The sequence below is a fragment of the Microcaecilia unicolor genome, chromosome 2 (genome assembly GCF_901765095.1).
Source record: "Microcaecilia unicolor chromosome 2, aMicUni1.1, whole genome shotgun sequence".
Classification (NCBI taxonomy): Eukaryota; Metazoa; Chordata; class Amphibia; order Gymnophiona; family Siphonopidae; genus Microcaecilia; species Microcaecilia unicolor.
Window position 1 is genome coordinate 372,789,381 of NC_044032.1, and position 72,089 is coordinate 372,861,469.

Here is a 72,089-nt window from a genome sequence, read left to right on the forward strand (position 1 = left end):
TGAGTGCACCCCACCATGAGTCCTTTTAAGCAGCAGTAAGTGTGTGCTAGCGCTTACTGCAGCTTAGTAAAAGGACCCCTAAGCAGGTAACAATAAAAGGTTTATAATAAAAGTACAAACAAACATGTAACAGTCAACATTATGCACTGAGATTCTGGCAAATAATAGATGAGACTTGTAAAATATAATCCCATGAGATGAACTATAATAGTAATGAAGTCTACATGAAGAACAAGCATGGCTTCCACAGCTCTGTCACAGGCCCTCCAATCTCTGATGGGCAGGCAACTATTTCCAACACACTACCAGCCTGAACTCACCCCTGTGTGCTCTGTTTTACTTATGTAGATTATAAGGTGAATGATAGGGAAGGATGGGTTGAATCGAGTGGTGATAAAATAAAAACTATAACGTTTGTGTTCGCACCTTTTTGAGCTTTTTTTCATATGGAATTTTGTTTCATAATCTTCACAATAAGATTTAAAACATAAAACAACCCTCCCTCCTTCCTATGCCCTGCCCCTTTTTGCTGCAACCCTCTCCCCCGGACCTTCAGAGACTCCCACTCACCCCAAGTTCCAGCTTCATCTAGAAGAGCCAGGAGCAATATTCCTAGACTCTCATGCCCCATGGTGTCCATACTTTTGAGACGTCCTGACCCCTAGAAGTACTGCCAAACTGAAAAGAGCTATGAAGGTGGCAACAGGTCCTTTATGTAAGGAAAGTAAATTTAAAAAATAAACAGAGAAAAGGTAAATTGATATGGTTCTCCAAAGAACTGTGTAAAAAAAAATAACAGAAAAAAGTACCCTTTGCTGCTGCTAAAGTTGTAAAGTGACATGGCAAGATGTGTATCAGGTATGTCAGGGAGAGGAGGAAGGCCAGAGCTGGAATTGTAAGAGTGAAAGATACTGAGGGCCTCTGGATGGAGAATGTCAAAGAAAAAAAAACAGAAATGCTGCACAAATACTTTGTTCAGGATGAAAATCCTGGAGAAAGACTACAGATGGCTGACAAGATATGATGCCATTCACAGAAGAAACTGTTTATGAATAACAAAGCCATGGGGCTGAATGAGATACATCCCAGGATACTTAGGGATTTCAAAAAGGTTCTGGTAGGTCCTCTTGAAGATATGTTTAATCAGTGCATTTTTACTAGCAAAAAAAGATGCCGGAACTCAAATGCTAGGCCACCCTTCAGGGGTGAGGTGAGCACATAAGGACCTACCCCACAATAACCAGGCCTCTGCAACCAGTCACAGAATCTATGTCAAGGCAGAATTGGTGTGTAGAGCCTGAGCTCTTTCATTAAAACTTGGGGTCTGTGGGTCAGTTTTAGCAGACAATGGAAAAGGTGCCGAGACTCGGTACCCCCAAGTACCCCCTCACTGTGCTTAGCACAGTAGTTCTGTGGAGATGGGACATGTTTTATTGGACTGTAGGAGCACTGATAGTATTCTGGTTCATATAGTGCCACTGGTTCACGGAGAGAGCACTTATCTATATAATGTTACCCAACTCAACTAGCTGTGAGATCTCCAGGAAAGGCTTGAAAAACACAGGTCTAATCAACAATGATTTGAGGTGTCATTGTGTTCTGCATGATACTAAAGTGTAAACAAAAGATTAACAAATTTTAAAACATGTTTCTTATAAATTAAAAATAATCTATCTTCATTTTATATGACTCAATACCTTTAAATAAACTACTGTGTTTAACAAGCAGAAATACAACATTCATAGGGCCCTGTTTACTATGGTGTGCTAGCGTATTTAGCACGTGCTAAAAATCAGCGTGCACTAACTGTGTAGACGCCCACAGGAATATTATGGGTGTCTTCACAGTTATCGCTCCTCTTACGCAGCTTAGTAAACAGGGTCCAAAATAAGAAAAAACTAATAGGAAGAAAAAATGTACCAGTGAAAATATTTCCAGTGTCTAGTAGGGAGTTGTTATACTTTTTGTTGCTGCTTGTATGATTCCAGTAAACCAGGAGCCTTCCTTCTCCATTGAACCCCAGCCAGTGTGACAATAGTTTGTATACTGCTGAGCTAGGATAAAGAAAGTAATGGGCCCAACCAGGCAGAAATTACATTACTAAAAATGCAATAAACTTTGATAGTTTAATTAGAGAGGACTCTATTCAGCAATAAACCCTTCCTAACACACAAGATTCCTGAAGTTATCAAAGCTCTGTAGCCAGTCAACCTAATTAGCAGCTGACCAATGTGTCGGAAATATATAATTTAAAAAATCTGCCTTTTGCCATTGGTGTGTGAAGTAGTTTCGGAATGATTTATTGGCAGATTGTTCTTTATTGTTAGTCCTTTACTGTTCTCTACCTTATTGGGTTTTTTCCCCCTGGCTCTTGATAACGTTATCATTTCGGCCACTTGGATTCAGGGTTATGTTTTCCCAGCTGAATTGGGGCATTGAGTTTTCTCTCTCTGAGACAATATACCATCACTGTAATATATATGTATAGTAGCATTGTCCTCTATTCTTTCCCTACAAATGTCCATTAAATCCATTTTGTTTTCATATTCAGACTAATTGCAAACTCAGTTGATGAAATAGTTAATTGAGTATTATATTAGTTCTGAATTTATGTGGACGGTTGGTACTAGAATCACAACAGAGCAGTTTCATTTGTTAGTTTCTTCATCTTTTTTTGATATTTTTCCTCAAATTATTGCATTAGTTTTCTTTTCAGTTGTCAGATTTCATATTTTTTTTTCATCCTGGCCATGTGTGTGGATATGCTGGTGATTTATTGCACTATTTTAAAAGTTTAGTCACATTTTACACAATTTTTGTTTCTAAGTCAAAAATTATTGGAGAGGGTAAGGGACAGAGAGGGGCATTTTCTATATGACGTCTAAGTCCGATTTTGGACATTTTACAAAAACGTCCAAAATCTGAATAGCAAGGAAGGTTATTTTCAAAAAAGAAAAACGTCTGCCATTTGTTTTCGAAAATAGAAGGTTTTCTGATTTGGATGTTGTAGTTTTTGTTCCGTTTTTGAAAAAAAATGCCAATGCAAAAAACAAACTAAATCAAGCCATTGGGATGTAGGCGGAGCCAGCATTTTTAGTAGACTAGTCCCCCTGACATCCCAGGAAAGCAATAGGGCACCCTAGGGGGCACTGCAGTGGACTTCATAAAATGCTCCCTTACCTTGTCTGCTGAGCCTCCCAAAACCCACTGAAAACCTACTACCCCGAACTGTACACCACTACCATAGCACTTATGGGTGAAGGGGGCACCTATATGTGGGTACAGTGGGTTTCTGGTGAGTTTTGGAGGGATCACAGTTTCCTCCACAAGTGTAAGGTAGGGAGAGGTAGAAGCCTGGGTCCACCTGTCTGTAGTGCACTGCACCCACCTCTAGACTACTCCAGGGACCTGCATGCTGTTCTAATGGACCTGATTATAACATCTGAGGCTGCCACAGAGGAGGGCAAGTAATGTTTTTCATCACATTTTGGGGGGGGGGGTGAGAGTGGGTTAGTGACCACTGGAGGAATAAGGGGAGGTCATCTCTGATTCCCTCCAGTGGCCATCTGATTATTTAGGGCACCTTTTTGTGCCTTATTCATTATAAAAACAGGTCTAGTTCAAAACGTCTTAGTTTTAGTCCTGGATGGTTTTGTTTTCTTCCGTTATGGCTGAAAAACATCTAAGTCTCAGGAACGCCCAAGTCCCACCCTGAACATGCCCCTGATACGCTTCCTTGAGATTTGAACACACGTCTGATAGACTGCAAAGAAAAACATCTAAATATAGGTTTTGAAAATACTGGACGTTTTTGTGAGAAAAACATCCAAATGCTGCTTTATGCCACTTTTTAGACATTTTTCTGTTTTGAAAATGAGCCCAAGAGTCACTGTTCCTCTAAGCTGAGTGGACGTCTTGTAACTGCATTGCTGCCAGTTGGGGGTGGTGCTTCCATATTGTGTTTTCAATTGCTAGTGACAGGCAGGTTTTCTGGAGTCCTGCAGAGCTTGCTTGTCCCTCACTATTGAAAATGTGATAACGAAACAGCACCCCCTACTGGTAGGACTGTAGGTGGAGGACTCCTGCTCAGTTTAGAAGGAACAGTGGAGAAAGGATGTTTCTCATCTAAAGCTGTAGTATTCCTCATACATGTGAAGCCCCATTTTGCATGAAGAGCAATTCTATAAATTTGTGCATGCAAGGTACACAATAATAGTGGTTAGGGTGGTGGACTTTGGTCCTGGGGAACTGAGTTCGATTCCCACTTCAGGCACAGGCAGCTCCTTGTGACTCTGGGCAAGTCACTTAACCCTCCATTGCCCCATGTAAGCCGCATTGAGCCTGCCATGAGTGGGAAAGCGCGGGGTACAAATGTAACAAAAAAAAATAGCGCTTACACTTGTGATTGATGCAACTAATTGGCAAGTACACATGTAAAAACTAGGCACTATTCTGTAACATAAGTGCTAACATTGATTAGGAGGGAATTTATAAATGATGCTAAAAAATCAGCAGTAAGCACAATTCTATGAAAGGTATGTACTTTTTATTGAATAATGCTTAGTTCCAATTCCCATTCCCAACTTTGCCTTCCAGACTTATGCCTTTCTGAAACCTGGTGTAAATGCTGGAGCTCAAGTTAGGCACGCTGAGGCAGTATTCTGTAACAACACATGTAACTTTTCAGAATGTCCCTGACACGCCCATGGCCACGCCCCCTTTAGAGTTGCACTTGAGTTAGGAACCATTCCTTATAGAATAACATATAACCAGAAGCATGTGCAAATTTTAATGGGTGCCAATTAACATCAATAACTGGTTGTTAGCACACAATTATTGATGGTAATTGGCTCATTAGCCAATTAATTTGTGTGCACATCTCAGGAGTGCATCCAAATTTTGCCAAATTTTGGCAAATCTATGTGCTTAATCCAGGGGTTATTGTGTAAGTTCAAACCTGGGCAGCGTATGTAGGATGGGTAGAAGTGAATTGATTTTTTACTCTTTCAAAAAGTAGAAAGAACAGGGGACACTCAATGAAGTTACATATAGGAAGAAATATTTTTTCACTCATTGAATAGTTAAGCTCTGGAACTCTTTGCCAGAGGATGTAACAACAGCGATTAACATATCTAGGTTTTTTGGACAAGTTCTTGGAGGAAAAGTCCATAGTCTGCTATTGAGACAGACATGGGGAAGCCACTGCTTGCCCTGGGATTAGTAGTATGGAATGTTGCTACTAATTGGTTTTCTGCCAGGTACTTGTGACCTGGTTTGGCCACTGTTGGAAACAACATATTGGGCTAGATGAACCATTGGTCTAACCCAGTATGGCTACTCATATGTTCTTATGTCTCTGGAATAAATGTGTAACATATAGAATACTATAAGTTATGTGCACTTCAGTGCACAATTAGGTGCCAAGTTTCAACTCCCATTGACTTGGCATAACTATTGGTGCCTAATTTCACTAGTATTCTATAACAACATCTTGGCACCAAGAAGCCATTATAGAATTTGCAGTTGACGCATGGCATTGGGTGCCTAACCCTTGACACCAATATATAGAATTACCACCAAGGGTCTCCACGAGGGAAACAGGAGGTCTAGGTTAGGACACTCAAGGTTCACCAAGTACTTTAGAAAAGGTCCTGCTGAATATGGAATCTTTTATAATCTATGTAGGAGGATGCTGGTAGATAAACATGTTTGCTGACATATACAGCGGGAGCATCAATTTCGCATTAAACACAGTCGAAAAAATGAGCATCATTATGCCGCCTTTTGCACATGTAAGGGCTGATTAATAGACGTGTGAGACGTGCTTGTGCACCATACATCTGCTCCTTCTGGCAGTTTTGCATGTGCAAGTACTAATAGGAGCCAATTAGAACTACTGAAATAATATATTTTAAAAAAACTTTTTTTGAGGTAGTGGTAGACACCATAGAAGTACATCCAGTTGCCCTTTCCACCATTGCTGGATATTCCAGGTGGAAAAGAGCAGGTAGCTGACACTTAAGTGTGCTGCCTATCAGATGTAAAGGCCAACAGGGAAGTGCTTTAAAATAGACATTCAGGTATAGTAGATATTTGTGTATGTTTTCATTATAACATGTGAAATGCAAAGATATGTTTTTTTGGCTGCCCAATCCATGACTGTTGAATCTACACATTTCTCAGCAAATTCCAAATGTAAATATCGCTGTGTTCTAAAATAACCATTTGCTAACATATGTAATCTATACGTGTAATTTGCTGACATTTGCATGTAAAATTTGATACAGAAGACTGCTCAAATGACTTCCTTGGCTTCATTCAATCATGCAGTAACATGATAGTACATTTTTATGTATAAGATCACAAGTAGGTTTGAGAGCTAGTGGTTAATAGTACCGCATCATTTTCATTTCTTAAGGTGCATTACAGAGAGGCAGAAGCTGAACACAGCCAAAACATCTCATATAAACAAACCCAAAGAAGGAAAATTTCCCATGAGGAAGCAATCCAGCCTGAGCAGTCTCACTCTGTAGATTTATCTGTGTATGCTACTGCAGTAACATGCACTAACATGGATTAATGTATGTTATTTACCACTGCAGTGGCACCTAGTTTCTAATAATGTGAGTTAATGGTGGCAGAGCACTCTAATGCAATAGGGCATGTTAGTGTATAACAGTGACAGGTAAACATATAAAATCTCAGTACTATGCTATTAGAATATAAGAATAGCATACTGGGTCAAACCAATGGTCCACCTAGCCCCCTCTTTCCTGCCCGAAGCACTGCTCTGCATCCTGAATGCTGCCTGTGACGGTCTCGGCGAGATTCAAAATGGCCACCGAGAATTGAAGCGGCCTCGCAAGACTTCAATTCTCAGCCGCCATTTTGAATCTCGCCGAGACCGTCACAGGCAGCATACCAGATGCAGAGCAGCGCACCGGGCAGGAAAGAGGGGGCTAGGTGGACCATTGTCTACTGCCCCGAAGTCAGTAGACCACCAGAGAAGATCGTGAGTAAGGGGAGGGGAGGTCTGCCGCCCGCACGCATGTCAGCCTGCCCATTAGTCCAGAAATCCGGACAAATGGGCAGGCTGGCCAAAACCCGTCCGGACGCCCGGACATGTCCTCAAAAAGAGGACATGTCCGGGTAAATCCGGACATATGGTAACCCTACTCATATGAGAGGAGCTCCATCCCCTTTATCATTTTGGTCGCTGTTTTTTTAACCTGGGGCTCATTTTTGAAAGAGAAAAACGTCTAAAAAGTGGCATAAAGCAGCATTTTGAATGTTTTTCTCTTAAAGACGTCCAAATCAGTATTTTCAAAATCTGTTTTTTAGACATTTTTCTATGCCGTTCGTCTGCAGTGCATCCAGATCTCAAGGGGGCCTGTTGGGGACATGTTAAGGGCGGGATTTGGGTGTTCCTATGACTTGGACATTTTTCAGCCATAATGGAACAAAACCTGTCCAGGACTAAAACTAAGACGTTTTGAGCCAGACCTGTTTTTAGAACAAATAAAGCACAAATTAGTGTCCTAAATGATCAGATGACCAGTGAAGGGAATTAGGGATAACTTCCCCTTACTGTTCCAGTGGTCACTGGCCCCCTCCTAGCCCCACAAAATTTTATTAAAAACATTACTTACCAGTCTCTATGCCAGCCTCAAATGTTGTACTCAGGTCCATTAGAGCAGCATCCAGGTCCCTGGAGTAGTCTAGTGGTGGGTGCAGTTCACTGTAGACAGGTGGACCCCAGGCCCATACCTCCCCCTACCTGTTACACTTGTGTTGGAAAACGTAAGCCGCAAAACTCACCCAAATCCTACTGAATCCACATAGAGGTTCCCCTTTCAACCATAAGGGCTATTATAGTGGTGTACAGTTGGGTTAGTGGGTTTGGGGGGGGGGGGGGCTCAGCAGACAAGATTAGGGAGCAACTGTGAGAAGTGTACCTGGGAGCATTTATTTGAAGTCCACTGCAGTGCCCTCTAGGGTGCTCCATTGCTCTTCTGGGATGTCTGGGGGACCAGTCTAGTAAAAATGCTGGCCCCTCCTAAATCCCAATGGCTTGATTTTCTCTGTTTTTCACTTGGACTTTTTTTTTTCTGAAAATGGTCAAAAAAATAAAACATACAAAGCACAAAACCTTGTTTGAAGCAGTGTTTAAAAAAAAAAAAAAAAAAAAAGATAGACGTTTCCCTTTTGTTTGAAAATGGCCTTCTTTCCTAGTTGGATTTTCAAAGTTTTTTTGCAAAACGTTCAAAGTCGGGCTTAGACGTCATATTGAAAATACCTCTCCACATGTTAATATTCCATTATAGAATTGGCTCTTCCTAGGTGCTCTCTGGGTATCTTTGCACAGGCAATTCTAGAATTACCTCTCTAAAGAGTACTTCCATAACAGGGTGTCCACTGTAGCCACTCGATATATCACCTATTTTAAGCCTAATCTATACCTAAAAGTAGGCAACTACTAGAATTCTAGTCAAATGACAGAAAACATATATTAAGGCACGATCAGTTACACCGGCCCCACAGCTAATGTAATTGCTGATGCCTAGATGTTAGCATATACATGCATTCATAAGAACATAAGTGTTGCCATACGGGGACAGACCGAAGGTCCATCAAGCCCAGTATCCTGTTTCCAACAGTGGCCAATCCAGGTCACAAGTACTTGGCAAGATCCCAGAACAGTAAAACAGATTTTAAGCTGCTTATTCTAGAAATAAGCAGTGGATTTTCCCAAGTCCATCTTAATAATGGCTTATGGACTTTTCTTTTAGGAAACTATACAAATCTTTTTTTAAGCCCTGCTAAGCTAACTGCTTTTACCACATTCTCTGGCAACGAATTCCAGAGTTTAATTACAGGTTGAGTGAAGAAATATTTCCTTTGGTTTGTTTTAAATTTACTACTTTGTAGCTTCTATAATGTACATTACTCCACCCAAACTTAACCATGTATATTCACACTGACAAAGAATGGTGCATACATTTCCATTAGGGAGTATTCTAAAAGATGTTGTTTATGGGCATAAGTGGCCACTTACATGTAGATATGACTAGAATATCCCCATTTACATGCCTTCTTGCTGCCTAAAACTAGTCAGCTCCTTATACAATTACCACCATTGCGGCTGAATATCATTGCTGTAAGGATAGCGGCTATTGATTAGCAGCAAATATGGATATTCTGACTATCTGTATAGCCATGCTGAACATACATTCATTTTTAAGTGCCTTGGTTGGTCTTAAAAAAAAAATCTGTAGTCGAGTAATTTACCTGCTAGTGTTTTTTTTTTTTAATACTCCAGTACTCATGCTACATCCCTAAAGATGTTGAGATATTCTACTTTGAATGATTTGGTATTTAGTTTTCCACACTGGAGATGTTTCTCAAAGTTCTGTTGAACCAGGATAATGCATCTACTTGATTTACTACTGTAGTGTCCGGCAAACAAACTAGAGAACACAGTATGTGTTCTAAATGTTGGACTCGTAGTACAAGATTCGAGTCCTTAGCAGGATTTGAGCTCTCCTTTGGGTGCAAACCCTGACCTTAAGATATGAAAATGATGCAGTACTATTAACCACTAGCTATCAAACCTACTGGCCAGTTTTGGTCCATTAAAAAAAACAAACAAAAACAAAGTGAAAAACGTAGAAAATCAAGTCACTGGGATGTAGGAGGGGCTAGCATCTTTAGTAGATTGGTCTCCCAGACATCACAGGAGATAAATGGGGCACCCTAGGGTGCACTGCAGTGGACTTCAAAAACATGCTCCCAGGTACACATCTCACTGTTGCTTCCTGATCTTGTCTGCTGAGCCCCCCAAAACCCACCCACTGCCCACAACTGTACACCACTACAATAGTCCTTATGGGTGAAGGGGGCACCTATATGTGGGTACAGTGGGTTTCTGGTGAGTTTTGGAGGGCTCACTGTTTCCCCTTCAAATGTGACAGGTGGAAGAAGATAGGGACCAGAGTTCCCCACTCCATGGTGTGCTGCACTGCACTGACCACTACACTACTCCAGGGACATACATGCTGCTCTAATAGACCTGGCTCTAACATCTGAGGCTGTCATAGAGGCTGCTAAATCATATTTGTGTTCAGATTTGTGGAGGGTGGGAAGGGGTCAGTGACCACTGGGGGCATATTGGGGGTCACCCCTGATTTCCTTCAATGGTCATCTGGTCATTTAGGGCACCCTTTTCTGCCTTATTCATTATAAAAACAGATCTAGCTAAAAACGTCTTAGTTTTAGTCCTGGACACTTTTTTGTTTTGTTCCATTCTGACTAAAAAACGTCCAAGTGTTAGGAACGCCCAGATCCCTCCCTTAACATTCCCCTGACATGCCCCCTTGTGATTTGAGCGCACTTCTGATGGACTTCATAGAAAAAAATGTCTAAAAATTGGTTTTGAAAATACCAATTTGGACGTTTTTGTGAGAAAAACATCCAAATGCAGATTTATGCCACTTTTTGGACGTTTTTCTCTTTTGAAAATGAGCTCCATTGTAACTTACTGTACTGTAGGCAAGATGTTAGCTGCCTAGTGTTTTCTGGAGCCTTGTAAATTTCAGTGTTCTGTTACTATCTGTGCTATGGTTAGTCTTTGTGCCTGGGGAATGTAGCCCTTTAAGTAGGGTATGCTGTATTTCATTTCATTGTTCTTGAGTGCCAGTATATGTCACAGGTTGTGGGGTTTTTTTTTTTCGTTACTGTCTTGTGTGTAAGCTGTTTTCTCTAGATTAAAAATTTGTCTCCGTAGTGTCACAGCCAGGGCTAAACCTTATATATGTATTTGATTACCAGGCTATTACCACTGTGTGATTGTCAGCGGGGCAGTATTAATGTCAGTCCTTACTACATAGGTAGCACTAGAAAAACCTTCAATTGAAAGAGCACTTTCAGACCTTTTAAAAATGAAATTAAGTGCTAAAAGGTTCTGTTCAGTCAGTTTATTTCCCTTTAATTCTCATTACCGTCTGTTTATGTGGGTGTTAGTGCAGGGGATAGCAGAGCACCAACTGCTTAGGATCATGTCTGACTGCTGTGTGTTTGAGCATAATTGTATGTGGTGCTTTAAAAAATGTGTTCAGAATTGGGCACTCATTCTTTTGTCACTGGTTTAGGCATAACGTTTAATTTATTTTTTAAAAATTCTTCTATCTGAAGAAGTACAAGCAGAGAAGAAGGCCTAACATGCCTCCAGTGTAGCATTATACGTGAATCAATTTTATCAACAGAAACGCCTGTCTGTTTCAGAAGAAAATGATGGTGGGTGTATTTCTTCCCTCTTGCTGAATTTAAAAGTAAAAATTCAAGTGAAAACTTGCTACTCAGTTACAGTATAAGATGGTTAAATTGACCCAAGTACCAGGAGCCTTCAAAAAAAGGAATACAAACTTTCATCAAATGTTTAGATGAAACAATCCTAAAATGGACCAGACACGGTCCGTGTTTCCTTGTTTTCCTGGACTGTGAGAACTTTTTACTTGGATCAGACCCCTGACGCAGGCGCTGTGCGCCGAAACACGGACTGTGTCGGGTCCATTCTAGGATTGTTTCATCTAAACATTTGATTAAAGTTTTTATTTCTTTTTTTGGAAGGCTCCTGGTACTTTTTGTTTTGCTGTTTGGCCTTTTGTTTGTACTTTTGCTCCCTCTCTTTGCTATACTAAATTGACCCAAGTAACATTTTTCGTGAACTTTCAAACCCATGTTTTTTGAACAGTAGTCAACATCTTTTGGAAGCGCTTCTCAAAATGAATTCGTCTGTAATCCTGGCTTCCTAATTTCTAAGTGGGAAGATCCAGACGGAATGTACCTTTTGTTAGAGCAGAAACCATTTTATGTTTCTATATAGTTTCAAAAGCTACATTGCTGGACGAAAATCAGGTTTATTGGTCGGCCCTTATTTTTCACGGTTGACCAAAACTATTGAATTCTTGCTCTTAAACTTGTGTCGCTGTATACTGTATTTTCTCCTCAGTACATCAAGCTGAACATTGATCTGCAGTCAATACTGTAGGCAGATTGCACTGGCTGCATAATCAGTACCACTGTATGAATGAATTTCATCATGGGAGGCCTGATTATTGTCTCTGGTAGTGAATGACTTGATTGAAAAGGCTACAGGGGCTGCCTGAAGTTTGGACGCTTTGGATACTTGCCATCAGCAACTTACAGCCATGCAGACAGAAAGGAGTAAATTGAGCAGAGATGAAGTACTGGGATTTATTGATTTTTCTGAGTAGATAGAGCATTGACTATTGGTCTTCTTGGTCTTCTTCTTTTTTTTCCATGCATTTTAATGGAATGTTTGAACAGCTCATTTGCTAATCTGGGATCAAGACATTTGATTTTTCTTTGTAATACAATAAAGGGATTTTATTTTATTTCTCATTGTTTCTTTTGTACAGTTTATTTTCACATGTATGTGGAACATTCACATTTTCTTCCAAATAATAAAAATATGGAAATAAAAATTGTGTGCAATATGCTGGAATACAAAACAAAATAATAAGAAACAATTCAACTCTACTAATTATTGGCTGTCAATAAACCTTAAAAAGGAGAGAGGCTGAATTTACAAGTTTAAAACCAAAGAGAAAACACAAACTAGGGGGCCCTTTAACTAAGCCGCGTAAGCATCTACGTGCGCCAAAATGGAGTTACCGCCCGGCTTCCGCGTATCTCTTGCGGTAATGTCATTTTTGGCGTTTCCGAAAAATAATTTTTATTTTCGGATACGTGTATTGGGCGCGTGCCAAGTGGCATTTGATGTGCGTAGCTCATTATCACCCGGTTACTATGTGAGAGTTTACCGCCTGGTCAATGGCTGGCGGTAAGGTCTCAGACCCAAAATGGACACGTGGCAATTTTCATTTTGCTGCACGTCCATTTTCGGCAAAAATTGAAAAAAAAGCCTTTTTTTTTTTTTGCAGGAGCGCTGAAAAATGATTCTGCATGCATCCAAAACACGCGTCTACACTATCGCAGGCCGTTTTTGAGCGCACCTTAGTAAAAGGAACCTGTAGGCAACTGATTTACTCAAGTGCAGTAGACTAAGAAATGGACCCCATCTTCTGAAATGTAAATGTCATTAACTTCATCTATTACTGCATTATGGCAACACGTGTTTAGCACATGCTAATAAATTATCCCCAAATCTGCATTGATACAGTGAGATGAACATAAAGGGAGTGCTATTTCCACCCTCCAACTAGAATCCCTGTGGTCTTATCATCTAGGGTTTGTTGTAAGATAAATGGTAGCCTGTGTTACAAAGGGCTGTGGTCTGACTAAACCTGATGATTAACAATCATGATGTGTGTGTCGCTTAACTATGTCAAAACCATCATTTTTTAAAACAATTTTTAAGGGATCCTTAGAATACATGGCATACTAAGGGCCCTATTTACTAAGGTGCGCTAGCGTTTGCTAAACACTAGAGCCACCCATATGTTCCTGTGGGCGACAGCGTTTAGCGTGCACTAAAAATGCTAACACACCCTTAGCGTAGCTTAGTAAACAGGGCCCTTAGTGCACATTTACTTTTTTTTTTTTTTAGTGCCAAAGAAAACTTTCCACACAGGTCCCAATTTTTAACAAAACATTTTATGACAAGTGTAATCTTGAATGCTTTTGAATAAAAGTTGCAAAAATATGCTTTCATAGTACTTATCTTTAAAGTGCTGCTCAAGCCGCTATTCAACTAAGCCAGGTTTCGCTTCCTTCGTCAGGGTAACAGTCAGGGATACATAGTTATAATATTGGCTGCTTACAAGAAGTAGTTTAACTATGTGGGAAGAGAGCTGGGGCAGACACAGAAGATATCCATGCGCTGTCAGTATATAGTGCTGGTGCCTGGATAAATTACCAGTCTTAACTAACTATCCAGCTTATAATTGAAAAAGAAAAACGCCTATATTGCGACCCAAATCGGGAGATAGATGTTTATCTCACAAAAACGAATAAAGCGGTATAATCGAAAGCCGAATTTGGACGTTTTCAACTGCACTCCGTCGCGGATGCGGACAAAGTTGATGGGGGCGTGTCAAAGGTGTGGTGAAGGCGGAACTGGGGCGTGGTTATCGGCCGATCAGAGATAGGCGCCTTTCGCCGATAATGGAAAAAAAAATATGCGTTTTAGCGAGAATTTAGGGCACTTTTCCTGGACCCTGTTTTTCCACGAATAGGGCCCCAAAAAGTGCCCTAAATGACCAGATGACCACTGGAGGGAGTCGGGGATGACCTCCCCTGACTCCCCCAGTGGTCACAAACCCCCTCCCACCACAAAAATATGCCGTTTCACAACTTTTTATGTTCACCCTCAAATGTCATACCCACCTCCCTGGCAGCAGTATGCAGGTCACTGGAGCAGTTATTAGGGGGTGCAGTGGACGTCAGGCAGGTAGACCCAGGCCCATTCCCCCCCACCTGTTACACTTGTGCTGGTAAATGGGAGCCCTCCACACCGCCCCCCAAACCCACTGTACCCACATGTAGGTGCCCCCCTTCACCCCTTAGGGCTATAGTAATGGTGTAGACTTGTGGGTGGTGGGTTTTGAGGGGGATTTGGGGGGCTCAACACACAAGGGAAGGGTGCTATGCACCTGGGAGCTCTTTTACCTTTTTTTTTGTTTTTGTAAAAGTGCCCCCTAGGGTGCCCGGTTGGTGTCCTGGCATGTGAGGGGGACCAGTGCACTACGACTCCTGGCCCCTCCCACGAACAAATGCCTTGGATTTATTCGTTTTTGAGCTGGGCGCTTTCATTTTCCATTATCGCTGAAAAACAAAAACGCCCAGTTCACAAATTGTCGAATAAAACATGGACGTCTATTTTTCCCCAAAATACGGTTCGGTTCGCCCCTTCACGGACCCGTTCTTGGAGATAAACGCCCATGGAGATAGATGTTTTCATTCGATTATGCCCCTCCACGCCTGCTTAGTCATCCAGGTACCACACTAAATATTGGTGATACTAGGATAACTTCCAGGCACTGCCAGAGACTTAGATATTCACTGCTGTACCTGCATAGGGGGCTGGTACTGAACATCCAGGTCTAAAAATTCCCATGCTGGCTAGTGTTCCCAAAATGCTGACCGCTGTAAAGCTCAATGTTGTCTGGCAAGATTTTTGTTTTTTTATTGGGACAATTGGAAAGCAAGGATCTGCGATGCTGGGATCAGCAGCAACAACAGGAGCCAGCACTTGTGCACAAAACCTTTCCAAACAGAGCCTCTGCCTCTTGAAAGGGAAACATGGCCACACCGGGCTAGCTTTTATCTAAATATGAACATCAAAGCTTTTGTTCTACTACTACTACTCTGAGAAAGTTTTTAAATATAAATTCAAATTTTTAATTATCCATCCGATTTTCTGCGCTATTTTACTGGCCAGGAATGGTTCCTGGCTGGTTAATTAGCACTTAACAGACTATCTGCGAATATTCAGAGAGAAACAGCTGGTTATCTCCGGCAGAATATTCTCAGTCAGCGCTTAGTGGCTAATCGGTTACATCACACAGTATAATGGCCATCCGCAAATATTTAGAGCATCATGGGCTAAGCTTGCGGCCAAATCAGGCCTCCCAAATAGCAGGCCTATCTTTGGCCACTATAAACTTAACTGGCCGGTACTGAATATTGGCCAAAAATAAACTGGATATTCAATGCCGGTCACCGGAAATGGCCTGGCATTGCATATCTGGCCTCACCGCCGACCGAAGGAGATAGCTGGGCTGCCTCCCATGGTCTGAATATCGGCTCCTATGTCTGACAATTGAAATTGCTGGGTGGAAGCATTTAGAGATTTTTTTTTCTTATTATTACTTCCCTCTACTTTGCAAAACCTCACACAGGATTTTAGGGAAGCCCATGGCTGCTAAAGTGGACAGATCAGCAGTGACAGCCTAAGAGATTAGAAGTGTCAGAACATTTTGTTTAGTTGACAAGTCAATCAACTTTTGGGACCTTATTAAAATTTATTATGTGTGGAGCACTATTATTCTGTAATTATGCACAGAACTCAAAGCCACGCCCCCATTCCACCCATGACCTTCCCATTCCCATGCCCTTTTTTTTGGACCACACATAAATTTTAGGCACAGATCCCGCGCCAAACTTTGCATGTGTTGGTTCCAATAAAATCTAATTAGTGCCAATAATTGCTTGTTAAAAAAAAACAATTATCGACACTAATTGGCTCATTATTCTATTAAATTGTGCATGCAAGTTGGGAACGTGCCTAAATTTGCATGTGCAATTTTTATAGAATCAGTGGATAATATTTGCTCCTTCAGGGGCCCTTTTACTATGGTACATAGCCACCTACCCGCGTCCAATGCATGTCAAATTAGAACTACTGCCTGGCTACCGCATTCCCCAGGCGGTAATTCTATTTTTGACACGCATCCAAAACACTCTGCAGAAAATATTTTCTATTTTTTTACTGCATGATGGTAATCGGCAGTGTATGCACGCTGACGATTACCATCTGGTTAATGCGTGAGACCTTACTGATAAGTGAGTGGGTGGCGGTAAGGCCTCAGGCCCAAAATGGGCATGTGCTCATTTTAATTTTACTGCATGTCCATTTTTGGCTGCAAAAAAAGACCTTTTCTGCAGGCATGCTGAAAAATGGAAATTGCGCATCCAATACATGTGCCTACACCAGCAGAGGCACTTTAGTAAAAGGACCCCTCAATATAGGCTAATTTCTGAAGTATTTGTGCTAGTATTTTATAATTCACATAGCTGTATAAGTATCTTTATAAAATAGGCACCTGCTTCCCTATTAACCTAGGTTCCCTGTTATACAATTACATCAAAAATGTGGACAGTGTCATTATATGTAAGTTTCAAGATTTTAAAAGGAGGCTTTAAGAGGTCTGTTGAGGGCATGCCGTGAGATTCATACTGTATGTAATAAAACATTTTTCATAATTAAAACATATACATTAGGCGTGCTACATTAGGGACAGAAATCTGTGTCTTGAAATTAACTAGGTAATGTTACACATGTGTGTTAAATGTAGATTGACCTAATTTTCCAAGTTAACTTCTGTATTCACCTTCTACTTGAAAATGGAGATACTTTAAGGGGGGAAGTTATCAACGTGGGCTGCTGAAGTTGGGTTATTTTACCACATCATGCTATTTTAGCACAGGGTCCTATTTTATGCAATGAGACCCTGTACTAAAATAACCTGACTCGTAGTAAAATAACCTGATTAACAGTAGCCCATATTAATAACAACCCCCCCCCCCCTTCAAGTGGTACAGTCCTAAATCTGTATATACATGCACTATTGAAATTTCAGGCTTAAATTTGTCACCTTAATGCCATTTTCTACCCTGTTATTTTTCAAGGCCTCTGTTAACAGTAAAAATTACCGATTTGGAAATACAGAGCGATCTCGAAAGTGAATCACATGCAAATGAGCTGCTCGCTGCTTTTGTGAACAGGCTCATTTGTATGCGATAGCAGAGAAGCCAATCGGTCATTTGAGCATGCACAGAGCAGCCATACGCTAAGTGTGGCTGCTCTGCGCATGCTTCAAACGTCTTTCATACATGCAGACAAGCTACGTGTATGAAAGCAAGCAGGCAGGATGGAAGAGCATGGTGCTCAAGAGTTTAGACGTGGTAAGGGGGTAGAGACAGGAGTTGTCAGGTGACTGCTTGCCTGAACGCTGGTGCCTGCTGCTGGCCCATGCCCTATTGGGAGAAACCGCTGCTCTTGGACTTGAGTAGAAAACCCGCTCTGGTTGCAGTGTGGGACTGTGGTCTGGAGAAGAAAATTATAGTCTAAGAAATGCATTTAAATAGTTGGAGCACAGACCTTCTGTGTTTACATTGTGGACATCTCTCTCACTGCTTGGAAGTGTACAATCTTGTTGCTGGATAGCTTTGACGGGTCCCTCCACCCCTTCCCTCCACTGTTTCGGTCTTTCTTGCAGTACCAACAGCTCCTGACCACCCTTTAAATTTTCCATGGTAAAGGTAGGGGCTTCTTCTGTGCATCGCTTGGAAAACAGTTGTGCATCGCTTCGCATGCACATTTATATAGTAGTTTGCTCACTGTAATACCTATGCATTCAATTTTCGTTAGCTGCTACCGTGATAGGAAAAGAGCTTGTAGAGAACTGTTTTGTGAATGTCTGGCTGTACTCCATGCTTGCTAAACTGGCTAGAACCAATGTAAAAAACAAGTTGCCGGCTCGTTAGGTTTTGTGCATCTGGGTGTAAATTTAGAAAAGGGTGTATTTTCCGACATAACAGAGACAGATGGAAACTAGATGATGTGGGATGCTTCCAGCCTCTGGCATCTATGAATATTTGACCGAGAAAAGAGGAGCAGTTGTGGCTTAGGACAGATGAAATACGCCTTATGCCAGTTCTACTCTGTATCTTCATGCTGTTGCTGCCTACTTAATGGAATGCAGATTTCTGGAAAATTCAGCTGTGAAAAATGTGTTTAGCATTTCAATGAACAAATAGAGATGGCTATATTTAATTTTTAATTGCATTTACTCACTTGGCCGTGCCGGAACATAGCCATATAAGCTGTTTTTTCCCCTCTTATTATACTGATTTGTATGCAGAAACCTACTACTAAATTAAGTATAGCTAGCCTGAGCATTTCTTCTTTACAATTTTTTTTCTCACAAAATCCAGATGACCTACTCACCTTTTTCTCTGACGGGCTGAATCTTTTATCTTTTGTTCTTTTAGAAGAAAAGATTAAAAGGCCCATTATGTCTCCTTGGAGAACCACTGTGCCATTGTAAGATTGTGTGGGGCTGCTTGACCAAAGAGGATTGAGGTTGACGGGGCAAACCTGAAATGTCAAATTAATGCAAAGTGGTGGCTGGTCATTATCTGAGCAGATATTTGCCTGCCCTATTCCTGGCATCCACAAGGCAGTTGTCACTGTTGATTAAGTTGATCCCAACAATGAGAGATTACATCATGAATTCTTAAAATGCTTCCACTTAATGCCCCCAATATTATAAATTAATGAGGAAAACCTATAGCTATCCAGGAGCAGATTACCTTTTAGCATTTTCTCCATTCAGCTATTTTTTTTAAGTTGTGGCCAGTAGCCTATTTGACTTGTTTCCCTGTTCGTGTCTCTCAGATCGTGATGACAGTTCAGCTGTCACTCAGTTTAAAGTGGAAAATGCACAGTCTAAAAAGTGCTAATTAGGAAACGCCTTCCTAGAATTCACTTTTTTGAATACGCTAATGTGCTGCATCCCCTTCCTTGCTTGAGGCGACACAGACAGGATGTCACGGTGTCTCTGAGAGGTAATGCTAGTAAACAAAGCCTTATTCTGTTCATCTGTCAGTGTCTGTGAAACATAACTCCTCAAATTATTCAGTGACGTGATATAATTTACATTTTCCAGATAGAATAGGATATGGAAATAGTGGCTATAACAATGTTTTGCTGAAATTTTGTGGTGGGATGCGAGTGGTCTGTTGGTTGTATTCCATAGCTGTTTTTAGGCTGAAGAAAAGTTATATTCTACTTCCATTACTGCCTTGGTAAATAACCTGTCTGCCTTGTGCTTCTCTGTGCCTCTGCCTCTTTACTTCTTGAGTCTGTTTATTTTGCCGGCAGCAGTATTCACTATATTTTATATGTATTTTATAGGCTCGATAATTGTATACACAAAGAGCATAAAACTGCATAATGTCATGGGTGGGATGCCATATGGTGCCCTAATTCATCCTACACTTTTTAGTGATATTTACCTTGTCAGTGCTAAAAAGTGGATTCCCATTCCTCCTACAGCTTACTGATTTTGTGCTTGTGGTATCTGTTCTCCCTGAAAGATGTAATTCTGAAAACAAATTTTCTGGACATATGCCTCTGGATTTTATATAGCGCGTCTAGCGTTATGCGCCAAGATCTAAGTGTATTCTGTAACAATGCTTGTAAATTAATTGGCTTAAGAAGCCAATCAGTATTGTCAACAGCACTTAACAGCAATAATGAGTACTGATTGGCAATAATTCGAATTTACATGCATAACTTGCTAAGTGTATTCTGTAATGCACTGCACCTAAAGTCTAATATAGCTAAAAAAGTTTTTATTATGTGTTTTTGCCTCCAACATAATCTTTTTTTTCAAAATCTCTCCTTGCCTTCCTTATAAGCACTTTGTATTTGATTTGCCATTCCTTATGCTGTTTCTTATTATTTTCGGTCGAAACCTTCATCCATTTTCTGAAGGATTTTCTTTTGGCTCTAATAGCTTCCTTCACCTCACTTTTTAACCATGCCAACTGTCATTTGGCCTTCCTTCTTCCTTTTTTAATACATGGAATATAACTGGTCTGGGCTTCCAGGATGATATTTTGTAAACAGCATCCACACTTGATGTAAATTTTTGACCTTCACAGCTGCTCTTCTGAGTTTTTTTTTTTTGTCACTGTTCCAAATCCTGCTCAGCCAGTTGTACGTAACCAAACCCATAGTGATCCTTCTGTCAGTAATGCAACTGTGAAGTCAGTCTCTAAAGCTTCCCTGAAACACAAAACTTCCCCGTCGGATTCATATGCCAGTCAAACCTTCTAATAAGAAATTTCAATTAAAAAAAAAAAAGAAGAAGAAAGCATGTGTGCATTTTTGTATGATTGCAAGAAGGCAGATGTTGAAATTTTCTTTTTGTATGCCTAAGTGGAAATGTATCATGGTAAAAACAATAATAAAAAAAGAAACACCTTAATCCTGTTTACATCATTAAAACACTTCTAGCAGTTGACAATTTGCTGCACATGCAAATAATAGATTATAATGTTATTATGTAGAACCTGTTCATTTTAGGACGTCATTGCTGTGGTCCATGTGGCTTGAATCATAGCTTCCCCTTCGTTGGGTTCTCTGCTCCCCTTAGAACAATGATTAATATCCACCTTACTGCTAGGATAGTCCCAGCCCTCTGGAAACACTCAAACAATAAGCCAGTTCATAGTAACATAGTAAATGACAGCAGAAAAAGACCTGCATGATCCATCCAGTCTGCCCTACAAGATAAACTCATATGTGCTACTTTTTGTGTATACCTTACCTTGATTTGTACCTGTCCTTTTCAGGGCACAGACCATGTAAGTCTGCCCAGCACTATCCCCGCCTCCCGCCACCAGCTCTGCCACCCAATCTCGGCTAAGCTCCTTAGGATCCATTCCTTCTGAACAGGATTCCTTTATGTTTATCCCACGCGTGTTTGAATTCTGTTACCGTTTTCATTTCCACCACCTCCCGCGGGAGGGCATTCCAAGCATCCACTACTCTCTCCATGAAAAAATACTTCCTGACAATTTTCTTGAGTCTGCCCCCCTTCAATCTCATTTCATGTCCTCTCGTTCTACCGCCTTCGCACCTCCGGAAAAGGTTCATTTGCGGATTAATACTTTTCAAATATTTGAACGTCTGTATCATATCACCCCTGTTTCTCCTTTCTTCCAGAGTATACATGTTCAGGTCATCAAGTCTCTGCTCATACGTCTTGTAACGCAAATCCCTTACCATTCTCGTAGCTTTTCTTTGCACCGCTTCAATTCTTTTTACATCCTTCGCAAGGTACGGCCTCCAAAACTGAACACAATACTCTACGTGGGCCTCACCAACGACTTATACAGGGGCATCAACACCTCCTTTCTTCTGCTGGTCACACCTCTCTCTATACAGCCTAACAACCTTCTAGCTATGGCCACCGCCTTGTCACACTGTTTCGTCGCCTTCAGATCCTCAGATACTATCGCCCCAAGATCCCTCTCCCCGTCTGTACCTATCAGATTCTCCCCACCTAACACATACATTTCCCGAGGATTTCTATTCCCTAAGTGCATCACTTTGCATTTCTTCGCATTGAATTTTAATTGCCAAACCTTAGACCATTCTTCTAGCTTCCTCAGATCCTTTTTCATGTTTTCCACTCCCTCCCGGGTGTCCACTCTGTTACAGATCTTAGTATCATCCACAAATAGGCAAACTTTACCTTCTAACCCTTCGGCAATGTCACTCAGAAATATATTGAACAGAATCGGTCCCAGCACCGATCCTTGAGGCACACCACTACTCACCTTTTCCTCCTCCGAGCGAATTCCATTCATCACCACCCTCTGGCTTCTGTCCGTCAACCAGTTTCTAATCCAGTTCACCACTTCGGGTCCTATCTTCAGCCCATCCAGTTTATTTAAGAGCCTCCTGTGGGGAACCGTGTCAAAAGCTTTGCTGAAATCTAAGTAGATTATGTCCATAGCTCGTCCCTGATTCAATTCTCCTGTCACCCAATCAAAGAACTCAATGAGATTTGTTTGGCAGGATTTCCCTTTGGTAAAACCATGTTGTCTCGGATCTTGCAACTTATTGGCTTCCAGGAAATTCATTATCCTTTCCTTCAGCATCGCTTCCATTACTTTTCCAATAATCGAAGTGAGGCTTACCGGCCCGTAATTTCCAGCTTCTTCCCTATCACCACTCTTATGAAGAGAGACCACCTCCGTCGTTCTCCAATCCCTCAGAACCTCTCCGGTCTGCAAGGATATATTAAACAAATCTTTAAGAGGACCCGCCAGAACCTCTCTGAGCTCCCTCAATATCCTGGGGTGGATCCCATCCGGTCCCATGGCTTTGTCCACCTTTAGCTTTTCAAGCTGTTCATACACACTCTCTTCCGTGAATGGTGCTCTATCCACTTCAATCTCATTTGTACTTTTTGCAGTCCATCGCAGTCCTTCTCCAGGATTTTCTTCTGTGAAAACAGAACAAAAGTATCTATTTAGCAAATTTGCTTTTTCTTCATCATTATCCACATAGCGGGTCGCAGTATCTTTTAGTCTCACAATTCCCTTTTTAGCCATTCTCCTTTCACTTATATACCTATCTCTCTCTTGGCTTCTTTCAGTTTCATCCTGTATTCCTCCTCGTGTTCCTTTTCTTGAGTTTTTGTGTATTTTTGGAACGCCAACTCTTTAGCCTTTATTTTCTCAGTCACTTGCTTGGAGAACCATATCTTTTTCCTTTTTCTCTTGCTTTTATTTACCTTCCTTACATAAATTTCAAAAGAGCTTTCTGATTTGACTTTTAATAGAACAGGAATAATATTATCTTTTGTATGTTATAAAACTAATGCAGCATCACAAAACCAAAGATGCCTTCTGAGTGACCCTGGTTTTTATGATGCAGATGGATATTTTATTTTGTTTTCACATTTATCCTTGCATTACTCATTTCCTTGCTATATATTTTTGTTATCCATTTTTGGGTAGAGGACAGGGTATCTCATACTCCAAAATTACAATGTTACATCTATTCTCGTGGCTGGAATAGAATTGAAAACATAAATTAGGCATTCACGTTTATTATTATGCGTTTGGTTTATTTGGGTGTCCTAAAAATGTTAGTGCTTGTAAAATCACGTGTATATGCATACCATTGTACGGCCATTTTTTTTTTAGAAAAAAAGACAGCCTTTTACCCACTGCGGTAAAAGGAGGCCTCAGCATGCATCAGAAACACGCGATGACACTAGTGCAGCCCCCCCTTTTATCGCTGCTTAGAAAAAGAACCCCGAAGTGTGTAAATGCAAGGGGGAGTACACATAAGCAGGGCATGGGCGGGTCCCACATTTATGCATGCAACTCACAGAAGACTGTAAGTTACGCACATTAAGTACCACATGAGGTGCACACTTTTCCACCTGCTATTGATATGATATAAGTGGGCACACTTAAATGTTGGTGTGTAAATGCCAACTTACACTAGTATTCTATAATGGAATCTGGCCATCCAGATGCCAATATAGAATTAGCAATTAACATACTGCATCTAGGATGGGTGGTGGGTGTAAAGGAGGGGGGGATAAGGGGGAAGGAGGGGGATGGGCGGAAGGGAGAAAATTTTTTGTTGTCAAAAGATCATATTGGGGTTTGTTGCAAGTAGATGTTTGAGTTGGATGATATGCTAAGGTTATGTCTATCTGGGAAATCCCAATACATTAGGTTGAATATAATATGATAAGGGGAGGGGGGAACAATAGAAAATCTTGCGAATGGCTGTATATTTGTACTCAATAAGATTTGGTAAATGCTGGCTGTTTATTTCTCAGTAAAAGTGCCTGACATATTAGGGGAGGGGGATAATAATGATAAAAGGTGATGACGGATGCTATTGATATATTTTTATTTTTGTTCTCTTTTCCTTTTTCTGGTTGTTTGGTATAGCATTAATGTAATTTTGGAATGTTGTATTTGTACATCTGACATGTCATCAATAAAAACCGTTAAAACCAACCCACTGCATCTTGGTGCCCAACTTTTGGCCCGTTATAGAATTGGCTGTGGAAGAGCAAATCTGTATTTTTTTTTAAGTTGAATCTTTTATTGTATTAGTATATACTTCTTTGTCTCCTGCTAACACTTTTTATTTCACTTTAGTTTCAGTGTCACTACGTTTTTCAACAGATCTTTGTACAGTGTGAAAACTCCAATTTCCTTGCTGAGTAAGAATGTGTGAATCTTTCCAACTTGTGTTCATCAGAAAATGTGTAATTTTATGTGTACTGAATATTTTTTCTCAAACATCCATGTTTGAATATACCGTGAACTTGTGAGTGATTTCAGGCATGGATTTTGGATTTGTGTTGAGACTTTGGAAAACTTGCAGTGCTATAAAGAACTTTCTGCTTTTTATCTAAGGGGTCCTTTTACTAAGCTGTAGGGAAAAGGGCCCTATGGTAAGTGGCGGGGGCCGTTTTTCCTGTGTGCCAGGGCCCTTTTTTCCGCAGCTGGTAAAACCCTCCCAAAAAATGGCCATGCGGTGAGATAACTCTTACCTCGTGGCCATTCGGCAGGAACCCTTACCGCCACCCATTGAGGTGGCAATAAGGGCTCCCATGCTAACTCAGCGGTAACCGGGCAGAGTACGGTGATGCCCAGTTACCACTGGGTTATTGCCATGCAAGCCATTTCCGGGGGTTTTCTTTTCCCCCTGGAAATGGTGCATGCTTGGGGCAGGACTACCATTGGTGGCCATGTTGGGCCAGCAGTAGTCTTTGAAGAGCAAGTGGTAAGCCTGTGTTGGGCTTACCGCCGCTCTATAAAAGGGCCCCTAAGGGAAGTACTTTTTTTTTCTAATATGATTCGCTTCAGTTGTAATATGGTCTTTGATTTAACTATCTCTACCAATGAACATGCCTCCCCCAATTCTTCCACACTCTCAGCCACAGATCCAGCAGTCATCTTCAAAAATAAATTAGACCTCTGAACTCCCATTTCCCTTTCATACTGTGATAAACACAGGATTGCCCTACCCTGAGGAGGCCACCAGAGGGCGCTGTCCTAGAGAAAGACTAGAAAATGCCCTGATCTGGTCCCTAGAGGGAGCCAAAAGGACTACATCAGTGTAATGACTGGAAGGGATAGCTAGGGGGTGCTCAGGGTATAGGACCTGCCTTTCCCTGAAGAGGCCACCAGGGGGAACTCTCAGGATAGAGAGAGTTCAAGTCCTGGACCAGGGGGAGGGGCCTAAGGAGGTGGGGAAGATAATTAGCCACCCTATAAAGAGCACCCTCTAAGCTGAGAGAGGGAGAGAGGAGATGGGGATCTGGAATGCCTGAAGCCTGCTGGAGGAGATCCCTTGGAAGTGGAGAGAGAATTATCCCTCTAAAAACCAAGAAGGTATTTACCTGGTATGCCTTTTGGTAGTAATGGAACTGTGCATTGCTGGAAATTGAATGATATGTGGGAAAGAAGTTATTCCCCACAAGACTGGAGCATGGTGCTAATAAAGGGAATTTGCATCTGAGATAGAGTAAATTTGCATATTGATGAAAGCGGAGAAACTAGGGTTCTATTCCCAAGAAGGGTAACAGGGGGCCCATCAAGGGTACCGGAAGAGTGACCTGTTACCAGAGGATACATCAGGGAAGCATGTCCACAAATTGGTGGTAAATGAGGGAGTCACCCTGACTTAAAAGGCAAGTCCAAACATTGAGACCGAGTTTACAGGCTGCCATAGAGAAGCCTTTCTCTGAAGTAAAGCACTAGTGAGCCTTGGGTGAGGGCATGTGAGGTTGGACAGGAGCCATAAGAGGGTTCTCAGCACATGAGTACCCCCTGGGGGATTACAATATCTGCTCTGATGGGTGAGGATAGATAGACTTATGTAAGCCAAGACCATGGGCAACTTATTGTTCTTCAACCTAAAAGAACTCATGAAACAGTTCCTATGGCCTCTGTTAACCAATGGTCCTCTTTTAGCCTGGCCACAGCATTTGTAGTGAAAAAGCTGCTATCCACCATGACGTTTTCCTACACTTTAGCAGATCCATCTTCTCCTTTGTCGTTAAAAAATCAGATCTTAAGCTTATCTGCTTCCCTTAGAACAATGATTAATTCCTACTTCACTGCTGGGATAGTCCCAGCCTTCTGAAAACACTCAAACAATAGTCCAGTTCAAAGAACTCTATGTCAGATCATAGTCATCCTTCCAACTTCAGACCAGTTTCCAAACTCCTATTTCTGGCCATATTAGCTGAGAGACTTGCTCTAACCCAGCTTGTCTACATCATAGAATTAGCTAATCTCCTTCATGTATGACATTTGGATTCTTGAAGGGTTTTATGCCTGAAACAGTTTTGACTTTCTTATTCAGTGATATTAAGGGTGCTTTAGATCTTTGATTGGCACTGATTTTATTTCCCTTGCACTGATGATGGGAATGGCCAGGTGCTCTGCCACACCTTGGTCCCTTTGTGTTGAGGTGCTCTGGTTGGGAATTCCAAATTAAAGACAAAAAGATCCTCCCCTTGGTTGAGTATTTATACTGAGTTCTAAAAGTTGTCTCCTTCTATCCTGTCAGGAAGGAAGGCACAACTGCCTGTTTCGAAACTGTTGGAAAAAGGTCAGAGCAGTTATATTCTGGTAGGTCACAGAAGGCTCCAACGCTGCACAAGAACTGAACCTGAGTGACCTCTACACATCCTTTTCTGGATAGTGATGTATTGAGAACCCTCATGCGTTCCTTAGTGGTGTCATGATTGGACTATGATAATGTCGTGCAGATGGACAACCAGGTTAGGAGAAACCTAGGGGAGAGGGATCTTGGGGTGATAGTATCTGAGGATCTGAAGGCGACGAAACAGTGTGACAAGGCGGTGGCCGTAGCTAGAAGGTTGTTAGGCTATATAGAGAGAGGTGTGACCAGCAGAAGAAAGTAGGTGTTGATGCCCCTGTATAAGTCGTTGGTGAGGCCCCACCTAGAGTATTGTGTTCAGTTTTGGAGGCCGTACCTTGCGAAGGATGTAAAAAGAATTGAAGCGGTGCAAAGAAAAGCTACGAGAATGGTAAGGGATTTGCGTTACAAAACGTATGAGGAGAGACTTGATGACCTGAACATGTATACTCTGGAAGAAAGGAGAAACAGGGGTGATATGATACAGACGTTCAAATATTTGAAAAGTATTAATCCACAAACGAACCTTTTCCGGAGGTGTGAAGGCGGTAGAACGAGAGGACATGAAATGAGATTGAAGGGGGGGCAGACTCAAGAAAAATGTCAGGAAGTATTTTTTCACAGAGAGAGTAGTGGATGCTTGGAATGCCCTCCCGCCGGAGGTGGTGGAAATGAAAACAGTAACAGAATTCAAACACGAGTGGGATAAACATAAAGGAATCCTGTTCAGAAGGAATGGATCCTTCTACACCTGTGCCAGAGCCGGTGGTGGGAGGCGGGGCTGGTGGTTGGGAGGTAGGGATAGTGCTGGGCAGACTTACATGGTCTGTGCCCTGAAAAGGACAGGTACAAATCAAGGTAAGGTATACATAAAAAGTAGCACATATGAGTTTATCTTGTTGGGCAGACTGGATGGACCATGCAGGTCTTTTTCTGCCGTCATTTACTATGTTACTATGTTATTCAAAGTGATTTATGCTTAATTGATATCCTAGCGCCTAAAATTACACACCTCCGTTTACACCAATGAAAATGTGGCGTAAATCCTGGCGTGTAGATTTAGGTGCACTGGGTCATATTCAATAACTACATGCATAAATTTGGGAATGCCCATTTCCACACCCATAACCATGCCCCTTTTTATCTGCAAACATTAGAAATTAGGTGCACTGTGTTACAGAATACTCTTAGCGAGTTGTGCGCGTAAATCTTAATTAGTGCCAATTAGTACTCATTACTGCTTGTTAAATGCTGATACTAGTGTTGACTAGCTTGTTAAGCCAATTAAGTTATGCACAGTATTATAGAATCCACTTGGATTTTGGCGTGGATCTCTAGGCGCGCTACATAGAATCCGGGGGATAGTGGCTAACTGGCTCTATCGTGTGACATAACTGGCTAGCCACAAATATTCAACACTTTGCCAGCTAAGTTTAGCGGCCCAACTGGATCGCTTAAATAGCAGTCCGATCTTTGGCTGCTATAAACATTAACTTGGCCGGTTAAGTTTAAGCCGGCCAAAAAAAACCCCAGATATTCAATGCCAGTCACTGGAAATGGCTTGGCATTGAATGTCCATGCTGAGCGCCAATCATGGGACGTAGCCAGCCTGCTTCCCATGGGCTGAATATGGACCTCTAACATTATACTATAGAAATACCTCTTAAGTACAGTTATGCACATTACCTCAAATTAGTGTCAGTTAGTGCCAATCCAGCTATTGCCAATTATTAGTACCAATTTCTGCCCAATTAAACAATCAACTCATGTAAATAATGGCTAGTACTCTGTAATATACGCATGCAAACGCGTGCCCAAAGCAGGTAAATTTGTACGCGAGATTATAGAATGAGGGGGCTAAGTGATTTAAGTTAGGCCCGAAACTAGGTTGCCTTTCCTTTAAAGAGCGTTGGGATGTTATGTACCTCTTAGGACATTTTTACACTTCCCTCTGTTCTCTTCCCTGGTTTTGATTAATATTTGTTCAGCAGTGTCCTTGTACATACCATCCTGATGCTCCTTAAAGGACAGACCGGAAGGCAAGATACGGAGGAAAATGAAACATTATTGTAGGCTCGTGATTGTTTCATAAATAGCTTTGATTTTGCAGCTGTGGCACAAACGCATTGAGGTGATATACAAGAGCTGGTTTCTAGGTTTTTAAAGTGTGACCCTGATTCCATCAGTCTAAAAGAGAAGCTTTAAAAGAGAAGGTAGTTTAGCATAAACATGCCAAGTAATTTCTCACAGGAGCACCATGGTCTCTAGCAACTGTCGGATACAGAGTTATAGATTTACAATAAAGCAGATATTTATGTTTTTGTGATGACATGGGGCAGCAGTACTTTTGTTTTCCTAGGGCCTGGTGCTATAATATTACATTTTGCTATGAGCACCAATCTATCAAATACTAGGACAGTAGATTGGGCAGCAAACTAATGAAAGGACACTGGGGCCCAGATGATCAAAAGCAAATGCAGGCACTAGAGGCCATTAGCGCTGGACCAGTGCCCGTATTTGCCTATGCCCCAGGATCAGAGCTGGCAAGTGCGTGTAACAGCACGCTCAGCGGCTCTGAACAATAATAGCATGCAAATGCATGCTAAACATGGACATCTGTATTCCTCCCCAATACTCAGCAGGCAGTGCGCCGAAAAGGATGGTGCTACTGCTGTAAACCCTACGCCAGCTTGGAGCTGGCGTTAGGATTTACACAGCATCGGGTAGGAATGGCGAGCCCTGTCCAGCATGCATCTGCATGCTAGTAGTCCCCCCATCCCCCCCCTGACAGAAGAGCCCAACCCCCTACCACAGGATGACCCAACCCCCTGGCGCCAGAATAGCCCAACCCAAACCCCCGCCTGCCTACCAGAAGACGACCCAACCCGGGCCATTTGTGGTGACCAGCATTGAATGTCTGGTTTATTTTTGGCCGGTTTAAACTCATCCAGCTAAGTTGATATTCGGAGATAGCTGGTTAAATTTAAACCAGCCAAAGATATTACAGCTATTTACGCAGCCCGATGTGACCACTTACAATAGCCGGCTATGTGGAGTGGGCGGCACACCAATGAAAGGTGAGTATTTGGGGATAGCCAGCTATATCATGTGATTATAGCCGTTTATGTCCTAGCTGCTAACCAGGAATAATCAGCGGAGGATAGCTGTTCCTGACCAGTTAAATGGTTTTGAATATCGGGGGTTTGTATCTCTCGATATGTGTTTATTCATCAGAGTACTTGATATACAGCATCTGTTTCACAAGAGAGTAGTGTGTTGATGTAGACATGTATTGCATTACGAAAAATACTGAACGAGTCAAAAATATTTAGCAGGAGTTCACTGGGCAGGAGCCGCTCCTTCCTGGTTAACTCCCACTGACCATCTCCGCAGATGATACCCAGTGGCACTTAAGTGAATACTGCTGATGGATATCATTTGGAACTACTGTGTGCCGGGGCGGTCCAGAAGCGGAGCAAAGCCGGAACTGAAAGATAGGGCTCCACCGTTTTTCAGTAGGACTGTACATAGTAGTTTTAACTTGCCTGGATATCAGCATATAATATAGGCAGTGCCTGGATAACTTCTGGTAGTTGCTGACGATCCGAATATTCAGTTTTGATACCTGGATATGGATCAGCACTGAAATATCTGGGTCTAATTCACCACATGGCATTCAGCATTTTAAAAATGCTGACCACTGCTGGCTGAATATTCACCCCCTGTGTTTTTAGCAATAAGATTTTTTACAAATTGTATTTATTTTTCTTTATGTATCTTTAAAATGTATACCCCGTCTAATAGAACTAAGTGGCTTCCAATAAAAAAGCATATATAAAAGCTCAGCAATACTACAAACACAAACATAAAATATAACAGCTCATTTTAACGTCAAAACATCACAATCTAAATTCCCTGAAAAACTTACACAAAAAGATGCGTTTTCAAAGCCTTTTTAAATTGTGAAAGTGAAGAGCAAAAGATCAAAGGACCACCTTTATGTATATTGATATCATTTTCAGTCTGCTAAAACATCAGATATGGCTGAAGTGAAGGCTTGTAGGAGACATGGATGACATTATAATGAAGAGGGAATGTCTGAATGTTTGGTACGCTTGAGATCTTGAAAGTTTATGAGAAAAAACCTACCGTATTTTTCGGACTATAAGACGCACCGGACCATAAGACGCACCTAGGTTTTAGAGGAGGGAAATAGGAAAAAAAAAATTTTCCTCTTTCCCTCCTCTAAAACCTAGGTGCTCTGCTCCGGTGCGTCTTGTCCGGGTTTCGGACCTCCGTTCCAGTACTTACATGATTCCATGTGCCCTGGTGGTCTAGTGACGTCGGGGCAGGAAAGAGCCCCCTCTTTCCTGCCCATCGCGCTGCTCTCCGTGCTTCTCAATGCTTTCTGATGGTCTCGGCGAGATTCAAAATGGCCGCCGAGAATCTCGGCGGCCATTTTGAATATCGCCGAGACCATCAGAAAGCATTGAGAAGCACGGAGAGCAGCGCGATGGGCAGGAAAGAGGGGGCTCTTTCCTGCCCCGACGTCACTAGACCACCAGGGCACATGGAATCATGTAAGTACTGGAACGGAGGTCCGAAAACGCTACCTTCGGACTATAAGACGCACCCCCCATTTTCCTCCCAAATTTTGGGGGAAAAAAGTGCGTCTTATAGTCCGAAAAATACGGTATATAGCTTCTAAATTATGAAGTTGGAAAAGAAATGAAGCATATCATCAGGGGTGCATTAAACACCCCTTCCACCTCAACTTGTTTCACATTTGGAAGCTTAAAGCTGCCTTCCTTAAATTTGCATTGCAAAAAAGTCTGTCAATCATAATTTTTATAATTCAAATTAAATTTGAATTGCATGGTTCCATGATTCACTTAGAGACAGATCTCTCTCCCTTCCCGCTCTGGCAAACATGCTTACAATTAATTTGATAAAAAGATAAGATTATTTTTTTGATTACTGATCAACTGGAGGTGAACAGTACTCTGATTTCATCCTTCAGTTGTAGTACTGATACACTGGTCCATAGTCTATTGACAGTATGAGTGTGAACTTCAGTTTGTTCAGTACCACACTCATAGAGAAACTAGGGTTATAAACTGGCTATCAGACACTGGAAATTCATTCAAAATGTCTTCCTAAAGCAAGGAACTTGTACCGCTTTGATTGTAACCACAGAAAGGTGGTATATTAAGTCCCATCCCCTTTCCTTTTCCTCTTACCTACAGAGAAAAAGTCTAAAATCTCTTGTAAGGTAGAAAATATAAAACAAAATAAATAAAACTTCTAAATAAAATAAAATAAAATAAAATGTTCATAAATCTTGTAACTGTGGAGGAGTAGCCTAGTGGTTAGTGCAGTGGACTTTGATCCTGGGGAACTGGGTTTGGTTCCTACTGCAGCTTCTTGTGACTTTGGGCAAGTCACTTAACTCTCAATTACCCCATGTACAAATAAGTACCTGTATATACTATCACGTAAACTACTTTGAATGTAGTTGCAAAAAACTATAGAAAGGCAGTGTATAAAGTCCCATTCCCTTTTATGCTCTCTGTTTTCTACAATGTAGGACTCAAGGTCAACAAGTAATGCTTTTGTGACTAATTTTCAAGAACTGTGCTCCCTTCATGAATGAGTTCACCATAGAGTCCTCTGATAACCTAGAAGCAGAATAACTGTTTTTCAAATAGCTGGCCCTAAGCTGTGGAATAGTTTACCAATTCATTTGTGTAGGGTGGATTCATTACTCTGTTTTAGAAAACAGTTGAAAATTTTTTTATTTCGTAAGGCAATAAGGAGCTTTTTTTTAACAAAGCTGCAGTAAAAAGTGACCTGTGGTAATGTGGGCGCATGAAAACTGCCACGCACTGAGGCCATTTTTACCACAGTAGTAATTTCCATTATTTTAAATGGAAATTGTAAATGGCCGTGCGCTAATAAAAATATTGCAGCCTGAGCCCTTACCACCTTCTGTTTAGTAGGCGGTAAGGGCTCATATGCTAACCCAGTGGTCATTGGACAGCACTTGCCGATGGGCAATTACTGCTGGGCCCGCCTACTCCCTGTCCTTCGCTCTAGAAAACAGAAAAATATTTTTGGTGTGGGAAACGACGAGCAGCAAACACCAAATTACCACAGGGTGTCACATGGTAATGCTGTTTTGCCATGTGCTACCCATGCAGTAGTCCTACCGCGCCTTTGTAAAAGGGCCACTTGGTGAACTGTGTGGTTGTGAATTACTTGTTGATATTTATATGTTGAAACCTTTGTGGTACTTATTGTACCGTGTTGGTGTACGTGTTAGTAGCTCTGGATTGTGCATGTTTATATTGTAATCGCCCTAGAGGAAAGGATTGTGCTGCATATATTTATTTATTTAGATTTTGCTCATACCTTTTTTAGTAGTAGCACAAGGTGAGTTACATTCAGGTACTCTGGATATTTTTCTGTCCCAGGAGGGCTCACAATCTAAGTTTGTACCTGAGGTAATGGAGGGTTAAGTGGCTTGCCCAAGATCACAAAGAGCAGCAGTGGGATTTGAATTGGCCACCTCTGGATTGCAAGACCGGTGCTCTAACCACTAGGTCACTCCTCCATTCCTAAATTTTTAAATAAATTAACCTGACAAGTTAAAAGAGGGCGCTATAACTTGGCTGCACCCTTCCAGAAAAAGAAGTGCTTCTGAGAATTAGCAATGGAATGTGGAACATGTGAAGAGGTTTTAGGTGTGGGGGAAGGTGATTGGATGAAGTAGGAGTATAGAGGTTTGAGCAGAAAAGGAACTGAAGGGAGTAGACAGCTGAAGAGAGGAGAGTCTTGTGAAATGTTCTATTTAAATTAAGTAATAAAATTGCCCACCCACCCACCACGTAGGTTTTGGATGGTTGCAGAGTTTTAGGGTCTTGTAGTATTGTAAATTTTGCCGCAGCTTAAGAGTTCATGATAGAAGTTAGAAGAACTGAGTGGTGATTGTTAGAAGTGTAGGCAGTAAGGCATGTGTGATGCTGCCGTGCTTTTAGGTTAAAAGAAAGGGAGGTTGAAAAATAATTTAAATTATTTGCAGTCTTGCGTTACCGCAGGCTGTGAAGAGATGAGTTATGTATTGAATGTATGCACTAGTATGACATCGTCTGGACCTATTCAGTTATTTATGTTCATTTATTCTTAAAAGTTTTATTTATAATAATAAAGTTGCGGCCAAGATTTGCCACCTAATAGTTGTCAAGTCTGAGTTATTGTGATTCATTTGTGATTTGTGGTTTATGTTCTGAATGGGGAAGGTGCGAATGCCTGAGTTAATAAATAACTAAGTACAAAATTATAAAAGAGCTATAGTTAGTAATTATTGAAGAAAATCTTTCCTGTGTAACTAGTTTCAGATTTTACGTAGCCAACCATTCTAAAGCAAAGAAGTAAGCTTCAAACATGCTAATTCATTGGTTAATGATTGGTAAATTAATTTTGCACACACTAGGAGGCCAATATTGAAAACAGTTTTTCGGGTAGCAGATCGGGGCCTTCTATGGGTCTTTACTAGCATTATCCTCCAAATTCTATAAATGGCACTCAAAATTGTGTGTGCAGATTTGGGCATACCCAATTTGCATGTGCCATTTAATTAAATAATGAGCCAATTAACACCAATAATTGGCCACTAACAATCATTAATGATCAACAATTTGCATTTACACAAGTATCTTCCTTGTCCAGTGGTTCTCAACCCTGGTCCTGGAGGCACCCCAGCCAGTCAGGTTTTCAGGAAACCCACAATGAATATCCATGAGAGAGCAGTGCTGCGTACATCTAGTAGCGCTATAGAAATGATAAGTAGTAGTAGTAGTACAGATTTGCATGCAGTGGAAATAGTGCATGCAAATCTCTCTCATGGATATTCATTGTGGGTTTCCTGAAAACCTGACTGGCTGGGGTGCCTCCAGGACCAGGTTTGGGAGCCACCGTGCTAGGCGGTATTGTATGAGTGTGTAAATGTTTAAGCATGGATCTGAAAATGGGGTGTGGCCATGGGAGGGGCATGGGTAAGTCAGGGGCATTCCTACAATTTGCGTGCAGTGTTAAGGAGTACAGCAGATCCACACCTAATTTAGGTGCAAGGATTTACACCAGATTTCAGTTGGTATAAATCCTCATACCCCAAACTGGGCATAAAATCCAACGCTAAGTGTTCTTCTACAAACAGTGCTAAGGGTACCCTGTATAGAATAGCGCTTAGCGCTCATTTTTTCAGCACCCAAATTTGAGCGCCATTTACTGAATTTAACCCTATATGGCCTTTGCAATTTATGTTATACTGAAAAAAGTGATATTTTATTTGTACCATTCTCAATGTCCTTTTAAGATCAAACCATTAGTGATGTTGGATTCACTTCACTCCACCACACATAAAATGTAAAACACATTTGGAAAGCAGTATTGAGCATCCCTAAGGTTTCACTTTATTAAATATTATTTTAAAGAAAGAAAGAAATCTTTAGCTCAAAATTAGAACTAAAAAGTATCTGATAATCTAAATTGCCCCTGAAACTGAACAAAAAACATTTGTAAAGCTGATCTGAATGGTCCTTATTCCGTTTTCACCCAGTACATTGGAAAAACATTTTTATATGGATATTAAAATGCAAAGTCCTTGAAGATTCTAGTTGTTTGTATCCAGTGACACTGAGGACCATTCAGAAATTCAGAGAACAAACGGCTGATTGTGGAATCATTCTAGTGCAAAATTTTGGGCAGGATTATTTGATGTGTAAAGGGGCTGAATGAACAGCCATAAAAATCTGTTCAAATAAATATGATGTAACAAAAGCAGACGATGGGTGACTTGATTTCAGTCAACAGAGGAGAAAATTCTGTAAGTGGGCACCTCCATTTAGGCACCCTGATGCTTTTTGGTGAGGGACTGTCTTTCTTCTATGTTTGTGCAGCGCTGCGTACGCCTTGTAGCGCTATAGAAATTCTAAATAGTAGTAATAGTAGTAGTAGAGTCTATATTGTAACAGCACCTGGGACCCAGATCCTGTTATAGAATATTAGCATAACTGTGTATTGGCATGCCTAACATTTAGGCGCTTGCACTTCAACCAGCCAAAGAGCTGGTGGTGTAACTATGGGTGCCTGAGAGCGACATTTTAAAAAGGATTTCCAAATCTTTCTTTAGATTTATCACGATTGAAGTTTGATCTTATACCTTTTTACTTCTCAGCACGAAAATGAATATATATATATATATATATACAGTGGGGGAAATAAGTATTTGACCCCTTGCTGATTTTGTAAGTTTGCCCACTGACAAAGACATGAGCAGCCCATAATTGAAGGGTAGGTTATTGGTAACAGTGAGAGATAGCACATCACAAATTAAATCCGGAAAATCACATTGTGGAAAGTATATGAATTTATTTGCATTCTGCAGAGGGAAATAAGTATTTAATCCCTCTGGCAAACAAGACCTAATACTTGGTGGCAAAACCCTTGTTGGCAAGCACAGCGGTCAGACGTCTTCTGTAGTTGATGATGAGGTTTGCACACATGTCAGGAGGAATTTTGGTCCACTCCTCTTTGCAGATCATCTCTAAATCATTAAGAGTTCTGGGCTGTCGCTTGGCAACTCGCAGCTTCAGCTCCCTCCATAAGTTTTCAATGGGATTAAGGTCTGGTGACTGGCTAGGCCACTCCATGACCCTAATGTGCTTCTTCCTGAGCCACTCCTTTGTTGCCTTGGCTGTATGTTTTGGGTCATTGTCGTGCTGGAAGACCCAGCCACGACCCATTTTTAAGGCCCTGGCGGAGGGAAGGAGGTTGTCACTCAGAATTGTACGGTACATGGCCCCATCCATTCTCCCATTGATGCGGTGAAGTAGTCCTGTGCCCTTAGCAGAGAAACACCCCCAAAACATAACATTTCCACCTCCATGCTTGACAGTGGGGACGGTGTTCTTTGGGTCATAGGCAGCATTTCTCTTCCTCCAAACACGGCGAGTTGAGTTCATGCCAAAGAGCTCAATTTTTGTCTCATCTGACCACAGCACCTTCTCCCAATCACTCTCGGCATCATCCAGGTGTTCACTGGCAAACTTCAGACGGGCCATCACATGTGCCTTCCGGAGCAGGGGGACCTTGCGGGCACTGCAGGATTGCAATCCGTTATGTCGTAATGTGTTACCAATGGTTTTCGTGGTGACAGTGGTCCCAGCTGCCTTGAGATCATTGACAAGTTCCCCCCTTGTAGTTGTAGGCTGATTTCTAACCTTCCTCATGATCAAGGATACCCCACGAGGTGAGATTTTGCGTGGAGCCCCAGATCTTTGTCGATTGACAGTCATTTTGTACTTCTTCCATTTTCTTACTATGGCACCAACAGTTGTCTCCTTCTCGCCCAGCGTCTTACTGATGGTTTTGTAGCCCATTCCAGCCTTGTGCAGGTGTATGATCTTGTCCCTGACATCCTTAGACAGCTCCTTGCTCTTGGCCATTTTGTAGAGGTTAGAGTCTGACTGATTCACTGAGTCTGTGGACAGGTGTCTTTCATACAGGTGACCATTGCCGACAGCTGTCTGTCATGCAGGTAACGAGTTGATTTGGAGCATCTACCTGGTCTGTAGGGGCCAGATCTCTTACTGGTTGGTGGGGGATCAAATACTTATTTCCCTCTGCAGAATGCAAATAAATTCATATACTTTCCACAATGTGATTTTCCGGATTTAATTTGTGATGTGCTATCTCTCACTGTTACCAATAACCTACCCTTCAATTATGGGCTGCTCATGTCTTTGTCAGTGGGCAAACTTACAAAATCAGCAAGGGATCAAATACTTATTTCCCCCACTGTATATATATCAAGGTGCTAAGTGGTGGAACTCACTGCCAATGCCAGTCAAGGGTCAGCCTGGTTACTTGGTAATTTGCAAAAGACTGAAGGCTTTCGTCTTTGAGAGTTTTCTACCCATTGATGGGGAGTGTTAGATTGTAACTGGCCATCAATAGTTATTATTTAGTTCTTATTTGTATCGTATTTGTGCTACTCGGCTCTTACTGATATTTTGTTTATGGTACTGTAAACTTTGCCTGTCATTTTATTTACTGTAAGCCACAGTGAACTCAAGTAGGTTCAGGATAATGTGGGGTATAAATGTCAAAATAAAGATATGGATGTCCAAGTCAGTGTGTCCTATTTGTACGTCACCTTCCATTTATGTGCTACTAGCCATTAAGCCCGTTAAAACGGGCAAGATTTGTGTTTTGCAAAATGTAATAATTCTCACCTCCATCCATCCATGTCCAGCAAACCTCCTCTCTCCCCTGCCCTCTCCTCCCCGGATCCATGCCCAGCAACCCTGCTCTCTCCCTTGCCTTTCCTCCCATGTCCAGCAGCCCTCCTGTATCCCCTGGCCTCCCCCGTCCATCGACCCTCCCCTCTCCCCTGCCCTCCCCCATATCCAGCAACCCTCCTTTTTCCCTTGGCCTCCTTCCGCTCTCTCCCCTGCCCTCCCCCCATATCCAGCAACCCTCCTCTTTCCCTTGGCCTCCCCCCCTGCCCTCCCCCCATGTCCAGCTACCCTCCCCCCATGTCCAGCTACCCTCCTCACCACCACTCCCTCCCCTCTCCGTGCCGGGCCCCCTGCACTGACATGGGAGCGCCTCTCACCTCCGTGTGAAAGCGCTGCAGTCAGTAGCAGATCGCTCTGCTGCTGCCTGTAGTGCTTCCACACGGAGGTGAGAGGCGCTGTCATGTCAGTGCAGGGGGCCCGATACGGAGGTTGGTGTGCCGGCGATGTTGCTTCGTCTCCAGGCTCCAGCGCCAGCGTCCGTTTCCCTCTCTGTTCCGCCCTCTGACATCATCACGTCTTGACGCGAGGGCGGAACAGAGAGGGAAGTCTCTACTGCGCATTTGCGGGTGAGTCAGTCACTTGTCATTTATATGTTTGATGCCACTTAGGTGCACCATTTCACAATAGCACTTAAGTGGAATATAGACATTTACACATGTATTTGCACACGTCAGGGTCAGTATTCTGTACATTTACAAGTGCATTTACTCTGCAGCTCCTCAGTACCTCCCCACTCTTATCTCTCCCTACACTCCTCCCTGGGAACTCCATCCATCAGGTAAATCTTTCTTATGTGTACCCTTCTCCTTCACTGCCAGCTCCAGACTCTGTTCCTTTTATCTTGCTGCACCATATGCCTGGAATAGACTTCCTGAATCAGTACGCCAAGCTCTAACTCTGGCCTTCTTCAAATCTAGGCTAAATCCCACCTTTTTGAGGTTGCTTTTAACTCCTAACCCCTATTGACTTGTTCAGTACCCATGTGTGTTTTATCATTCCCACCTTAAATAATTCCCTTATCCCTTATTTTTCCTGTTTGTCTTAATTCGATTGTAAGCTCTATCAAGCAGGGGCTGTCTCTTATATGTTCAGTGTACCTCACTGTGTATCACTAGTAGCACTATAGAAATACATAGTAGTAGTAGTACACGTGCAACTTGCGTGTAATATAAGTGCTGCATTATAGAATTTCCCGTTAAATTCACTGAAACTGGTTTGAGCATTGTGAAAGGTGAAGGAGTCTGTATATAAGACCATACTTAAATAGGATGTCCAACACAAATGCTGGCAAGCCACACAAAGCAGCATGCAGCTACATATGTCTTATCTGTGAATTTTGTTTCTTGATGGCCTGATAGCTTTGCTGGAGTTCATGCTACTGTTAGAATTATCAGATAGTCATGGGTGTGGGAAAGAAGCACTGGCAAATGGTTAGCGGTGAGCCAGTGAAGCAGAAAGTTAAAAGTGCTGGAGGGAAGATTGCCTACTGGAAATAAATCAGCCAGTGAAGCATTTCTGGAAGTGGGGAAGCATACTGCCCTGCAATTTAAGCGTGAAATTGGGAGTTTTGTAAAAACGACACAAATAAGAGGAGAAAGGCATGGGAATGGACAAAGCTCTCAGCATGAAGAGATTTTAAACTGCTTTATATTTTTAGGGTGTATAAATTGGAGAAAGGTGGCATCACAGCATGTCTCTCGTCACTTGTTTCTGTCTCTGGAAGAGACTGCATGGTAGCAGAACATAAGGAAGAAGGGAGTCCATTCTAGGATTGCCATCTAGAACAATAGTCTGTTTTCTCTCGCTCATCGTGTTCTGTCGTTAATGGGATGTGCAGCAGATGCATAACAATCTGACACAGGCCATAATGTGAACACTTCTGCTACGGGTCCCTGTAGCTGGACTGAGACTACAATCGTATTTCTTTTAAAGCTGCTTTAGCTGAGATTTGAAGTGGTGCCCTACGGGTGGAGGGCTCTGTAATGTTTTATTGTGTATTGTGTTGGCATTGTAATGTACTTTGTATTGTTATTTGAATATTTTTTACTGCTGTAATTATCTATTGCTTATGTTTGACTTATTCTTGCTGTGCATCGCCTTGAGCGAATTCCTTCAAAAAGGCGGTAAATAAATCCTAATAAATAAATGTTTCTTGGCCTGAAAAAGGAGCCCTGGCTATAATTGGATTTATTCACACACTCAGAAGAATCATCGTGTGCTGATTGGATCCCCACAGGGATTCCTTATTAGTCCAGGCTTGATTAGGGAAATGGCTCCTAATGGTCAGAGATGGAAGACACTGTCATACCAGAAGAAAGCATCCCAGCTCAGATATGGCAGTACTGACAGTCACAGAACTAGATTGCTTCTAGCTGGGGACAGTTGTTTCTGGTTAAATGTATTTTTCCCTTTTCCTCACCATATCGATCTGGGAGTGAATGTGTCTATATGTATAGGGAACAGTCTCTAGTCCTGCAGAATTCAGTCTTTCTGTGGCCATGTTCTGGCCTGCTGGTCGATGGCAGGCATTGGGAGAGGGACTTTTGATTCCTCACTGGTTCATTGATTAGTAATAGTACTACTATTACTATTATTTATGGGCACTGTCTCAGTCAGTAGGTGGTGCACAAGGACCAGCTATTTTGCTTGGCCTGGCAAGAGTTTTGATCTCTGGCTTGCCAAGGTATCTGTATTGAGCAATAAAATATCAATAATTTGGAAATGGCCTGTCTTGATGGATAGTTGATGTTATTGAAAAGTACTTAATTATGGGGTCCATTTACCAAAGGGCGTTAAATCCTTAATGCATGGTTAGCATGTGTCAACCATCTACCACAAACCCCATTAAAGCGTCTTGCAGTATTTCACTTGTTAACGCACAGTAACCCACGCATTAGCTCTTTTTTTAAAATATTTTTTGTAGAAGGCATGTCATGGGTAGAGAGTGGGCATGGAAGCATTGTTCAGTTAGGGCCTCTTTTATCAAGCTGCGCTAGAAATTCCTGTGTGGCAGTGCTGACAGAGCCCATTCAAAGTTAATGGGATTTGTCAGCATTACTGCACTGGGAACCACTAGTGCGGCTTGATAAAAGAGGCCCTTGGCATGGTAGGATTAGTGCATGCCAACTGGATAATGCTGGGTTATTGCGGGAACCCTTATAGCCTCCTAAATAGGAACTGATAAGTGCTTGCACGCTAATTTCTTTGCAGTTACCATAGTTAATGTGAATGTTAGCACAAGGCTTGCAAAATAAATAAATAAATAAAAACAAAAGAAAAGAAAAGGCCTTGAAAATAGGCCAATGTAAATCTGGGCTTAGTGCATAGGAAAGTCCTGCGTTAGAACGTGCTAAGCCCAGATTTTACCGCACTTTTGTAAAGGAGTCCTATGTTTGTGTCTCTGTTGACTAGTTTTACATTTTGTTGATCCAGTATCTTTCAGATCGGGTCTTGGTGGCAGTCTTTGAACAGTTCATATACTCGTGTTAATAGGTTTGAGATGCTTATAGGTCTCTACCTCGCTGATATTTATTTGTTAGATGCCATTTTGAATTTCCTTAGCAATCTCTTGTGGGTAGCTTTGGGTTTGAATATTCTCCTGTCTGTTGACCGTTGATCACATTTTATTGAGGGAGCACTGAAAAATGTGTGTTTCTTCTCTGTGTGTTGTGGAATATCTGATCGTTGTTCAGTGCAATATAGATCTGCTTGTCTCAGCTGACAATGGACAGTACTGGGAAAGCAAAGTAACCTTTGGTGTGGTTAGTGTCAATCGGATCTGTTGTGGGCCTTCTGTTGTGACAACCTGTTGGTAGTTCATTGTGTAGAGCACGGCAGATGGGTTACTGGAGCAAATTAGGGAGTTTGAGGTCCTTTTTACTAAACCACGTTCACTAACACATGCTTAATGCAGGAAAAAGGCTTACTTCAAAACATCTTAAAGGGTTTTGTCCAAACAAAATGAATGCTATGCGCTATTCTATAAAAGGCATTCCAAGTTGGGCAACGTTTATAGAACAGTGCCTAGCACTGAGATCCACACCTAACTTTTAGGCATGGGGATTTACACCAACTGAAACCTGGTGTAAATGGCAACGTCTAAATTAGGCACAGATCTGGTGTATGATGTAACACTGCTCACAAATCCCCGGAACACCCATGTCCCGTCCATGGCCACACTCCCTTTTTGGATCCACACACAAGAATTTACGCACACATCTTTATAGAATAGCATGTAGCATTATGTGCATGTAAATTCTAATTATTATCAGTGTTAATTGGTTTGTTGCTCAATTGTGCATTCAAATTAGGCGTGTGCTGAAATTTGCGCCCATAATTTTGTGCGTCATTTATAGAATCCAGGCGTTTATGTGTTCTAGAATGGTGACAACAGAATGCACATTCTGGTATGTTATAGCACATGCAATAACACATTTTCATGACTGTGCAATAGATCTGAGAGGCAGGATAAATACGATAACATTTTTTTTCTCTTTCATTTCAGAAATGCTGAATTCTGTGACCTACAAAGAAACTCTTATGGCTTGTTAGAAGCAGAAGAATAAATAAGGTAATTAAGCCATTGTAGATTTCTTCTTCTTGATTGGTAGATAAAAGAAATGTCTTACACTACTAACTCTGTCTATAAATTACAAAAAGGATTAGTCTATTTTGATCAGTTGGAACAAAGTCAATCTTTTCTGATGCATTGTTGGCAGCTGAGGTTTGGCAGTAAAAATAAACGGCGAAGTCATAAGAAAGACGTCACATGCATATCCTTTACAGCTCTGATTGATAAACAGTGCATACACTTAAACCAGGAGTTCTCAATCCAGTCCTCGGGACACACCTAGCCAGTCAGGTTTTCAGAATACCCACAATGAATATGCATGAGAGAGATTTCTTTCACTACATCCCTGGTATGCATATCTCTCATGCATATTCGTTATGGGTATTATGGGCTGAGGCAGATCTGAAGGTTTATTAACTCTCAGGTATGTTTTATAGTTATTAGATTCTTGATCTACCACCTTGCTCCCTTGAATTATGGACTTTCCTTTGGATTCTATATATGGCGCTTTGAGTTGCACACGTAACTTAATTGAATAATGAGCCAGTTAGCACTAATTGGCGTCCTAACAAACAATTATTAGTTCTAATTGGATTTAATTAGCAGTTATGTGTGTAAACTTAGGCGCTGGATCCATACCTAAATTTTATGTGTGAGTCTGAAAATGGGGCACGGATATGGGAGGGTCATAGCCTAGAATTTTTGTGCGTAGTTATAGAATAAGGGGGATATGTGCCTAATCTGTGAGCTGCCTTGCACTGAAGGGTCCTTTTACTAAACTGTGATAAAAAGTGACCTGTGGTAGTGTGGTGCGTGTTTTTGGTGTGTGCTGGGTCATTTTTTACTGCGGCTGGGAAAAGAAAGTTTTTTTTCAGTGGAAGTAGTAAATGACTGTGCACTAGAATTAAAGGTAGCTTGTGGCTATTTACTGCCTGATCCCTTACTGCCACCCATTAACCTAACGGTAAGGGATCACGTGCTACACGCGCGGTACTCATGTAGCACACGCCAATGTGGCCGTGTTGATGATTACTGCCGGGAATACCCCCACAGTGGAAAAGAGAAACATATTTTCTACTGTGGGGAAACAGCATGCGCCAACTTCGACATTACCTCTGGGTGGGAGCGCTACCTGGACGGTAGTGTCGATTTGGCGATAGCCCTACCGCCGCTTTGTAAAAGGGTCCCTTAATGCACAGTAAGTCCTTCATGTACACTAAGGGCCCTGTTTAGTAAGCGGCGTTATAAGCACGGTAATGCTTTTAACGCTTGTTAACCATGTACGTGTCTACAATATCCGTATAGGTGCCTATATGTTTAGCACATGTGCTAAGCATAGGTGCGCTAAAAACAGTAACGCACCTTAGTAAACAGGGCCCTAAATTTGTTAGCGTATCTTAGGAAAAGCAGCCCTCAGAGATTAAAAAATAAATAAAAAAATGATGTCAAAGATAACAGTTATGTGGCTTAGAGTTTTCATGACCTTGTGATTTAGTTCCTTACAAAGTAGCTGAATATTACTTCTTTCCTTTTGATTAGTAGTTTCGATCCATTCCAAGGAGATATTTTTTCTTTCTGTTCACTGCATTTTTCCAAGCAGCAGTGAGTTGTTGCATTTAAAAATTTGCTTATAGACTATATTTTTCTTGTCAAGCGAGTCCAGTTAAAAGCACCAAGGAAGCGGCATGTTAAAATGCTTTCCAAGCACTTGAAATGAAAACATTTTGTTTATTCTTAAATCATGAAAGGTAGTCATTTCGCCATGCCATCATATCAGATTGCTGAAGCAATATTGGTTTGTTGTAGAAAGTAGAACTTGTTCTAAAGCAGTATAACAGTGTGATCATAGAAGTCAAATTTTAAGTATGGTATCTTTCACAGGTTTTTCTGCTATTATGCATTCATTGAATATTGCTGGGCAGATAATTCATTTAGGGGCCCTTTTACTAAGCTGCGGTAGGCCCACCATGGGCCTACAACATGCTAACACAGAACTGCCAAGGCACATGCTGAGGCGTTCCACAGTAGCGTTTTACAGTAGCTGTAAAATACTTTTTTAGATTGCAGCCTGGGAGGTGTGTCTGCAGACAGAGAATCGACATGCCTGCGCTAATTGGGTAGTGTGGGTACATTACTGCACTCTATCCGATTTGCACAGTAGCCTTTACCACCTCATAAATAGGGGGCTCCCGGCACTAATGACCACTCACTAATGGGAAAATTAGTGTGTGGCCATTACAAAAAAATGAATGCGTCCATTTTTAGTGGCACGCTACAAGTGGCTGCAGCATGTGGGAACACCCACGGGTTGACAGCTTTTAGTGTGGCTTAGTAAAAGGACCCCTTATTGTTTGCTCAGGAAAGGGTTGAACTCTATGCCCAATATGTGGAAATAAGTACTCTGTATGTAAAATCCAAAGGGCCTATTTCCTAAGTTTTTTTCTTTAGATTTTGTTTTCACTTTTTTCAGTAGTAGCTCAATGTGAGTTACATTCAGGTACTCTGGATATTTCTCTGTCCCAGGAGGGCTCACACTCTAAGATTGTACCTGAGGTAATGGAGAGTTAAGTGACTTACCCAAGATCACAAGGAGCAGCAGTGGGATTTGAACTGGCCACTTCTGGATTGCAAGACCGGTGCTCTAACCCCTAGGCCACTCCTCCACTCAGTTGTATTAGTTCCTTAGAGGTTTATGTACTAGAAGATGTGCTTACCGAGGCTTAAAAGGGCTTACAGCTTGATGTGCAGAGGCATCTTTTGATAAGTTCCTAATCTTCGTGCACTGCCCGCATGCTAAATTATTATTATTTTTTTTTGTAGAGGGGGTATGTCTGGGGGTACAAGTGGGCATTTCTGTGGTAATCAGTTAGCGCATCAATATTACCGTTGTCTACAATATGGGTGGCAGTAATTGCTTCCGCGTTAATTTCCATTAATTCTGAAAAGCGGCCATTTTACTGCTGTGGTAAAAATGTGATTAGCATGCTGGAAAGACCCACTTAAGGGCACTATGGCTACTTTTTACTGCAGCTTAGTAACAGGACTCCTTTACGCAGGAATTAACCAGTGTTTAAAAAAACATCAGCTAGCACGTAATAAATACAGTTAGCTGTCTCACAAGGCAATTACTGTATGTTTAATATGAAATTAAATTGAAATGAGAGAAGGGAATGAGAAAGCGGCAGGGAGGGGGCAGCACAGCAGTTAACTCATTAACATTATTGCGCATTAATTCAAAGCAGGCAGACACCACAGAAATGTAATTATTCCGTCAAAGGTGTAGTTAACTGCCTTCCTGTTATCTGCAGTTGTGTTAACATGCAGCAGTGTCATGGCTGATTCTCCCCACATGCCAGGTGTGTCCTCTTTTAATACTTGTATTTACTTCAGAGGTTTTTCAATTAACGCACATTGCTAATGCTCCGGTTTACTAAGCAGCGCTAGCGGTTGTCCATGCGCTAGTGCCGACACGGCACATGGACAGCCGCTAGCGCTGCTTCATAATCAGACCCCTAAATGATTCATTAATAGCAAAAAGTCACTGCAGGTTTAGTAATTTTGGCCTCTAAAGCACTGACAAATTTCAAGTCCATCAGAAAAATGTGAATTTCTTACAGTACGCTGGGAAATATTGTTGTGGTCAGGGGTAAATCTCAGATAGACAAATAGAGATTGTCTTCCCAGTACATGATTTTGGGGTTTTGATTTCTTGCCATTTTGGTACAAGCCTTATTATTTAATATTGATAGAGTTTTGTGAATAAAGGACTAAGGGACCCTTTTACCAAGCTGCCTATCGATAGTCTGGACATTGATGCCTTTGTTGCTGTGGAGTTAAGGTGTATCTCATTATAATCTATTATTTCTTGATGGTTAAAGATTGAGTAGAATCTATTTTAAACTTGTCTGTTTGGCTTTAAGTGTCTATGTGGGCTGAACTCAGATGACGTGGGTCAGCTTTTGATTATTGCAAGTGGTAGACCTCATTCAAGAAGCAGACAGCGACTAATGCTAGTTTTTCCATCTTTGAAGAAAATCAATCGTAAATTTATCAGAGAATGTTCTATTGAGTTCCAGGGTTTGGAACTGCATTCCAGTTATTTTGCATCAGATAGACTCATACTGTCTGTTTAGGAAGTCTTTGAAAACGTATTTTCTAGGCAGAATTTGTAATTGTTTAACTTAATTTGTCACTATGTATTTTTTTTATAGATTTTAGAGCATTGAGTATATGTTGAGATGTAAATTCCTTCTTATGGTACAAGTTTTACCATTGTAATCCACTTTGCAACATTTGTGAAAGGTGGGACAGAAGTATTCAAATACAATACAATACAATACTTGAGGTATATGTGGTATATAAGAGTCAAAGAGGCCCTTTTACTAAGGTGTGATAAAAGGACACTACTGCAGGACAGTTTCCCATTCACCATGTGTTAATCCTATGCTGGAGGTGTGTCCATGGGCAGAGTAGGCATGCTTGTGCTAATTGGGTAGCGCAGGCACCTTACCGTGCGCGACCTGAATAGAGAGAGTAGCACAGGAGCCCTTACCACCTCCTAAATAGGTGGTAGTAAGGGCTCCCTTGGTAATGGCCATGCGCTAATGGGGGAAATTAGTGCATGGCCATTACAAAAAAAGTATGGCAAGCCGGCCATTTTACCGCTGCGCTAAAAGTGGCCACAGCATGTGAAAAACCCATGTGCTGACACCAACGCGGCTTGGTAAAAAGATCCCAAAGTAAATATTTGAGGCTACGTACTGTAGGTTTCCACATTGAAAATTGCTTTACCTGTGTGTTTCTCTTTGTGCACAGTTCAACTGTTGCAACATTTTGAATTATTCAAACAACACCACCTCATATCAGCAGACTAGAAAGAGAGACATTCAGATTAAAAACATGCAAAATGCATTTTTCAGAAACTGTGAGCATATTATCCTTAGGGGAAATATTCCAGTATAATAATGTGCACTGGGACTTCGTGGTTTTGTTTTCTTTGGACCTGAAATGTGTTCCTCCTTTGTTTTGGTCCCTATTACTGGCATTTGGAAATCATTCTGTCACTTTTTAACGTGAGTATCTCTGCTGTGGATGGTAATTATGGTGAGGATGTGTGAAAAGAAGACTCTTCAAATTATTTTGCTAGAAAAGATCACTTTTTACTTATTCCTAACACTGTTACCATAGGGTCTAATACAAAATTATTCATGCAAAGCGTGGAGACATTTTGTGTGAAATAATTGGTAAGATGAGATGAATTATTTTAAATTCTTAACTAAAACCAAGTTTCATTGAGTTTGATGAAAGTTTTAATTTTCTCCGAGTCTGCTGCAGAAAATGAAGCAAGTGGAAATCATCAAGAATAGATTTGAACCTCCATTCCTTTACATCCGGGGTGGGCAATCATGGTCCTCAAAGGCCACAGTCTAGTCAGGTTTTCAATATTTCTACACTGAATATGCATGAGATTGATTTGCATGTATTGCTTCCACTGTATACAAATAGATCTCATGCACATTGATTGCGGAAATCTTGAAAACCCAACTGGCTTGCCCAGTGGTTGCTCACCCTGTCTATGTAACAAATAAATAACAAATAAGGTGGGAAAATGTGGGATACAAATGTAACAAATAAATAAATATGTTCTTTCATTGTTGAGTCCAGTTTGATTCTTCTTTTTAAAAATGGATTGAGCAAGTTTTGCTAAATATAAATCTTCCAGGTTTGCTAAATCCTTCAATAGACCAAGTTGGTACTCACTGGTGGCCCTTTTATATTAGAACAAGATCTGCCAACCGTACAGCCTGTTCTAAAATACAGAAGACACAGAACTCCATGTGCTGATCACATCTAGCATGAACATCCATTTTACAAACTGGAATATCTAATGTGAATGGGGCAATAACAAGAACATGGACATCAATATGGCAGCATAAAACTATTCGTGTTATAAAATGGCCACATAGATGTCAGTGAGCCAGGTTGTGAACTTTTATGTCAGCCATTTTAGTACCATGACCATCCACATATCCCAAAACTGTCACAGAGAACAATATCCCATGTCAGTTTAGCAGTCAGGAAAAGGAGGGGCTCCAGTGGACCATTGCTCAATCATGGTTTTCTCCTATTTTGTGTCTGTGAGAAAAATGCTTAGTAAACAGGGCCCTTAGTCATCTGTGGAAGCAGGTCTAAATAGCAGCATCTATCTTTATGGATATACAGTCGCGTTTCCTAAGTTAGCTGCCACCTGGGGCGGATCGCTGTTGGTAGACCAAGTTGGTACTCACTGGTGGCCCTTGTATAGTAACCTGTTCCAGGGCAGAGGGAGCAGGGAACCAGCGGAGCCGACAGGCGCGCGGCTGCTCTCTGCACCCTCCAGCAGTGTGCACCCGGGGTGGACCGCCCCCACCGCTCCGCCCTTGCTACGCCACTGTGGACATACATGTCCCTTCCCCTATCTCTAAATCAGAGTTGGAAGTTCATATTTTGGCCCCTCCCTAGTCCCGCCCTAAATATGCCCAGACCATGGCCCCTTGCAATTTTAGGTGTCCATATCCTGGTTTTATATAATCGGGAATTGGACATTCATGCAATATGGATGCCGATTTTCATACATCTAAAACATGAATAGAGCTTCTAAATTAAGGACCATATTATCAATTACTTGATGGAGGACAACCCATGTAGAAGTCCACTAATCCAGTAAGTTTCAAGATTAACTAAAATTTGGTGTATACATGAATTTTGGGCTTTTTCTAATTGATTCTTATCTATTATTTACCAATTTATTCTTTTATGAATTTCAGTAATAGCATAAAAAAAAAAACTTTGGATATACCCAGAGGGTCCCTGGTGACAAGATGGGAATGAATCACTGAATAACACCTAAAATAGTGGGTACAGACCATATCAGCATTCTGTTCTTATTCTCTTAAGGCTCTGGGGTCATCTGCATGGACTGGCATTTATAAACCAAAAAGAACACTAGCAGTACATTAAGGAGCCCTTTTACTAAGCCGCATGGGTGACTATGCACGCCCAATGTGCGTCAATTCAGAGTTACCTTTTCACTACTATGTGGCCCGGGTGGTAATTTCGTTTTTTACGTGCATCCGCTACGCGTGCCAGAAATTTTTTTTTTAAGTTTCTGGCGCGTGGCGGAAACCGGGCAGTAATCATCATTCTATGTGCATAGACGGTTACTGCATGAGGCCTTACTGCTAAGTCAATGGGTGGCGGTAAGGTCTTAGACCTAAAATGGATGTGCGCCAATTTTTATTTTGCCGCACGTCCATGTTCGGAAGAAATTTTAAAAAAGGCCTTTTTTACAGGCGCACTGAAAAATGGATCTGTGCATGCCCAAAACACATGCCTGCACTAGCGCAGCCCATTTTTCAGTGCACCTTAGTAAAAGGACCCCTAACAGTTGCAGTCCTGAACAACTGTGGTATAATGGTATTGCACCTGCAAGAAAGCTAAGAGATGGGTAAATCCAAATCTTCAATACGTAAGGGGAAGTTCAATTTTAACCTGGTACCAGGATTGTAAGTTGAGGTTGACAAGACAAGAGGAACTTTACCAGGAGGTCATTTTGGAAGCAGATTTTGGGTATCCTGTAGAGGATGTAGAGTGCTGGGCATGAAAAGTCGGGTAAAAGGTGTGGGATAGAAGACGTTAGGTTGCATTTGTGAACTCATGGTTGCATCTGCAAAATGTATGAATCTCAACTGGGCAAACTGGATGAAACATTTTGGTCTCCATCTGCCATCATTCACTATGAAGTGGAAGAGTAGCCTAGTGGTTAGTGCAGTGAACGTTGATCCTGGGGAACTGGGTTTGATTCCCACTGCAACTCCATTGCCCCCAGGTACAAATAAGTACCTGTAAATACTATGTAAACCGTTTTGAATGTAGTTGTAAAAACCACAGAAATGTGGTATATCAAGTTCCATTTCCCTTTATTGCCTTGCTACTGAGAGAGCAAGGCAATATAGGGGCAATATACTGAGAGAGCAAGTACTGGAGTATGCAAATGGGGCAGGTTTTGGATTGAAGTGTTGGCAGATATTGTGGCAGCTTGCCTTTATTTTGCAGTGATGTTCTAGGCTGCACATTCCCATTCCCTTGCCAGAGAAACTTTGCTTGTCATAAAAGGCACATATATAATCAGATTCCATATGTCAGAGTTTACCCTATTCCCAGATGTATAAGTATGTAGTTACTATAGCCCCAAATCATCGCTAGTGGACCTCTGGCACAGCCTCTGCTCAAAGTCTGAATACATGTTTTAAAAATCTGCCTGTATTCCCGAAAATTTCTTCCCTGTGCTGCAGTGGCGTACCAAGGGGGGGGGGGGGGGCTGTGGGGGCGGTCCGCCCCGGGTGCACGCTGCTGGGGGGTGCCGCGGCGCGCGCCTGCTCTGAGATCACAGATTTTGCTCTGCCTGGAACAGGTTACTTCCTGTTCCGGGTCAGAGGGAGCTGCAGCGAACGCGCAAAGTCAGGGAACTCTGAGCAGGCGCGCGCTGCGGCACCCCCCCAGCGGCGTGCACCGGGGGGGTCCGCGCTGCATCGGGGGGGGTGCTGCACCTGGAGGGGGGTTCCGCGCTGCATCGGGGGGGGGGGTGCTGCACCCGGAGGGGGGCGGGGCGCCGCCCCGGGTGTCCGCCCTCCTAGGAACGCCACTGCTGTGCTCTAACCTCCTTCACAGCCTCAGATCAGGTGAATTTAAACTTGTCATTCTTATCAGGACAATATTTTATGTGTGGTTCATAAATTTACCTCTGCTGTGTTGTGGCTTCTATTTTATTTTCTATAATTACTGTCATCTATAATATATGAAATAATGTTCATCTGTGTGTATGTACTGTGGGGCCGATATTCAGACCGTGAGAGTTCGGCCGGCGAACTCCCGCAGTCAGCGCTAAGCCCGGATATGCAATATCGGGCTGTTGCCGGCCAAAGATATTCCACTGTTTGACGTGGCCAAATATGGCCGCTAAACCTAGTTTAAAAATCAAGCCGATAGCCGGTTATATCACACGATATAACCGGCTAACCGCTAACCGGGGATTTTCAGCAGGGGTTAACTGGTTACCCCGCTGAATATTGGCAGATAGCCAGTTAAGCGCTATTTAAATGGTCAGCAGACATTCTGGCTGGTTAAATAGCGCTAAATATTAGATGGTGTAAGTATATATATCTGTATATCTCCAAAACCACCTTGATGTTCTCCATATTTCCTTTATTTTTCAGTCACTCAGAGTCTTTAATGACCTGGCCAAAGTTATGAAGTTCAAATCTGAAGGACAGTAATACTGCTCAATAGGTTTTACAATGAAGAGTCTTTTTTTTTAAACTATTTGGCTTTGCCATTAAATTTCTAATTAATTTAAAAACCACAGGCAGTGGGAAGGAATGAACAATATAATATAACGGCCATGGGGCAGAGTAAAAGCACATCAATTATCCAGACAGCCATTTCTGCCTTTTCCGTTCTTAGAAATGTGCTTGCTGTCAGAATGTGTCATCCATACCGCTAATGCCCTTCAGAATTTACATGCATAAACAGAAACCTTCTGGAGCCTGCACAGAGATAACGTCACTGGTTGGAATTAAAACTACCAGTGAGAAGAGCAGATTTTGTGAATCATCCATTTTTTTACGACCTGCCTTTACCTATATTTGAGACTACAGGGCTTTATGAACAAAATGTATGCAGATGCAGTGTTACCATTGGCTTACAGGAAAATTTATAGGTACATGTTCAAATGCCCATTTAACAAGGATGCAGAAAGATTCATTGTGTGTATGCTATAGAATAGTTCTATTTTTTCATGCAGGAAATCTGAAAATAGATTGGCTAAATAATAAAACCTGGCACTTATTTTATCTTTGCCGAAGGAAGCAGAAAGATAGCTAGTACACTCCAGTAGGCTGAGATCTGGGGAAGCCAAGGTTGGAATCCCACTGCTGCACATTGCAATCTTTGACAAGTCACTAAGGGGTCCTTTTATTAAGCTGCGGGAGAAAAGGCCCTGCTATAGTGGCGGGGGCCCTTTTTCCTGCGTGCCAGGGACATTTTTACCGCAGTGGGTAACCTCCCCCCCACCACCACCCAAAAAAATGGCCAAGTGGCAAGATAACTCTAACCATGTGGCCATGCAGTGGGGAGCACTTACCGCCACCCATTGAGATGGCAGTAAGGGCTCCTGCGGTAACCGGGCAGCGCGCGGCAATGCCTGGTTTTCACCAGGTTAGCGCTGTACTAGAAAAATTTGTTTTTTTATGCACTCGAGCCAGAAGTACCGCCGGCAGCCACATTGGGCCGGCGATAGTTACGACTTAGTATGCGTTAAGCCTGCATTGGGTTTACCAACACTTTGCAAAAGGGCCCCTAAACCCTCTATTGTCTGAGGTACAAAATTAGGGCCCTGCTTACTAAGCCGCACTATAAGGGCTAAAACTTAGTGCACGCTAACACTGGAGTGTCTCTAGCATTAGCGTGCGCTAAAAATGCTCGCGCATCTTAGTAAACAGGGCCCTAAGATTATAGACCCTCTGGGATATAACTCAAAATCCTGATTTCCCACCCGGATTGGGGTGCTCACCATTTACATTCTGGACTAATCAGGGTGGCACCACTTTAGGAGACCTGTTACAGGTAGGGGGTGGACAGTTCCCCCTCATTTATACAAACTCAAGAGGTTTGGAGTGTACTGATCACACATTATTTATCTTATTCTCAAATCTGCCACTATTACTATAGTTTAACTACCAAACATCGGGATAATTGGGGCTATGGGACTTCAGGTAAGGGCTTCCTTGCCGTTCCCCCACACCTTAATAAGGTTTTCTGTATGGTATAGAACGAGTAGGGATTCTTCTGGGGATGTTCACCTAATACCTTTGGCTTCTGATGCAGAAACTCCAATGAATGGTCTCCTCTGCAGACATCTCTCTATATAAAAGGCAACACCAACGTTCTATGAAGCCTCCAGCCGGAAGTGTGAAGGGGGCGAGATATCCGTTTTCCCTATGAGTGTCTGCCTCGCCCTCTCCGTAACACAGTCAGTGAAGGAAAACAGCAGAGCACGAAATCAAATCGCTGGCTCTGTAACAGTGAAGGACTCAGCGGGGGGAGGGGAGAGAGGCCAGAGGGCAGGGACACACACACTCCCACATGCACACAGAAGAAAACATTGCTAGCCCCCGTTTCATTTGCATCAGAAATGGGGCTTTTTTACTAGTGATTAAATACTTTCAGAATATTTATGTCAACATAAAAAATGCCTCCTTAACTCAGTATAGGATTCTCCATGATCTTCACCCATTGGAAGTCCTTACATCAGGCCACTTATCTGGAATGGTGGAACCTATTGCTCCAAATGTATAAATTCAAATTGCATCTGGCGAAGAAATCTTCTCGCTTCGCTTCATATAGGGAAAAATGGCTACCACTGGTATCTTATTTTGATTCGGTACAGAGATAAGCACTGAGTGTGATGTATTTTGTGACCTATGCATGCTTTATACCTTGATTTGTATCCTCCAGCCCTCACCCCCTCTTTTTTCCCCCTCTCCTTCTCCTCTTTTTTTTCCCTTTTTCTTAATGTGGTTGTAGTTGTGGATAGTTGCTTTTTAAATGTGAGCTCCAGTTTTGCCATGATTTGTAAAATGTTGCTTGTTGTTCTGTGGTGACCTCTTGATTTTATTGTATTGTATTGAAATCCAATTAAAGAAATTAAACTAAGAATGTACATATCTAAGGCCAAAGGAGTAAAAAATGGATCTGTGGTTGGATGACAGCTATAAGAGTGTTGCATTTCTAAGGGTGCTCTGATACATACATTTGTACAATATCATAAACTATCTTTATGGAATGAGATTTGGACCTGTTTGGAAACTACATTATAAAGACCTTTGGAATGGAACTAGTCAGTGCTCCTGCTGGGTTATATCCATATTTTGATGGATCAAGGTATCACGCAAGCAACTCAGAAGTTTATCTAGCTGTTCTGCTGGGCAAGAAAACTGTGCTGCAGTTCTGGATGACACCAGACGTCCCTCCTTTTCAGAGCTGGCTACATAAAATACACAAACTTGCAAAGAAGTTGGGCCTAGAATGGGTGACATATGGAATCCTATGTGAAAAATTGCAGACTCTGAATGCAAAGCCCAACCAATAACCAATGCAACCATCTGATTTTGACTCTATCAAGCTACCTTATATCGAATGGGACTACTTATTTATAACTGTTTAATTATAATTGACTTTGATCATCTCAGTTGCATCTCTTGGATGTAATTGATGAGGCTGACTGGTTTTGCCTCTGTAGTAGTACTGCCCAGAGGGATTTGTGTACAAAGGTGGAATGAATGTGTATGGGATGAGTGTCTGTTTGTGAGAGGTGTTATAGTGTTGGTATTGTTCAGTATTATAGAAACAGTATTGCAGGGTGCTGGACCTGCTTACTTCCTCAAAAAACTTGATTTACATCCACAGGGCTAAGGAGGTTGAAATGATCTTGCATTAATGTTCTTTGTTAACAAAGGTTTGCGTATGGTTCTGAACAATGTTTTGTTTCTTTTAATATTTGTCTCGCACACTGTAATGCTGACTCAGTAAACATTATATTTAAAAAAATAATAATAATTAGCCCTCCAGGGATCTGAAAATACCTACTGTACATGAATGTATTTTGCCTTGAGTTACAGCTGGATAGGGCATGAGCTAAATCCATCCCCCCCCCCCCCCCCCCCCCACACACACACACACAGACACACATACACTTTCTCCAAGTGAGGTAATAAGAGGAGACAGGGAAAAATATCACTGGTGCATATGTACAAGGTTATATCTTAGAAGACATTAAATAAAGGCCTCACAAGCCTAGGGTACCAACTCAGTGGACACACCTATCGGGGCTTACATCATAGGCCAACCGCCACCTCCAAAAAAACCTGCAGAATGTAATCACTGTGTCAATCTGCAGTAAAAAATGGAGGGTGGTATAATAATAAATACCTATACAATATGCACAAGTAATATCTTGATTATGTATTATCAGAAAAATAATAATCATGACAAAAGGAAACTATATCGCTGGAACACCATTCAGAATAATCTGAACTGCAAAAGATGAAGTACTTAGCTTCAATCAAAAGACAAATAGTTCACATCCATAAGGCATCTCGAATCTTGAATGATATCGAAGAAGCTTCAAAAAGTTCCCACGAAGTATAGTTGTAAAGACACTCTCAATCACTCTCGACAGTTGTAGAAGTCTCGCTGTTTCGTTGCTTCATCAGGAGAGGAGATGTATAAACATTTATCTTCTATATTGCATAGAAAGCAAGTCAAAATGGCAACTGCTTATAAAGACGCTCCAACGGACGCACATTTTAATGAATTGACGTCACTTCCTGCAAAGTCTGTATCTCGAGACAAATCAATTAAAGGTGCTTAATCCTCAATCAATTAAGATGTTAGTAAAACACTTCCCATTCCATTGGGCCATTCAGTCCATTGGGAAATGTTGTATGTAAATAATATATCCATCTCTGTTCTTTTTGGTGTAAAACCCTGGAAATATCACCTCATCTACCATTGTCCTGTATGTGCTCAATCACTGTACAGCGTAGCTGATCAAACGTATGATTTTCATGAATGCAGTGTTTTACTAAGGGCATGTGTAACTTTTCTTTTTGAATGCAGTATTTATGTTCAATTAGTCGCGTTTTTAGCATACGCTTAGTTTGTCCAATGTATCTTAACTCACATGGGCAAGTGATCAGGTATATCACTGCTTTAGAAGTACAATTAGTTGTACATCTCAATTGAATACATTTGTTGTTATTATCCCAAATCTGGTTGGTCTCCTCCATAAAGTTACACATAATACATTTACAGCATTTAGTGTGGCCAATTGCATTCAGATCTTTTTTTTTGTCCATACATCAGAATGGCATAATACATCTCACAGATTAGCACTTCTGGAATAGGATACCATACATTTTTTGGCTGGCAAAAATCCGATGACTTGTCAAAATGTTCCAATGTTTATATACAATTTTTGCAATCTGTGGAGATAGCAATGTGTATTGCATAATACATGGGATGTTTATCTTTTGAGGCTTTTGTTGTTTAGGTTCCAATAGGAATTCACAATGATTAAATAATGCTCTCTTATAAGCATATTTAATGATTTTCTTTGGGTATCCTCTATTGCTTAATTTTTCTTTCAACTGCTCAGCTGCTGTCTTGTATTTTTGTGAGGATTCACAAATCCGTCTATAACGTAGAAATTGTGCAAATCATAAATTATTACGAATATGGGACGGATGCATGCTGTCGTAAGATAATAAAGTGTTACGATCAGTGATTTTAGTAAATAGATTTGTCTCAAGTTTTCCACTGTTATTGGTTACCCTTACATCTAGAAAACTGATTTCATGTTGATTAGTGCATTGAAATTTAATAGTAGAATGGCAGGAATTTAACTCAATGACGAATTGATTTAATAGATGTCTATCAGATTTCCAGATGACAAAAATATCATCAATATAGCGCCACCAGCAGAGCACATGTTTGAAAAGCTCTAATTTGTAAATAAAGTTTTCTTCTAAATGGGACATAAAAAGATTAGCCACTTCTGGGGCGAAAGCTGCTCCCATTGCTATCCCAGATAGTTGGGCATAAATTTCACTATCAAACATAAAGTAATTATTAAGTAGTGCTAATCGTAATAACCGAGAGAGAAAATTGGTAGGCACAGTTGTAGGTTTAGGATGTAGTTCTAGAACCTCTTCCAATATTGCGATTGCTTCTTTTTGAGGTATAGCTGTGTATAGCGACTGACCGTCTAGGGTTACTAAAATGCCAGAAACATTCATCATGGTTAATTCTTCAATTTTTATTAGGAAGTGAGTGGTGTCTTTGATGTATGAGGTAATTTGAGGGACTAAAGGAGATAGAAAGCCATCAATGTATTTACATGTTCTTTCTAATAAAGATTCACGTTTTGACACTATCGGATGTCCAGGGGGCTGAATAAAGGTTTTGTTTATCTTGGGAAGAAGATAGAAGATTGTTATTTTTGCGTTTCTATGGCATAAATATGCCTTCTCATTTTTAGTTAGAAATCCCTGTAGAACACCTTCTTCTGTGATACCTTCAATTTTCTGAAGAAGGTCATCTGTGGGGTCGTATTGGAGTTTGCGATAAGTAGTATCAGTCAATTGGCGAAAGGCTTCCCTGAGGTAATCATCTTTATGTAACAAGACGACGCTCCACCTTTGTCAGCACGACGAATGATGGTATCTGAGTCCTGGATAAGAGTTTGTAAAGCTTTCCTTTCTTGTAATGTCATATTATGTTTGACAAATGTCCTTTTTTGTTCTAAATTATGAAGATCCCTTAATATATGATGATAAAAAGTGTCAATTACTGGGTCCATAGGTCCTGGAGGACTCCAATTACTTTTTTGTCTAACATTCGAGAAAGCTGTGTATTCAGATTCTGTGTCTTGAAAATAGACTCGTAATTGTAATGTTCTAATATAAACTTAGGGTCCTTCTCTGGTCTGTTTTGGTTCATCTTCCGCTCTTTTTGTAGTTTTCATTTTATTTTACGGAAGATTTGGACTTTCTTTTTGTTGGCCTAATATAAACTTAGCCAGATCAACTCTATTTTGAAAAGCATCATGATGAATTGAGGGTATGAATGTTAAGCCCTTAGCAAGGACTTGTAATTGTGTGGTAGAGAATTGTTTCCCTGTGATATTTTTTGTTATTTAGAGCATTTATTTACAATTTTCTTAATTTATTGCTCTAAGCAGATTTGTTAATTATTTAATGGTTCTAAACAAGTTATAAGAAATCTTCAAAAAGTAATGTGAGAGACCATGGTTGAGGACAAAAGGGAGCATTGATTTGATTTGATTTATTAAAACTTGGTTAATCGCCTTTCCTCATGGAAATAGCAAAGCAATGTAGAAAATTCTATACAGTAAACTGGAAAAGGAAAAGAATGCCAAGTATTTTTAACAGAACAGAGAGAAAAAAAGGATTTGGATTTGGTCGTTTCTGAGATGGGTGTCCTCGGTTTCCATTGTCGCCAAAAATCGGGGACGGCCATCTCTAAGGATGACCATCTCTAAGGTCGACCTAAATTTGGGTGTCCCCACCCATATTATCGAAACGAAAGATGGACACCCATCTTGTTTTGATAATACGGGTTTTCCCACCCCTTTGCCGGACGTCCTGCGAGGGCGTCCTCAGGGAAACTTGGGTGCTTCTTTCGATTATGCCCCTCTATATGTCCATTTTATAAAATAGACGTTCCTAAAAAGACATTCGGGTCCCTTGTTTTGCTCCGTTCATAATTTGGACATTTCAGTTTGTAAAATGGATGTTCATGCTGGTCATCACCAGCACATTGAAGTCTCTTTCTCATGTATTTTAGAACAGGCTGTATGTTGGCAGATTCTGTTGTAAAATACATAAGAAATAGACATCCATATTGTTACAGAATTTGCTTAGTGAGTTGTGCGCATAAATCTTAATGCCAATTAGTGCTGATAATTGCTTAACTTCCAATTAACTGTTGATTAGCTTGTTTACCAATTAAGTTACGCACATTGTTATAAAATATGCTTCGATTGCCACGTGGAAATTAAGGCACAATATAGTAATGTAGTAAATGATGGCAGATAAAGACCCGAACGGTCCATCCAGTCTGCCTAACAAGATAAACTCATTTTGCATGGAATGTGATACTTTATATGTATACCTAAGTTTGGTTTGTCCTTGCCATTCTCAGGGCACAGACCATAGAAGTCTGCCCAGCACTGTTCTTGTACTAAACGTTCTGAAGCTAACATCGAAGCCCCTTAAAATTTACACTCCAGCCCATATCTATTCAGTTACGATCAGGGCGTAGACCACCGAAGTCTGCCCAACACTGGGTTTGCTTCCCAATTAGCGTTGCCACCCAATCTACGCTAAGATTCCATAGATCCATTCCTTCTAAACAGGATTCCTTTGTGATTATCCCACACGTTTGAATTCCATTACCATTTTCATCTCCACCACCTTGTGCGGGAGGGCATTTCACGTATCTACCACCCTTTCTGTGAAAAAATACTTCCTGACATTACTCCTGAGTCTGGCTCCCTTCAACCTCAATTCATGTCCTCTAGTTCTACCACCTTCCTGCCTCTGGAAAAGGTTCATTTGCAGATTAATACCTTTCAAATATTTGAATGTCTGTATCATGTCACCTCTGTTTCTCCTTTCCTCCACGGTATACATGTTCAGGTCGGCAAGTCTCTCCTCGTATGGTTTGCATCGCAAATCCCATACCATTTTTGTAGCTTTTCTTAACACCACTTCCAGTCTTTCTACATCTTTAGCAAGATACAGCCTCCAAAACTGAACACAATACTCCAAGTAGGGCCTCACCAATGACGTGTAGAGGGGCATCAACACCTCCTTTCTTCTGCTGGTTATACCTCTTTCTATGCAGCCTTACATCCTTCTGGCCGCAGCTGTCGCCTTGTCACATTGTTTCTTCATCTTCATATCCTCTGACACCAACACCCCAAGGCCTCTCTCCTGAGTCGAGCTTACTAATCTCTCCCCTCCTATTTGGTATCTCTCTTTTGGATTTCTGCACCCCAAGTGCATCAGTCTGCACTTCTTGGCATTAAATTTTAATGTGCCAGAACCTCGACCATTCTTCTAACTTTTGGAGGTCCCTTCTCATTCTTTCTACTCCCTCCAGGGTATCCACTCTATTGTCTATCTTTGTGTCATCCGCAAAAAGGCAAATCTTTCCTTCCAACTCTTTAGCAATATCTCTCACAAATATATTAAACAGAGTAGGCCCCAGCACTTATCCCTGAGGAACTCCACTGCTCACCTTCCTTTCCTCCGAGAGGATTCTATTTACCACTACCCTCTGCCACATGTCGGTCAACCAGTTTCCTAGTTCACCTGGTCCCAAGTTCAGCCCTTTTCAGCTTATTCACGAATCTTCTGTGGGGGACCCTATCAAAGGCTTTACTGAAATCCAAGTAGATTATATCTAGTGCACGTCCTTCATCCAGCTCTTTGGTCACCCAGTCAAAGAAGCTGAAAATGGACACGCGCTGCTTTCAATTTTAGCACAAGTCCATTTTCCAGCCCCTTACAAAATGGCCCTTTTTCCAAGACGCGGTAAAAAATGGCCCAGCACGCAAACAAAAGATGCACATGCACTACCACAGGCCACTCTCTACTATGGCTTAGTAAAGGGCCTCTCCACTGCAATAAAAGGTCTCAGGCTGAAAATGAACACTTGTTGGTTTTAATTTTAGTACATGTCCATTTTCTGGCCCCTTAAAAAAAGGCCCTTTTTCTTAAACACAGTAAAACATAGCCCAGCGCACGCCCAAAAGACATTCTCACACTACTGCAGGCCACTTTTTTCCACATCTTAGTAAAAGGGGCCCCTCCATCAGTGGCATTCCTGGCCTGGATGGTACCCGGGGCGGATCGCCAATGCGCCCCCCCCCCCCCACTAAATGACACCTCCTCCCCTCCGGCAAAATGACACCCCCCCCCCGGGTGCACGCCACTGGGGGGGTGCCGCGGCGCGCGCCTGCTTCATGTTCGCTAACTTGCTCGTTCGCTGCAGCTCCCTCTACCCCGGAACAGGAAGTAACCTGTTCCGGGGCAGAGGGAGCTGAAGCGAACGAGCGAAGTTAGCGAACTCGGAGTAGGCATGCGCCGCGGCACCCCCCAGCGGCGTGCCACCGGGGTGGACTGCTCCCACCGCCCCCCCATTGGTACGCCACTGCCCTCCATTACTATAAAAGGTAACTTCAGTGTGCAGTAATCCCATGCACTGATGCCACTGAGGGCCACCTTTCTCCGCCGCTTGGTAAAAGGGTCCCTAAGTGTTAATGTTTCATTAAAAAAGGTACTAAAACAGCAGTCCAACCTGTAATTTTAGAGGGGGGAAGGAGTAGTAAGAGATTTACTCTGAAAGCACCATATGGTCCAACAAGGAGTACAAGGAATAAGAAAGTCTGCTAAGTAGAGCAGAAGGCCATTTTGTACTGCACAGTGAGTTGTGTACATAGCAGAATTTTGATCCTGATTCTGGAAGAAATGGTTAGCCAGTGTTGTTCTTTGAGGAAAAGATTGAATTTCTTTGCTCCATAAAGCAATTTTACAGCAGTGTTTGAACTGTAAGCAATTTATTGATGAGTTTTTCACACCATCCTAATGAGAATTGCAATAATTGAGACAATTTACCAATAAGAGTTGAAAGAGCATTGTTAAAGGCATTGTATGTTCATAAACACTTGAAGGCGGCCCCATGATACGATATAGTACAAGAAAATTAAATGAACCCTGTAAAAACGCAAGAGGAAAATAAAATAATATCAGCATTAATAAAAAGAGAGAGAGCATTCATCCATGTAAATGGTATAGTGCTCCTCTTCAGACTCAGACATGCAGAGGGGCATTTTCAATAGAACATCTAAGTCCGACTTTGGACATTTTGCTAAAAACATCCAAAAATCGAGTGGTGAACATAGCCATCTTTGAATCTAAAAAAAGTCTGTCTTTTTGATTCGAAAAGCACCTTTTTTTAGACGTTTTGCGCTCAGTGCGATTTTCTTTTGGGATCATTTTGGAAACTAAAACGTCCAAGAGAAAACCGCCCAAAAAACAGCCATTGGGATGTCTGTGGGCTATTATTCTTAGTAGACTGGCCACCCAGACATCACAGCGGAGCATTGGGGCAGCCTAGGGGGTACTACATAAAAGGTCCCAGTATACATCTCACTATGACCCCTTTATATTGTATGGTGAGCCCTCCAGAAGCAGAAAACTACCTACTGTACCTCACTGTGTACCACTGCAATAGCTCTCAAGCCTGCAGATGTCACCTATATGTGGGTATAGTAGGTATTTAGTGTTTTTTGGAGGGCTCACATGTTACACCACAGGTGTACCAGTTAGAGTGGAATATGAGTCTGGGTTCCCTTCTCTAGAGCCCATTGTACTGACCACTAGGCTATTCCTGGAATCTGCTCTAATAGGACTGGCCATAACATCTAAATCTGTCATAGAGCCTGGTATGTACTGTCACTGTCACATGTTAGGGGGCTGGGAGGGGGTCAGTGACCATTGGTGGAGTAAGGGGGGTATGCCTTAATCCCTCCATGAGTCATTTGGTCATTTAAGGCAGCTTTTGGTCAAGTAATAGTGATTGAAACAGGTCTAGCCAAAAAGTCTTAATTTGTTCCCTAGGCATTTTCATTATGTTCCATTATTGCAGAAAACCTCTATCTTTTGGTGCCACCCATGTCCTACCCAAAATGTGCCCCCAACACGCCCTCTTGAAATTTGGATGAACTGTGGAGCAAAATATCTAAAATCAGAGTGTCTAGAATTGCAACTTCTCTCAAAAACAGCCTTCTGCCACCTTATAACATTTTTGGGCATTTTTTTGTTTTGAAAATGAACCCCATAATGTTACTTAGTATATGTAACTTACAAAAGAGGAAAATAATTGTAAAATTTGATTGCGCTCTTTCTTTTTGCCACAACAGTAATCTTGCCCTTCTCAGAGAAGATTCCCTAGACATGCATATTGAGCTGTTCAGAATTTTGTTCAAATACCTTTGATTTATAATAACCAAATGTATATTAAGATGCAGTAGATTGAAAAGAGATGTAGTTTAAAATCCTGAATGGCTGAATCAGTTTCAAAAAAGTTGTAATGCTCCATGGGAGATTGTGAGGAAAAGAGTGTAGCTTGTTATTGCTTGAATAAAACAGAATGAGATCAGAAGAGACTGGACAGAAGGAGGAAAACTGTTTCTGAAGAGTTTGGTATAGAGGGTACATAAGTACATAAGTAATGCCACACTGGGAAAAGACCAAGGGTCCATCGAGCCCAGCATCCTGTCCACGACAGCGGCCAATCCAGGCCAAGGGCACCTGGCGAGCTTCCCAAACGTACAAACATTCTATACATGTTATTCCTGGAATTGTGGATTTTTCCCAATTCCATTTAGTAGTGGTTTATGGACTTGTTCTTTAGGAAACCGTCTAACCCCCTTTTTAAACTCTGCCAAGCTAACCGCCTTCACCACGTTCTCCGGCAACAAATTCCAGAGTTTAATTATGCGTTGGGTAAAGAAAGATTTTCTCAGATTTGTTTTAAATTTACTACACTGTAGTTTCATTGCATGCCCCCTAGTCCTAGTATTTTTGGAAAGCGTGAAACAGATGCTTCGCATCCACCTGTTCCAGGTTGCTCCAGACTATAAGTGAGATGAGAAATCATGGGATTGTAAACTCTTTGCAGCAGAGACTATCTGGTAGCAATTTAGAAATAAGTATTAGTAGCCAAAATGGAACAAAACTAGTGCAGCTGACATTTAAAAAGTTAAATAGAATAAGATAGAAATCTTGTCCTTCAAAGCAATGGCTTAAAAACCCACCAAAACTTCATGCTGAAAATTAGTACAGCTCTTGTTATAAATGCAAAAAAAAAAAAAATGATGTTAATTGAAAGTTTTGACTAGAGTAATTTGCAGCAGGTGAGCAACTTTAAGGCTACCTGCCTCCCTGTTCCCTCTTTCGGGTGTCAATGGATAGTAAAAAATCAAATGGACAGTACAAGCTTACCCTATACTGTATCTTAAAAAGAGGTTATCTGATCTACACGGTCGCGTTCTTGTACAGTTGTTTTGTCTTTTTGGAGATTAATAAGCTTCTTTGCCTGGCTTGCTACAGTAATCAACAATTTAGCAACATTTAAATATTAAGCTATTATTCACCTTGCAGAAGAAAATGAAAGTGAATGACAGGGCCGTTTGTTTTCCAGATTTATTATGAAGCCACTCTATTTTGGAGTGGCTTGGTAATAAATCCAGAATGCCAAGGATCTTTTTGCATCCCCGTGACTTAGTAACTGATAACGATGTACGAATAATTAAACTGCAGGTAAACAGTTTCTGTATTTTTCAAAGTGCAGAGTTGGTTTGTGTTCATTCTAAAGTTCTCGCTTACCTCAGGAGGTCTTTTGCTAAAGATTAGCTCGAGTTATCTGCAGCAGGGCCCATTTTATTCCTATGGACCCTGCTGCAAATAACTCGAGCTAATCTTTAGTGAAAGACCTCCTCAGTTTGCTTTCAGTTATTTCATTACTTAGTCTTCCAGTCCTGCGACTGTTCATTTTTTTCTATTCTTCCCCCTCCCCCCATCATTTTGGGAAATATAGTAATAAATTGAGAAGGCAATGTTTGAGTGTACAGGAAACCAGACTATGACGCTGCATGCACTGCCGTGTGTAAGAAATAGTTTTAGTCCTGGTAATGAGAAAAGAGAGCATAACAATGGATTTTCTATAAGTCTTTCAATAATGCAACTAGGCCTGATTTCAGGGTGAGTGGAATTATTTAAAATTAACCACATTCTTAGACCAAATAGATGCAGATCCTCAAGAGAAGAAAGGTATTCATGGAGCATACATGAATAATCTAATTTATAACAGAACAAAATTGTTATTTAAGTCTCCTGGCATACTAAGATATTTTAATAAGTAGTTAATTTCTTAAGGCACTTTATGTTGGGTTGGTCAGTGAACATAGGATATGCAGAAAGGTGGTACTGTAAGTCTCAAAGGTAAAAAGGAAAAATATGTGGAGGGTGACAAGAGAAAGCAGGTAAAGTAAACAAATACGATGATGTGCTTGGAAAAGGCTTCTGGTTTGTCAGCAGGGACATGTATATATGGTAAAGGGATAGATAATGACCTTTAGTAAAAGGACCTCTATTAAGTTTTGGGCTTAAAATTCTGTAATGTGGGATTTTAACACACATCAAGCCCAACAGTAACGTTGTATCTAGAAGGGACATTCCTGCTGTGTTTTATTTCAGGTCGTACATTAATGTGTGGTATTTGTTCCAGGTTAACCTGGAGGCATTTGGTAAGTAGTCCCACATTAACTCTGCTTTACCATTAATAGTGCAACCCCATCTATAGCTTGAGTTTTGATAGAAAATAATGTATTTATTTGGATTTTGCTCACACCTTTTTCAATAGTAGCTCAAGGCGAGTTACATTCAGGATGTTTCTCTGTCACAGGAGGGCTCACAATCTAAGTTTGTATCTGAGGCAATGAAGGGGTAAGTGACTTGCCCAAGATCACAACAAGGAACAGTGGGATTTGAACTGGGTATTTCTGGATGTCAAGACTGGTGCTCTAACCACTAGGCCACTCCTCTACTTTGTGTTTTAAGCACACTAGATTTTTGATGGCCTTCAACTTCCACTCTTGGCCCATGCCACGTGTCTTGTCAGAAACATTCTAAAGAATTAATTAATGCGAGGTTTAATGCGCAGAAATAGGCAAATTACAGCAAACTCCTTAATATGGCCATGCAATAGCCTGTTTCTGTGCCTTAATTGGAAACAGAGAACAATGAAGGCAGATAAAGACCATATGGCCTATCCAGTCTGCTCTTCCATGCTAGTATCTATTATCCCTTCCTCTCTCCCTTAGAGAGATTTATTTTTTACAGTTCAAGGACCACAGTTATGGAATTTGTTTCCATTCCACCTACGTCTCCAACCGTCCCTTGCCCAATTTAAAACTGACCTTAAAACGTTTTTATATAATGAAGCAATCAGCTAATTCCCTTTTTTTCTGCATTTGAGTTCCCCCCGGACCATCCTGGAAAGACTTCGGATTTCCCTGTTGTGTGTCATTCTCTCCCCCTCGCTATCCTATCTGAAGTGGAGTCCTACCCATTTTCCAACACTGTCTCCTCTGTCTGCGTCTTGATGTCCTCACATTATATTATATTTAGATTGTAAGCCGCCTAGATGGGGCAGGATAGAAAGTAATAATAAAACATGGAAAGCATTGAATTCATATACAGTCTTCATCTGTTTCACGAATTTACCACACGGTGAAGAAGTATTTCCTCAGGTTACTTCTGAGCAGAAGTGTAACCAGGTAGAGGGCACGGGGGGAGAGGAGAGCAGACTGCTGATGGTGCTGGTGCATATTTTAAACTTGATAGATCATGGTGCCAGCACTGTTAGAAGTTCATTTGGGTGAGCGGTCGCTCCCCTGGTGACCCCCCCCCCCCTAGCTACATCTGTGTTTCTGAGTTTATCCCCCTTTACCTTACTCCTATGCTCCCTCATTCCAGAGCTTCCTCTCATTTGAAAGAGACTTGCCTCCTGTGCAATTATGCCGCATATGCATTTAAACGTCTCTATCATATCTTCCCTCTTCCAACTTTCTTCCAAAGTATAACTATCTTCCACTGAATATTAGCAGTTAGGTGCCAATATGTTATTTAATTGGTCATTGACTGTGTTAGGCAGGTTAAATAGTTTTGAATATTGAGTAGATGAAGTCTCCTCATACACATTGAGGGGGAGATTCTGTATATGGTGCCTAAAAAATCGGTGCAGAAATCTGTGCCAACTAAGTGTATTCTATAAGTAGCACCTAGATTTGGATGCGGTATATGGAATACACTTAGTTGATATCGCAGCACCTAAAACTACGCATCTCCATTTACACCAGTCAATACATGGCATAAATCCCAGTGTGTAGATTTAGGCGCACTGGGCCATATTTATTTATTTATTTATTTAACACATTTATATCCCACATTTTCCCACTTAGTTGCAGGCTCAATGTGGCTTACACAATACCGTAAGGCTCCGGTTCAATATTACAGATACATAATAAAGTAGAAAGCATGATAAGAAACATAAGTATAAGCTACAAGGAATGAAGAGGGAGTGATAATAAAAGTCTAGTTTTGTCCATATTTAGCTGTGTCGCAGGAAGTAAAAGTTAATCTGGATCAGGGGGATAGGCCTTCTTAAACAGGATGGTTTTCAGTATTTTCCTGAAGTTAAGGTGGTTTTGGATAGATCTTACAGCTTTGGGCAAAGCGTTCCACAGTTGTGTACTTATGTAGGAAAAGCTGGATGCATAAGTAGATTATATTCTATAACTACGCCTGTAAATTACAGGACACCCACAAAATAACCATGTCCACGCCCCTTCCTGCGCATGTTAGAAGTTAGACGCACTGTGTTACAGAATGCGCTTAGCGAGTTGTGCATGTAAATTCTAATTATTGCCAATTAATGCTCACTGTTGCTTGTTAAGAGCTGTTATCAATGCTGATGCATGTTGTTATAGAATACATTTGTATTTTGGCATGGAACTCTGGGCGTGCTATATAGAATCTAAGGGTAAGGGCCTTTCAGTGTACAGAAGGGAGGGTTTACCTGGAATTAGCAAAACTGAAAGTACACAGATTGTTGGGGCAATTTAAGGTACATCAGACATTAGCAACCTCAAAACATGTAACCTTGATGTGACATATGAATGCATTCTACTTGGCATGCTACACTGATTATACGGATATATACTGAGCAACTTGGAAACATGTGAGCATCTGTGCTAATCATAAGATGCTTGAGATTCATACAGCCCGTCCATGAGTTTTAAAATAGCTTGCGATGCCGGCATTGAACAATTTGCAGTGGGTGTTGAGTGAAATGTTTGGACATAGAAGTCAACTGAAGTATTCCCCTGCCTCTCCCTTCCTCATCAGAGAAATCAGTTAATTGAGGGGAGGAAGGGGATTGGCATTCTGATATCTCTAAAGGAAAGGTTGCAGGTTTGGGGGCTCGCTGTCATAACATGTTGTGGACCCTTGGGATACATTCTAGGATATTAAAAGAGTTAAGTGAAGCTTTACTCTTCCAGTTCTGTCAGACAATTCACTCAACTCAGGAGGGCTTTCAGATGATTGGCGATGGACAGCTGTCACCACTCTCCCTAAAAGTGGCAACAGGAAGGAGGCTGGTAACTAGAGGCCAGGCAATGTGACCTCTGTGTGAGCCAGTTAATGGAGTTAATACTGACTGAAATGTTAAAGGAGTATCTTTCATCTAGTAGATTATGGAATTCAAGGAAGTATGGTTTTACTCGAGAAAATCATGTTTAAAATATGATAAATGCACTTGTCTGATGAAATAATTATTCCAGGAGCGAGTGTTGGATGTGTTATACTTGAATTTAAGCAAGACTTCCACACTGAAGATTTATAAATATGCTGAGCAGTGTTGGAATAAGTCAGTTTAACGTTTTGGTCAACAAATCTAAAACGTAGAAAAAATAAGCATAAAAAACTCCAAAACCAACAGACAACATAGGCACATTAAAATGGATATTAATGTAGACACAAGTTGAGTGCTAGGCAACTTAACACAGTCAAATGAGTAATTTCCAATCTGATATGAAGAGGGTAGAGTAGTGAGAAATGTGAATTTTTTTTAATGTGCATCTGATTCATTATCATGTTTAAACATTTTTTTAGTTCACATTAAATCAATTTAACACATTATCCTATGTGTTCTAATGCATGTTAGAACATTTGTATGGGAATGAATGTGTGAAATGAAGTGGAAAAAAATGTGGGGGGCCCAAACTTTTGCCATGTTGCATATTCTTAGAACTAAGGTGGTAAACTGGCTTGGGAAATAGTTAAGGGGCCCTTTTACTAAGCTGTGTTAAAAAGAGCCCTGTACTAGCGACAAGGGCCAATTTTGTTGCGTGCTGCGGCCCTTTTTACCGCAGCGGATAAAAAGGCTGAAAATCGACATGGCCATGTGGTAAAACTGCGCTTACCGAGTGGCCATGTGAGGGAGAGCACTTAGCTCCACCCATTGAGGTGGCAGTAAGGGTTGCCGCGCTAACTTGGCGGCAATCAGGTAGCATAAGTTCTGCCCAATTACTGCTAGGTAACTGCCACGCTAGAAAATAGTGCCCTATTTTTCCTAGCGTGGGAAATAGCGCATGCTAGGGCTGGAACTACCGCCAGCGCTTGCGTTGGGCCAGCAGTAGCTCCATAATGGTGCGTGGTAACCACCACTGTGCAAAAGGGCCCCTAAGTGAAACAACAAGGTAAATGTAGATGGAACTAACACCCTTTATCTTATGAGTAGTCAGGAAACTACCTCAAGGATAAATTCTGGTTCAGTTCTGTTAGTGCTTTCTAGAGCTGTTAGATGATTAAAATTTGTAATCACAATCAATGTCACAATAAAAAAAAATGTATCTTGAGTTAAGTATGGGCCCCTTTTACTAGCGATTCCTGGTGCGGGCAATGCTGACAAAAGCCCATTCATTTTGTCTTCCAAATTACAAATTCCGTACATAGACGTAATTTCCTTAATTGGTGGGTGGGGGGTGCGTGGGAGGGTGTCAGGTTTAGAAAGGGGAAGATGAATTTTTTTTTCTCCCTTAATCAGAATGGCATGCATTAGTAGGGGGAGGGGCAGGGTGAGAACGTCTTCTCTATCCTCTCCACACAGGCCAGATCCAACCCTTCTTCCCTCGATTCTCCTGACCCCAACACTTCTCCTTCCTTCCTCCACCTTCTTCCCACTATACCAGCATCCCCTTCTTTCCTTTCTTTCCTCCCCAATTCCAGCACTATCTTCCTTCCCCAAACCACTGTAGTGCAGGCCTTAGAAATATAATTTCTGTAGCTATAGAAATGTCTTATATATTTCCTCTTAGCACAAATGTCCACGATGTTCTCTGGAATAAGTTGAACAAGAGCAAGAAACAAAAATGTTTTCTCTCATTTATTGAACACAATCAGATTGTAATCCACTCCATTCTGAAAGATTCTTTCTGAAGTTTTTCAAATGTGGATGCAGATTGTTAATTATTAAAAAAAAACCTCTCTATTTCTGCAGCCACAGGGGAAGGATTTGTTTTGAGTAGATCTTCTTATTTCTGTATGAAATATATAGACCTGCTCAAGGAATAGAGGAGTACACCAGCGATTAGAGCAGCAGGTGGAGCCCCAGGGAAGTCCAAGTTTGAATCCTACCAATACTTCTTGTGACCCTGGGGATGTCACTTCACTCTCCAGTACCTGAGGTACAAATTCAGGGCTATTTTTGAAACTCATTTTAAGATGTTTTCTATGCATTTCATATGCATTGCATCCAAATCTGAAGGGGCTTGTTGGGGGCGAGATTTGGGCATTCCCAAAACTTGAACATTTTTCTGCCATAATGGAATAAAGCAAAACATCCAGAGCTAACAGTTAAACATTTTGGTCTAGACCTGTTTCATTCACGACTAAATGACCAAATGACCACTGGAGGGATTAGGTCATGACCACCCTTACTCCCCCAGTGGTCAGTGACCCCCTTCCACCCCCACCCCCCAAAGATATAAAAGAAACAGTATATACCAGCCTCTATAACAACTTCAGATATTATGGCCAGGCCTGTTAGAGCAGCATCCCTGAAGTAGCCTAGTGGTCAGTGCAGTGAACTGTAGAGAAGGGAACCCAAGTCCATATGCCACTCTAACTGTTACATTTGTGGTGGAAAGTGTGAGTTATCCAAAACTCACCAAAAACCTACTGTACTCCTATATTGGTGACACCTACAACTATAAGGGCCATTGTAATGGTGTACAGTTGGGTACAGTACATAAGAACATAAGAGTAGCCATACTGGGTCAGACCAATGGTCCATCTGGCCCAGTACCCTGTTTCCAACATACCTGGCAGAAACCCAAATCATGGCAACGTTCCATGCTACAAATCCCAGGGCAAGCAGTTGCTTCTCCATATCTGTCTCAATAGCAGACTATGGACGTTTCCTCCAGGAAGTTGTCCAAACCTTTTAAACCCAGATACGCTAACTGCTGTTACCACATCCTCCGGCAAAGAGTTCCAGAGCTTAACAATTCGTTGAGTGAAAAAATATTTCCTCCTATTTATTTTAAAAGTATTTCCATGTAACTTCCTTGAGTGTCCCCTAGTCTTTGTACTTTTGGAACGAGTAAAAAATCGATTTACTTCTACTCGTTCTACACCACTCAGGATTTTGTAGACCTCAATCGTATCTCCCCTCATCCTTCTGTTTTCCAAGCTGAAGAGTCCTAACCTCTTTAGCCTTTCCTCATATGAGAGGAGTTCCATCCCCTATATCATTTTGGTCGCTTTTCTTTGAACCTTTTCTAATTCCGCTATATCTTTTTTGAGGTACGTCGACCAGAACTGAATGCAGTACTCAAGATGCGGTCACACCATGG

At 41.4% G+C, this 72,089-nt stretch overlaps 1 long non-coding RNA gene across 1 annotated transcript; it reads left to right on the forward strand.

Annotated features, from left to right (window-relative positions):
* Positions 1 to 5,377: 5,377 nt before the first annotated feature.
* On the forward strand, positions 5,378 to 28,058 carry LOC115462478. Its single transcript, XR_003940871.1, has 3 exons — positions 5,378 to 5,457; positions 16,702 to 16,709; positions 28,047 to 28,058. It is a non-coding gene; the product is annotated as an uncharacterized LOC115462478 (long non-coding RNA).
* Positions 28,059 to 72,089: the final 44,031 nt, after the last annotated feature.